The sequence below is a fragment of the Nicotiana sylvestris genome, chromosome 12, assembly GCF_000393655.2.
Source record: "Nicotiana sylvestris chromosome 12, ASM39365v2, whole genome shotgun sequence".
Taxonomy (NCBI): Eukaryota; Viridiplantae; Streptophyta; class Magnoliopsida; order Solanales; family Solanaceae; genus Nicotiana; species Nicotiana sylvestris.
The window spans coordinates 139,880,242-139,952,330 of record NC_091068.1 but is presented as its reverse complement, the minus strand read 5'-3'; the positions used below and the strand labels follow the sequence as shown (position 1 = coordinate 139,952,330).

General features: G+C 39.1%; 2 protein-coding genes across 8 annotated transcripts; one reads left to right on the top strand and one right to left on the bottom strand.

Moving 5' to 3' along the window:
- Window positions 1-41,567: 41,567 nt before the first annotated feature.
- LOC104247340 (DEAD-box ATP-dependent RNA helicase 38) lies at window positions 41,568-51,846 on the bottom strand. Its single transcript, XM_009803323.2, has 8 exons — window positions 51,477-51,846; window positions 51,096-51,389; window positions 50,690-50,917; window positions 49,699-49,764; window positions 47,384-47,800; window positions 47,089-47,200; window positions 45,674-45,759; window positions 41,568-42,143 (listed from the first exon to the last, which is right to left on the bottom strand). Exons 1-8 carry the CDS (start codon window positions 51,705-51,707, stop codon window positions 42,081-42,083), a joined length of 1,497 nt encoding a protein of 498 aa, XP_009801625.1. The 5' UTR covers window positions 51,708-51,846; the 3' UTR covers window positions 41,568-42,080.
- A 1,572-nt stretch (window positions 51,847-53,418) lies between these two features.
- Window positions 53,419-62,525, top strand: LOC104247339 (aspartic proteinase 36-like). 7 transcript variants are annotated; one of them, XR_716191.2, is made up of 11 exons: window positions 53,421-53,872; window positions 55,018-55,147; window positions 55,257-55,489; window positions 56,476-56,703; window positions 58,632-58,794; window positions 60,145-60,218; window positions 60,316-60,412; window positions 60,544-60,607; window positions 61,754-61,818; window positions 62,019-62,090; window positions 62,236-62,293. XR_716191.2 is itself a non-coding variant. In XM_009803321.2 (10 exons), exons 1-10 carry the CDS (start codon window positions 53,598-53,600, stop codon window positions 62,448-62,450), a joined length of 1,551 nt encoding a protein of 516 aa, XP_009801623.1. In that variant the 5' UTR covers window positions 53,421-53,597; the 3' UTR covers window positions 62,451-62,525. The 7 variants fall into 7 exon arrangements, 1 of the variants encoding a protein (XP_009801623.1); XR_716189.2 differs by having other exon boundaries at window positions 61,743-61,818; XR_716190.2 differs by having other exon boundaries at window positions 61,754-62,090; window positions 62,236-62,277.
- The last annotated feature ends 9,564 nt before the right edge of the window (window positions 62,526-72,089 follow it).

Genomic DNA, 72,089 nt, shown 5'->3' with positions numbered 1-72,089 from the left:
AATTTTTCAAAATTGTAATTCAAAACAAAAACGCCTTTGCAAATACGGCCCTTCAGCGCCTCAGGTAAGAAGATTTTAGGGTTGTGTTCGTTAATTGGCCAAAAATTTGAAAAAGGACCATAGGTGGCCATTCTTGTAAAAACAACCGTCCGGCGTCCTTTTGGGGACATTTTGGATATTTAGACAAGAATGACATCACCTAATTTTTATTTATGACAGAACAACAACATTTCATATTTTTGGGTTATTTTTGCAAAAAAGGAGTTGGACCCGGTGAAGGTTGTCTACGTATCCCACATCCGGTGAAAATCAAACTTGCGTAGCTCGGGCAATTTTGACGCAGCAGAAAACAACACCAAATATTTTTTCTCTCTCATACCTCAATTTGATTTTTCTAATTTTTCTCCCTTATTCTAGAAGCCGGTCAACACGCAATCCGAAGCAAATAAATGTAAAAGTAGCAAGTAAAATACATTAGGATGGTCTTTTGATTTCGGGTACTCCTGTCTTAGACGGACCCAACCTCTGTGTTGAGTCGCTAAAGTCAAATGCACATGATGCAAACAAACATTCCTACTAGGGGTCCGGTATGAGGCTATGTTATACTAGGTTTAAAAACCTGGGTGTATTGTTCTAGACCTGGCTTACCCGAGCGAACAACTCGAGCTGGGGGGAGGGCAGCAGCGTACCGGGAATATAGAAGCTTCACCGGCTTTGCAACTTTTCCAAACCTTGTTCTAAAATTAGGATATGACTCTAGCAGAAAAGAAGTTACACGAAGTGCACACTTCCCAGATGATTTAGAAGATTAGAGAGAAGAGGAGTTTTGTAACAGTTTATATACAATCCAAACAATATCAAAGCGGTAAAAATGGCATTTAGCACATTAGGCTCAAACATGTAAAAATAAGATAATAAATAAAGCCAAGTATAACAGTTGTTCTAAGCTCGAATTCTTGAACCCTGAACCAAAAGTTCTAGTTTATTTGATCCCTAGCAGAGTCGCCAGAGCTGTCACACCTCCTTTTTACACCCGAGGGTATATGAGAGTTTTTCTAATTACAAGTGATATTATTCAAAATGAGATTATTTAATTTAATTTATCAGATTCGTCACTTGGGAAAATTTATTTGGTGTCCCAAGTCACCGGTTTATTTTAAAATCCTAAATCGAGGAAATTTGACTTTATTTAAAAGTCTGTGAACCAGAAATTCTTGATATGGAATTCTGTTAACCCGAGAGAAGCTGTTAGGTATTTCCGGGTTCCGTGGTTCGAGCACGATTACTTAAACTATTAAAATTGACCTAATTATCTGATTAATTACATGTTTTAAACCTATTGTGCATTTTTAACTTTATAACCATTTTTATAATTTTTTTAGAAAAATTCAACGTTATATAAAACACATCTTAAACCATGAAATACACCCGCAGTTTACGACACGTTTTATTTAACATTGTTGAAAATTGAAGTCGGGTCACATGAAATGTACACCCGAATTTTAGCAATTATAAATCACAACTACGCCATGGGAACCGTACCCGTAGCCATGATAAATTATTGTAACGCGCCTAAAGTAAACTACGAAGATTCATTTTTAAAATCTAAGTTACAACATTTGTAAGGGTCATGGATGATCTAATTATGTATGGCAAACCTGAATCCATTTTTTTTTCTTTAAAGGAATTGTATTTAACTACAATAAGCTAAAGACGTTCAAATCTTGATCTAGTAAATGAGGGCCATGGATGATCTAATTATGGATGGCACACCTCAATACAATAAAAAATTATACTTAATTAACCCTAAGGTGTTCAGGCTTAGCACAAATTAAGGTCAATTCAGTTCTACTAATTATAAGCATGCTTTGGATAGTATACTAGATACTTATTTATTAAAAGGAGTTCTGGGCTAGCATCAGGCCCAAAATTATTCAAAAAATCACGAGAAAGAAGGCAAGAGAAACTGGGCTCAACATTAAGCCTAACATTTATTTAAAAGCATTTATACTGAACAGAAAATAGCCACAGGTGGAATGCTGGGCCTCACATTACGGAAAGCTAAGTGATGAATGAAAATATTGAAGGCATTTAGGCTCATCATTGGGCCCTGACGCGATGGCAAAGTAGAACCCAACATTTCGAGCCGGGCTCATACGGAGTGCCCAATTGGGCCAAAGCCAGGCCCAATCACTACCAAGGCATGCTGAATCTCTATACTTAATCAACAATTGCATACATCTTTTGAATTAATAATACCTATCCTTTTCTAAATAACAAATAAATCAACTCATACAAGATGAATGATAAAAAAAATAGTTTATACAAAAAACCAAATCATATTAGCTCAGTAGCCCTAGGATCTAGCTAAATCAATAATTAATCTCAACAAAACATGTTGATCCTCCGTTAATGCAGCTACTCCAGTCCATCAAATTTGGTAACTCAAAGAAAGCTTGAATTTGCAAGGCTAGCTACAGAGGTAGCTTGCAAATCTACAACCTCATTGTCACAAATGAAAACAAAGGTAATAAGTTGTTAGAAAGAATATAGCATTCCATGATTTTAACACACATCCAAACTCAAAGAAGTCGCGTGGCCAACAACTTCTTCTAAAATTATTTCCAAGAAACAAATGAAGGTTTATTGACTTTCTCACCCTACAAATCTATAGCAACAAACAAACAAGGGCCTATAGCAATTCCCAAAAATATCAGAAGTCAAATTACAATACTGCATATAAGTTCATGTTATTATCATGATCATACTCCTGTGTAAACTGCTATAAGCGTTAACAACAAACCTTATCCCTTTCAGATCCATGTGTCATACCTCATTTTTCCTATCCCCGGAAGGGTATTAAGGGAGTTTTTTCCAATTTAAGTGACAATCGAAACAGGATTATTTTATTTAAAATTCAGAGTCGCTACTTGGGATAATTTATAGTGTCCCAAGTCACCGGTTTAAAATCCCCAATCGAGGAAGGTTGGCACTAGTTATGGTCTGCAAACATAGAAATTCGGGTAAGAAATTCTGGTAACCCAGGAGAAGGTGTTAGGCATTCCCGAGTTCTGTGGTTCTAGCACAGTCTCTTTGATCATACTTGGCTTAATAGAATTATTCAATTACTGATTTTAAAACCTATGTGCATTTGCCTCTTTTAATTAGGAAATTATCTTGAAACGGGTCACATGTATGTGTACCCATTTGTTTGGCACGTCAAATAATCATGTCACGTGAACGTGTCCACAATTAATAACGCTTTATTATTATTAAGAAAGTTTGACCAAAGTTGCGCGAATGCATACTACGGTTTTGAGTTTAGAAATTATAATCATGTCACGCGAACGTGTACATAATCACGATAATAAATTTATTAATACGTGCCTAAAGCATACTAACGATTTTTGAGTTATTCTTTGCAACGTTTGGATTAATTATAAAAGGCCATAAGTTTGGTACTCCATTTCACTTGGAAATAAAGGTTCAGAGTATACAGTTTCTTTTCGTGCTCGAGTTGCATCCCTACTAACACTGGCAGGATTCCTTTGAAGCTGCTTCCTTCCATGTTCAGAATCATAATGATCCAATTTGTGGTCAACTACTGCCAAAGCAGTAGGCTGCTATGCAACAATTGGCTTAAACTCAATTTGGTTAATAAAAGAAAACAACAATTCGAAATCACAATCACGCTAGAAATAGAACTATTGATATTAATCTGACCAAAACAAAGGAGGACCATGCTATGCAACTTGACTTTTGATTGATCATGACAATTACCAATATCATTTGGAGTTCTTAGGTTTGCCGAAACTGGAATTGAACAGATCTTGTAAGACAAAATAAATGAAAAACAAATGAAACAATATAATAATGAAACTAACCTAGATTAAGCAAATCACAAACATATTTAAACTTGCTGAAACAAAGAGGTATATCCGTCGACTACATAAAGAGATGAAAAGAAATGGACCTTTGTATTGAATCTAAGATGTCAACCCCGCGGACAAGATCCCTACTGGAACGTCTCGCCGGAAACCTCAACTAACTCGAACTGGGAACCTCGAATCGGTAGCTGGAACCTGAGATCAAATGTATAGAACTCCAACCTTAAAAAATAGAGTTTCCATCAATTTCGTTCTCCTCCTTTAGGCGATGCGGCTGCTTATTCCTCTCATTCGTTGGGTGGAGTTTGGCTGTTATAGAGTGGTTGCTTGTCGCCGGTGTTATGAGAGAAGGGAGATGGAGATTATAAGAAAGCACGAAATGCTCCAGTCACGCATATAATTTCATTCCTCGGGGAATGGCATAAGTTCCACGGGAATGAAGTCAGCTGGCCGGACCCGTATGAACTGACTAATCCACTCTCGATCTCCATCTTCCTCATCGTCAACAACAAAGGGCGTGGATGAACGACACTGCAAGGTTAGCAGACCTCGATGATGAAAGGGCTGGTACAGCTTAACAAGATGACAGAGCATGAATTCAAGCCCTGTCTTCTCCGCAAAGAACCTCATCATCAGTATTATTCGCCAAAATGACGGATGTATCTGTGCCAAAGTAACCCGATACTTTAAACAAAAATCGAGCACGACCCTATCAAGGGGGCCCAGTGCGAAAGGGTATAAGTACACATTCAGGAATCCATCGGCAAGGTGCGTGATACCCTCATCCGGGGGAAGCACCTGTAACGCTTCCCCCTCGTCCCATCCGCAGTCTCTCCTCACCAACTCAAGGTTCTCCTCTCTTATCGAAGACACAGTTTTCAAGGTAAAATCTCGTTGATCCTAAGCGCCGTGAGTGGAACTCTCCCCTCTCTGTCGGGTAGACCCTGAAGTAGCAGCCATGGCTATGGCGGGACTAGAAAACTGAAGTGGGAACCTGCGCAAACACTTTGGTGCTAAGGTAACGAAGGACTCGATGCCAAAATGGAAGGATAGTTGTTTAAAATAGTGGGATATCCCAAGAAGCCGAAGCAACCCCATATATATGTGGGGAAACAGCAATGATCCGCCTACCCAAGTTAGGCCCCGGGAGGCCAATGACTTCAATATGAGTTCCGAAGTGGCACCCAACCTCGAGGATCTCTATCAAAGGAAGTTAGGCTTCAAAAGGCCAACAACATCATCTCCAGTTCTGAGGTGGTACCCGACCTCGAGGACCTCCATCAAGAAGAAAAATAAGCGCTTCAAGTTCTGTCCATGAGGGCTCGACCCTAAGACATCACCTAAATATGGGTAACCCCTCATTGGGGACCTATATACAACGACTCAAAAGGGTATCTACATCAAGTTCAAAGTAAATCTCCAGGTGCCTAAAGCTGACCTTCATTTAGAGACCACTCTCAAAAAATTTCAAGGTTTGATGCGCTATCTTCATGTGACTCGAGGGTCCCACTAGACCGAATCTATCGGACCAATTCAGGATTTATCCGAGGAACAACGGTGGGCTCAAAAAGGATCCATTTCTATCAACCAAAGACTGGAGAGAATACTTATGCCCGAGCTAGATGCTGACAATCACCAGCAGAGGCATATATCCAGAATCCCCGCAGATACAAAAGAATATGGCAAGTACCAAAGGCAGAAGTCAAGAAAATATCTTTATATTCATAAACATTTGCTTACAACAGCCCTCGAGGGGTCCTTACATATGATTACAAAAGCCTACAAAGGGTCTCTACATAGAAACAAAGAAGCGAAGAGACATACGTAGTGAAAGCCTAGAGCCTAGACTACTCTCGAAGGTCTACCTCCTGCAGCAACGCCTTCGGACATCCTCTCTTCGTGCATGCGTCCTCAAAGACAATATCTTCCGGAGTGTTGTTTCCTCAGGAGCCTCATCCCGATCTTCCACACTGATATCCCCAAGGGATAAGTAGAAGAGGAGGAAAGGGGAGAAGCAGGAAGGGATGAAAAAATGCCATAGCCCGCCAAAGGTCGAGGACTCTCACTGGCCAAGAGAAACTCAGAGAGGCAACAGACCTGGCAAACGTCGGCCCCATTTGCACGGCTACTTTGAATTCACTTCTTGGGACATTGAGTCGTGCAAGCTACCATCCCGGGGCGAAGTGCCACGCCGAGACGGGGTATGAAGGTGAGCAGCGGTGTATAATTCGTACCCCCTCCCCCCCTCGTGAGCAGCGGTGTATAGTCCGAATAACTTTCTAAAATGGGGAAAGTCGATCACCCGTATATCATCATCCTGAGCCAATAAAGACAGCAGTAGTAGTCGTAGCAACAACAACAACAATGACAAGATGTTATGATCTCACTCGACAAGGGGAAGTTCAGATAGAAGGCCACCACACGGCTGATGAGAATGCTTCCAAACAACCTTAAAGCCGTGAACTCGAAACATGGTGATTAGCAATAAAGAAAGATGGTGAGAAAAAAGGGATGAATGAAGGAAGGAAGGCACTCGGATAAAGAGATAACGCCAGAATACCCCCATTTATAGGAGGTAATGACATGGCCTTCAAATGCCTTTGAAAGACTTATCGGCATATGCAATCAGTGCGTTCTTGAAGAACTGAATCGACGGCGATACTGTCACTTTGAAGAATGGGAATCGATAGTGCATTAAGTGGCATCGAAAAGACAAGTCCACGGGATGTCCTAATTATCGTGAAGACTCACGTCATAGGTTGCATCATCGGTATGACATCATCACGAGAAGCCCGAAGAGTCGGGCATCATAATCGTTTCTCATCGCTTCGTTCTAGGAAACATGGAGACTATCTGTATGTGGCGAAACCACAGTGCATCTTTACTTGCCAATACCCTGATTTACAGTCAAATTTGCTGAATATCCTTTTTCCTTGTATTCTATTTATTAGTTCTATTTTATCAGGTAACTTATATCCATCTGTTTTAGTGTTATCATTAAGTCTTGTAGTTTATTACCATTCTTGCTTTTCCTCTTACTATCTCACTATGGTTTCTAACCATAAAGGCTGCTGACTTGTGTTTAGAAGTGGATCTTCTTATTACTCCTAAATTTATAAGTTTTTTAAATTGAATTTTGAAGTCTTCTAGATCTTGATTTGTAGCTTCTATTGAGGTTGTTTTAATTATGTATTCTGGATTAATTATATCTAGTTTACACATAACTTTATTGTTTTCACATTTCAACTGTATCAGCTTGGTAATGCCCTGGAGATTCTTCCCAAGCCCTTTGTCGGGTTCATACCCAGAGCACGCCAATATGGTTTCTATTTTGTTACTCCACCACTTGTCTTTCTCAATTGTGTTGACATGTTCAATGTGGTGATAAGTTTCTCCACTAGCCTTCTTCTATTCTCAATAACCGAGATAGTTTGATTGGTGTAAATGAGGTTACTTCTATCTCTGTGAATGATCAAGCCCCAGCCCAAGCCCCAGCGACATATATCCAAGATCAACCCAACAGAAAATTGTATGTAGATGATATGCCAAGCACTTGGAATTCAATATCGAACCAAGTTGGCCCCATCTGCAGGAAAAGGTTAATCTCCCCAATCGTGGCCCTTTGAGACCTATCAAAGGCTTTTATGTTCATACTTCCTGCCCGTATCTCATCGAAATCTTTGCCCATTCTTTTTAGAGTAGTCAACAGACAAATGCTGAGGCTTGAACCCCCATCTATTAGGACCCTGACAATGAATTTGTCTTCAAAATGTACCGTGACATGTAGTACCCTGTTGTGACTTAACCCTTCAGGCGGTAGTTCATTCTCATGAAAGGTGATCTTGTGACTCTCTAGTACTTGCCCTACCATGTTAGCCATTTCTCCACTGGTGATATTGTTGGGCACGTAAGCTTCATTTAACACCTTCATCAGAGCATTCTTATGCGCCTCTGTATTTTGCAATAGTGACAAGATATATATCTAGCGGGGGTCTTGTTTAAATGATTGACGACGGAGTATTCCCTTGCCTGTACTTTCTTCCAAAGATCATCCGGTCCAGTTTCAATGATAGGTAGTTTAGTAGAAGCCTCCTTGCTCGATCCTCACAAATGTTCGGGTGTATAGATCCTTCCCGTTCTGGTTATTCCTTGTGCGGCATTAGATTCTTCCATCTTTGCTTTTCCCTTTCGCCTAGCTTCAGCAACGTAGTCCCAAGGTATGGCATTGGAATTGAAAAGAGGTGTGGTTGCTACTGCCACTGTGAAAGGTGTGGCCAGTTCTACCTCAAATGGAACAAGTGTGGCTGCAGGTGGAGCTACCTCTACCTCAAATGAAACTAATGCAGTTACCTCAACTTCGATTGACGTCTGTATCTATACCAGAATAAGAGTGAGTGTGACTACGGGTTTAAAGTCATTGCCTTCCCGAATAAGCCTGATTGACCCCTCAGGATCCCATTCTTCATCCGTCTCATCACATGTACCCCATCACCCCTACGATCTGGTAGAGGATTGTTGCGGACATTGGGTGCAGCTTCTTTCGCCTGTATGACCTTGTTATCAATCAATATCTAGATCTTATTTTTCAATGTCTGACACTCGTCAATGGTGTGCCCCTTCATACCTGAATGATATGCACAAGTTTTATTTGTATTGATCCATTGAGATGAATTATCCATTGCCACATCAGGAATAGGGGTGACATAACTAGCAGCCTTCAATCTTTCGTACAACTGGTCAATGGGTTTAGCAATGGTAGTGTATTATCTTGGTGGTTTGCGATCAAAGTTAGGTCGGGGTTTCTGGTAATTTGGACGAGTTAGAGGTAAATGATAGTAGGCTGGCTGGGTGTTATAAGAGTGATAGCCGGTGGCGGGTTGGGAATATCTGAGAGGTGAGTGTTGATATGTAGGTGGAGGTGTTTGGTATGTGAGTGGAGATTTCGGACCTTGGGCCACCATTACTTCCCCTACTTCTTTCTTCTTTGATATGCCCCCTGATTGTAATGGTTTGTTCGTGGCCCACAGTGCCTCGAAATTTGTCACCATCCCGCATTTGATACCCTCTCCAATCCTTTCTCCGAGTTTGATGATGTGGGAGAACTTGTGATTCTCAATGACCATTATCCTTTCATAATATTGTAGGTCATGTTCCCTTACAAAGAACTTGTTCATCTGTTCCTCTTCTAGTGTTGGTCTGACCTTGGTTGTTTCCGACCTCCACCGAGTAGCATACTCGCGGAAAGTCTCAGTTGGCTTTTTCTTTAAGTTATGGATATAGAAGACATCCGATGCGTTTTCTATATTAAACCTGAACCGATCCATAAATTCTGATGTCATGCTTACCCAATTAGCCTATTTCTTAGGATTCTGGCTTATGTACCAGGACAGGGAATCTCCGGTAAGACTTCTCATGAAAAGCTTTATTCGAATCCTTTTATCTTTTCCGACCCCCACGAGCTTGTCACAGTAAGTTCTCAAATGAACCTTGGGATCACCTGTTCTGTCAGACATTTCGAACTTGGGAGGTTTGTAACCCTCCGGCAGTTCCACGTCTGGTTGAATGCACAGATCCTCATAATTTAGACCTTCTATCCCTTTACCTCCTTCAACACCCTGAACTCGACTTGTCAACTTCTTGAGCTCCTCGGCCATATTCTTGATAAGAAGGTCCTTCTCAGTGGATTCTGGTGTATAAGCGATTAGTTGAGTGGAGTGAGGTACGGTTTCTACGTATATGGGGTTGTTTTGGTGAGTGCCAGGGATTTGGGTGTAGTTGTGGTTGTTGGTTGAGTTTTGAGGATTGGGAATATGTTGTGGTATGTTCTAAGGAATATGATAGGTAGTGGTTTGTGGGTACTGGGTTGGTTGATGATGGTGTTGTGGAGGAGTTGGTATCGGTAAAGGATTGGGGTTTTGAGGTGGTGTGATGTACTGATGGGGTAGGGGAGGATTTTGTGAATGTTGGTTTGGCGTATTTTGAGGAGGTGTTGGGTTTTGAGAATTTTGTTGGTTGACGTTTGGGACGTTCAGAGTGAGGGAGAGGTTTGCCAAGTTACGGACTTGCTCAAGTTCTCCTTGAACTCCAGTATCTTTTGCTTCAATCGCAAAACCAAGTCATTTTGTACCGGAGTACTCCGACCGTCTGAAGTTTTTGCATTCTCAGCATTTTCCTTTCTTATACCACTCAAGTCATCCATCTTAGCTTTTCCTCTGCTTTTTGTATTACTTGGAGGAGGGGGAGGGGGAGGGCCCCTAGATCTGGTGTGATATGCTGATGATGCTATGTGTGAACCAACCTTAGGGGATGAGAATAATAAAAATAAAGAAAAACAAAAGCTAAACAAGTTAGTAAGGATTCTGAAATGCTTGCAGTATTTAAGCACATACTGCGGGAATTAAAATTTGCGTCCTAATTTGGGAGCCTCGTTGTGCTCGAGGTAGGCCTAGCGACATGTTGATTTGGAGAATTTTATTGCCAATAATTGCCTCATTTCATTAATGTAAAAATAGATGAACCCAAAACAACACTAACTAAGATAAGTTACTAATGACACTTGGCCTTATTACATTTGAAAAAGCAAATAAAGCTAATCTACTTGGTCCCAGAAGGACCTTCTCCAGGATGGATGCTCTTGTCAATAAAATCCCCCAGTTTGCGTGGGTTCAGTAGTAAGTATGCCCTTGCTAAATGTCCTCATTCATTTCCTTCAGCGTTCTGTCAATCGCTGAAACTCTTCCTCATTTTCCCTTCCAATTCCATCATACTATACTCCAGATATTCCAACCTTTCGATGAATTTAACGGCACTCTCTTTCCACTCATTGATCATTTCCATATCATCCTTGTGGTGCTCCATGTGCTTTGCCTAGGACTCGCGAACTCTTTTGCGCAGTTTGTTGTACTTCACCTACGCTTCAGCAACTTCATTTATTATCCTGTTTCCTGGACCAACCCTTGGCTCGAATATCCCCCCTATATTATCATCCAACCATGAGGGGTAAAAGTACACGTGATCGATGCGATACCGATCCGGCTCGATGGTATCCTTTTCCACGATAATCTTCAAGTACCACATGTGATGTGCTTCATTTTTGTATGGAATGGCGTCACCTTGAAAATCAGCTATGAAGTGACTCATTTTAACAACTCGCGGTATGACCTACTTCTTGCCTGCCTGTCTCATAACCCTAAGGGGAGCATAAGGGTATATGCCCCTTAACCCGATCAGTACCAAGTGTAGAACATCCCTGGATCAGAAGATGAACTCGTCGGTAGGGAACCACTCGAACATCCATTGAACCTAGTCGTTGGTCAAATTGTTGAAAAACTGTACACATCCTACAGCATCCTCTGGTTGAGCAAACCTGTCTGGGATATAGGTCATTTTCTTGGGATGATGGAAGGCTATATAATCATTCCATGGCCTTCATGAAAATTCTTGACGGTATTGACCTTTTTGAAGATGTTCTAATAGCCAAACTTGCAGCAGCAGATTGCAACCTTCGAAGTATTTTTAGCCCTTCTGACAACGCTCCAAGGCCTGGTATATGTCAGCTGGGCTCTATTTTTCGTCGAACTGCTGGAGGAGGAAGATGAAGAGATTAGCGGCAACAAGGTAAAAGGTGACTGGAGGATGGTCGTTTGTGGGCTGGTTTCCGGCGAGTTGGCGAAGGGGGATGGTCTGAGGTCCGGCGACTTGGGATGTGTTGAGGGTGGTCCGGCGCTTGTCAGGTCTTAGGCTTCTAGGTCTTTGTATTTTTTTTGTGTTTTTGGCTAATAGTCTCTTAGGCGTTTTTGGTTAGATTCCTTTTATAGGTTTAGGGTTTTAGGGTTATATTTAGGTTAAGGGGTATGGGCCTAGGAATTATGGGCTAGGTCCAAAAATTAGACCTAAAAATGGGATGTTTGAGCCCAAATTTATTCTTTCCCCACGAACGAGACTAAAAATACGATCTCATTTATTAATTAATCCTACTTAAGTAAAATAACAATTAAAATAAGATTAACCGTTAAAACTAAACTATTTTTCGTATTTTTCAAGATTAAAAATGACTGCAAAACAGTAATAAAACTATTTTGAAATTTTCATTTTCTTGTAATAAAATAAGGTAGAAGAGTCAAAATTAGTTGAAATAGCAGTATTATACCTAAATTAAATATTTACATGCTAAAATATAAAAAATCTTGGATTAAGTGGCCTAATCTGTCAAGCAAGTCTGATGTTCAACTCTTGTTATACCCCTAAACCATGAAACTAGGGTTCAATGCTCCGATTATCCAATCTAATTCACGATCCTTATTCCACTGGTAGTGCCCGGAGGGTTTTCACCATCAAGCCTCTCTCTTTTTGTTCTTTCTCTCAACTCACCATCGCCTTATGGTGCCTGTGAATATTTTCACCAATAATACTCTCTTATTTTGTTCTTTTCTTCTTATTTTCTCTGATTCTGTAGATGATAAGGCATTACCCGTAGTAAAAACATCATGTGTTCCTGGCATGTCTAGCTCGACGCTCTCAAAGATTATCCGGGAGGTTTTTTTCGGACTGTAATGTGGCTTTTGGACAGGGTTAGAAAGAAAGGATATCATAAAAGCTCAAAATAACAAAGACAACGGGGTTAATTTATTTACAACTTTTGGAATCCATTCTAACAACTTTGCCCCAATTTCTAAAACACGGGAATTTGAATCTATTTTTCCCTCTTTTCTTTTTTTATGGAATTTTCCACTCTCGACTTCGTGGATTATGAAATATTTTATTTGTTATGACCGAACCGTAAGGCCGCCTACGTATCTTGTGGTAACAAGAATCAGGTCAAACGTAGTTCACAACATAGGAATTGCTTTGTTTTTTGTACTTTTCTCTTTTTCTTTTCTCTTTTTTTGTCTCTTTTTTTTCTTTTTCCCTTTGTTTCTTTATCTCTATTTCTCTTTTTTTTTTTGAATTTTTTCTTTTAGAATGAACTTTCTAAAATAAACCTATGGGGACATGAACTCTTTTTTTTCGTATGACTCTAACTTGATTCCAAAAGAGGGGAGGTCAAAAAAATTAGTACAGACTCAAAAGGGGTACCAAAGGGTATAAAGTGTTTGGATAGTTGAAAGAGGGCCTCCCAACCCCTAAAAATACCAAGTACGACACATGCAACTTGAAATAAAAACGGAAGAGCACACAACATTTCTTTTACAGCTTCGACATTGATATTACTAATATGTTTTCCACCTTTTTTGCTGCCTTGTCAAGTACAGAACTCTCATTGGGTGATTTCTTCTTTACGATGGATACTCTTCATCTGTTTGGAGCAAACTCCCTTGAATTTATCTTGTAAATTGAGGTTCACTTGAACTCAAAACTGCTCGCTTCAAATTGTATGGGATGCACTCTCCTTTAACGAATTCTTGTCATCCTATTAGCTTCCCAAATTATCTGTCCCAGTGTCACACAGTACAGGCTTCAAATGATCTCAAAATGTCCAAATCTGCACCTATTTCCCTCGAGTGTCCCTATCATCTTCAAAATTGTTTCCTTGCTTCATGATTAAACTACACTTAAGACCAGGCCTAGAATTATGCGTGCATGTCATGTCACTGGAGTCAGGCAAAAAGAACTATAAAAGGAAAAGAGAACAAAACAAAAATGGCCATAAATAACAGAAAATTTCATTAGACAAACGGTGAAAGGGTTTGAACAACAAGACAAGCAAAATAAACTAGGGTACAACCCTGGAACAAACCTAGATAACACTAAATGAGTTACTACAACTAAACAAACTAGGAAAAATAAAAGGACATAAGGGTTTTAGTCACAAGACAATATCCTAATTACAATCCTGAAATAACCCGGACAACAGAAATGACAACAAAATAAACCACCAGAACTCCTCCCTGACTAGCCAAGAAAATAGCATCTTTCCAATTACCAAGCTCATCATCTTAGCCACTGAGTTCTACATCAATATTACCAAGACCATTACCAATTTCAATATCATTAACTTTACCAAGTGGCTCATTGACTCCTTTGACCAACCCTTCGTCATTCCAAACCATCCCAACAATTTGTGCGTTGTCATGTACCTGTAAAGGATTATGTGTGTACATGCACCGTACAATAGGATCAAATCCTTTTGCATATGGGTCCGGAGTATAGCCGAGGAACGGCTCAATCAGCTAGAATGTTTTAACTTTCCAAACAGGCTTGTATAGGATTCTCCGATTGGCGTGAAACCATTTCTTTGCCTTTGTTTCCCTCCATGCCCCAGTTTTCTAGAGTTGTTGGATGCTCGAAAATGCTGTGAAGGAAAAAGTGCATTATGCGGTGCTGGCGCTCGCCATGAGGAATGACCCAGTGGTTGGACAGATGACTGAACGTTGTTCGGAGGATAATACTAGGGTGAATTATAAGGAGATCGGGGATGTTCATGGGGTCGGTATTGAGGCTGAAAGTATTTAGCAGGAATGCCCCCCGGATCTTGTCGTTGGCGGGACTCGGCAACATCTTTTCTATCAATGGGAGGACTGTCTCGAGCAACTTGTTCATTCCATTTGAGCCAAAATTCCCTAAAACTTTCCTTGGGTTTCTTATCCATCTAAGATAGGGAGGAGCGGTCTGGGACAATGTCAATATTGTACTAAAAGTGTCGCACAAAATCTTGGGCCATATCATCCCATATATGCCACTTACCGACATCTTGACGAGTATGCCATTCCAAAGCTGCCCCAGTCAGGCTCTCACTAAAATATGCCATCAGTAACTTATCTTTCCCGCCAACATTTATCTTTTCACTACAATAACCCCTCAGATGGGCTACTAGATATCCACGCCCATCATATAAATTAAGCTTAGGTGTTTTAAGCCCTTTCAGCTTTCTGGATAGCTCGTCTTTCTCTACTGTCTTAGCAGGCTTTGCAATCTCACCGGGAGGCTCAAAATGAGGAGCGTAAGAGTACGGATCCGAGGCTTTGAAAATTGGCTCTGGAGCATAGTGTTGGGCATCGGGGATTTTGAACAGAGTCTCGCTAGAGGATCGAGGAAAGGTAGCAGGTGTATGAGCTATAAAGACATGAGTGGTCAAAGGAGTGGGATATGAGGTAGTTCTAGGGGTGGAGTGTGAAGAGGTTGTGGAGAGATATCCTAGACTTGTGACAGTGGAGGAACTGATGGCGAAGGACGCCCACTAATCCAGGCTTGTTATATTTCAACTATCTGTCCTTTCAACCTGAACTCTCATTGGGTGATTTCTTCTTTACGATGGATACTCTTCATCTGTTTGGAGCAAACTCCCTTGAATTTATCTTGTAAATTGAGGTTCACTTGAACTCAAAACTGCTCGCTTCAAATTGTATGGGATGCACTCTCCTTTAACGAATTCTTGTCATCCTATTAGCTTCCCAAATTATCTGTCCCAGTGTCACACAGTACAGGCTTCAAATGATCTCAAAATGTCCAAATCTGCACCTATTTCCCTCGAGTGTCCCTATCATCTTCAAAATTGTTTCCTTGCTTCATGATTAAACTACACTTAAGACCAGGCCTAGAATTATGCGTGCATGTCATGTCACTGGAGTCAGGCAAAAAGAACTATAAAAGGAAAAGAGAACAAAACAAAAATGGCCATAAATAACAGAAAATTTCATTAGACAAACGGTGAAAGGGTTTGAACAACAAGACAAGCAAAATAAACTAGGGTACAACCCTGGAACAAACCTAGATAACACTAAATGAGTTACTACAACTAAACAAACTAGGAAAAATAAAAGGACATAAGGGTTTGAGTCACAAGACAATATCCTAATTACAATCCTGAAATAACCCGGACAACAGAAATGACAACAAAATAAACCACCAGAACTCCTCCCTGACTAGCCAAGAAAATAGCATCTTTCCAATTACCAAGCTCATCATCTTAGCCACTGAGTTCTACATCAATATTACCAAGACCATTACCAATTTCAATATCATTAACTTTACCAAGTGGCTCATTGACTCCTTTGACCAACCCTTCGTCATTCCAAACCATCCCAACAATTTGTGCGTTGTCATGTACCTGTAAAGGATTATGTGTGTACATGCACCGTACAATAGGATCAAATCCTTTTGCATATGGGTCCGGAGTATAGCCGAGGAACGGCTCAATCAGCTAGAATGTTTTAACTTTCCAAACAGGCTTGTATAGGATTCTCCGATTGGCGTGAAACCATTTCTTTGCCTTTGTTTCCCTCCATGCCCCAGTTTTCTAGAGTTGTTGGATGCTCGAAAATGCTGTGAAGGAAAAAGTGCATTATGCGGTGCTGGCGCTCGCCATGAGGAATGACCCAGTGGTTGGACAGATGACTGAACGTTGTTCGGAGGATAATACTAGGGTGAATTATAAGGAGATCGGGGATGTTCATGGGGTCGGTATTGAGGCTGAAAGTATTTAGCAGGAATGCCCCCCGGATCTTGTCGTTGGCGGGACTCGGCAACATCTTTTCTATCAATGGGAGGACTGTCTCGAGCAACTTGTTCATTCCATTTGAGCCAAAATTCCCTAAAACTTTCCTTGGGTTTCTTATCCATCTAAGATAGGGAGGAGCGGTCTGGGACAATGTCAATATTGTACTAAAAGTGTCGCACAAAATCTTGGGCCATATCATCCCATATATGCCACTTACCGACATCTTGACGAGTATGCCATTCCAAAGCTGCCCCAGTCAGGCTCTCACTAAAATATGCCATCAGTAACTTATCTTTCCCGCCAACATTTATCTTTTCACTACAATAACCCCTCAGATGGGCTACTAGATATCCACGCCCATCATATAAATTAAGCTTAGGTGTTTTAAGCCCTTTCAGCTTTCTGGATAGCTCGTCTTTCTCTACTGTCTTAGCAGGCTTTGCAATCTCACCGGGAGGCTCAAAATGAGGAGCGTAAGAGTACGGATCCGAGGCTTTGAAAATTGGCTCTGGAGCATAGTGTTGGGCATCGGGGATTTTGAACAGAGTCTCGCTAGAGGATCGAGGAAAGGTAGCAGGTGTATGAGCTATAAAGACATGAGTGGTCAAAGGAGTGGGATATGAGGTAGTTCTAGGGGTGGAGTGTGAAGAGGTTGTGGAGAGATATCCTAGACTTGTGACAGTGGAGGAACTGATGGCGAAGGACGCCCACTAATCCAGGCTTGTTATATTTCAACTATCTGTCCTTTCAACCTTAAGACCTCTTCTTTCAACTCAGATTCTGATTCAACAATTCCCTTAGACGGATCAATAACCGTTGTGTCAAAGTCTTGCTAACCATGGTTACCTTGCTCTTTGACTTTGTGTTGTATGGATGAGCTACTTAAAAACCACAAACCAACCATCCTTCTGCTTAATGAAGATAACAAAAGGAACAAAATGGGATCATCCTGTTAGCATTAGGGCATTTAACAGCTAAAAATATCACATTGCGTGCAATGCACCTAGCAACAATTAATGGTTCTAGAATGACTTCGAGGATCACAAGGTCACTTGGCATTATCCCAATTTTGCTCATTTCAATCTCCTCTTTTCTTTTCTTTTCTAGCACTTCTTGGCTTGCTCATTTTCCTTTCTTTTTTTTTTCTTTCTGATTATCACTCTTTTCTTTCCTCTCATTTCTCACGTCCCACAACTTCTTTTCTTTTTTTTTTCTTCTTCTTTTTCTTTTAATAAATAATAAAAAAAATGATTCGATTGAACCCTATGTAGGTTGCCTACGTATCATGACACCGAATGATCAGATCTTTGCATAGTTCGGGAAGAACGGGAATAAAGTAAACAAACTAACGTTCTTTTTTTTACCCTAGTGACTATTCTGATGAGAAAAGAGAAATAAAAGAAACAAATATCTTTCTTTTTTTTGAATTTTCAAGATTTAATGTTCTATAACCTATTCTAAACTTAATCTTAAACAAGCATAATTTTTTTTTTCTTTTTCTTTTTGAAACAGATATTCTATGAGAAATTATTAAGGAAAAAACTCTAGAAGAGAAAAATATTTTTTGATTTTTTAAGGAAGGAAATCTAAAGAATAACCAAAACAAATATTTGAATTTTCATTTGATATCCTTGAATAAAGATTTCGAAACGAGAAATGAACAAGATAAAAAATATTTATGGATTTCAGTTTTTGATTACCTAAGGAAGAAACTTTAAAGATAAACAAAAGATAAAGTATGTTTTTTTCTTCTATGTACAATATCCTAAAGTTCTAGTGAAAAAAAAGGATTTTTTTTTATTTTTTGTTAATTTCCCAAATAAGAACCTCAAAAGAAAATCGTTTTGAATTTTTGGAATTAATATCTTAAAAGAAAACCTTTAAAGAGGTACTAAAGAAAATTCTTTTTTTTTTTTTGCATTTTTTAGTCTTAATGTACTAAAAGGAAATATAAAAGCAATTTTTTTTTTGTTTTGAGTTCTAGATATTAACCTCCTAAGGAAAACCGCCTCAAAAGAATTTTTTTTCTAGAATTAGTATTCTAAAGAAAACTGCTAACCAAAATATTAAAACGCAAAATCTTTCTCTTTTTTTTTTTGGATTTTTGATTTATAACACATTTTTTTCCGATACAAAATAGGAAATACAATAACGAAAGACTCGGCATGACTGTACAAAACTAGAAAGTAAAAGACGGCGTAAAAAAAACAGACTCAACATAAAAAGAAAAATCTCCTTAAGAAACTCTTGAATGAGCAATGCTGCTTGGATAATCCCGAGGTGTCTATCATGCTCAAACTTCGGTAAGTAAACCCACACATGTATGAGAAAATTAAAACCAAATAAGTTAAAGACCTAGAACGCTATGCGAGACAATATCCCTTCCTGTTTGACACATGCAAGACATGATTGTGACTATTTTTCTAAAACTAACCTATGTGGATAAAAGTAACTAAGAATGCAAGATTTAGGTGGATTTGATAAATATCCTTTGATTTGGTCAAATGCTTCCTGACATTCCGCCGTCCATTCTACTGCAGCATCTTTCTTCAGTAGCCGAAAAATGGGTTCACAAGTTGCTGTGAGTTGAGAAATAAACCTGCTGATATAATTCAACCTTCCCAACAGACTCATTACTTCTGTCTTGTTCTTCGGTGGTGGCAAATCCTGGATGGATTTGATCTTTGACGGGTCCAACTCAATGCCTCGCCGACTGACGATGAATCCCAACAACTTTCCAGATGGAACACCAAATGCACATTTGGTCGGGTTGAGCTTAATATCGTACCTTCGAAGTCTTTGGAAAAACTTCCTTAGGTCTGCTACGTGGTCTTCCTGATGCTTGGATTTTATGATCATATCGTCCACGTATACCTCAATCTCTTTGTGTATCATGTCATGAAACATAGTAGTCATTGCTCTCATGTACGTTGCCCCAACATTCTTCAAACCAAATGGCATTACCCGGTTAGAAATAAGTCCCCCACGGCGTAATGAAAGCCGTCTTTTCCGCATCTTCTTCATCCATCAGAATCTGATGATACCCAGCATAGCAATCCACAAAAGACCCGATCTTACGTCCGGCACAATTATCGATCAAGATATGGATGTTGGGTAATGGAAAGTTATCCTTTGGGCTTGCCCTGTTCAGATTGCGGTAATCGACACACACCCTGATCTTCCCATCTTTCTTCGGCACTGGCACCACATTAGCCAACCAATCAGGATATCGAGTGACCCGAATAACCTTTGCTTGCAGCTGCTTGGTTACTTCCTCTTTAATCTTCACACTCATGTCTGTTTTGAACTTCCTCAATTTCTGCTTGACGGGAGGGCATGCTGGGTTAATGGGCAATTTGTGAACCACTAAATCCGTGCTTAACCCCAGCATATCATCATACGTCCATGCAAAAACGTCTTTGAACTCAATAAGTGCTTTGATTAGTTCTTCCCTGATATTCGGTGCAATGTGGATGCTTATTTTAGTTTCCCTGATATAATTTGCATCCCCTAAATTGATGGCTTCTGTGTCATTTAAGTTGGGCTTGAATTTCTCTTCAAACTGGCTTAACTCTCTGTTTATCTCTTCGAAGGCTTCATCCTCATCGTATTCCGATTCATCATCATAATCGACCTCTTGTATAATTAGTTCGGAATCAGATTGATTTTTTTAGACTAGGTTGAAGATCCGTTGTGCATGCCATGTCATTAGAACCAATATAAAGAGAACTGTTCAGAAAGAGAAAAGAAGAAAACAAAGTTAAAACAAAATAAGAAGAGAAAAGCTTTCACTTTCTTTTTTAAATACGGGATAACAGAGTTTCACACTTTGCCGAATACAAAACAAAACTGGATTACAACCCTGGAATAATCCAAAAAAATAAGAAAGAAAAATCAGAGCCCACTACCAAGACTCCCTCCGGGTAGGAAGGGGAGTAGCCATCCAATTGTTGATATTTGCCCTAGGCCCCACAAACTGTACATCTAACCTACTGGACCCTTCTCCAGCTTCTATCATGTTGACATCGGCGAACAACCTTTCAAATCCCTCATTCAAATCTCCATCTGGACCAATCAATGGTCCGAGAACTTTCGGGACCGACAACTTTCTGATACCTGCTCTTTGGATCTTGTTTGGTAATGGTAATCTGCCAGAATGTTCTAACAAACTAACTGGTTCGAAATCTCTGGTAGGACAACAAACTTGTTAGCGTTAGAGTTTAACACATATTGCAGTTTCATGTTGGGGGATGCAATGTTCCTAGGCAGTTTAACCATTTCTAACATGTCTTTGCTTCGACCGCATGCGTCATTCCGGGCTTACTTTGTTTGTGCCTCGTTTAAGTGTTTTTGAAACTTTCTTTATCTCTCTTTTTATTTCTTTCTTTTCCTTTATTTTATTCACTTTGCCTTTCTCTTTTTCTTTTTAGTGGTGGTCGAATCTTATGTGGATTGCCTACGTATCATGTCCCCGCATGAATCAGACCGTGCGTAGTTCTACCACAAGTGCGGAAAATAAAGACACCATTTTTGGATTTTTCAACCTTTACTAGCAAAACGTTTTATTACAAGGCAAAACATTTTTGAAAGGAAATTGACAGACTTGATACAGACTACAGGCTTTATGCCAAAAAGGGAAATACAAACTCCGACGGACAACAGAATCTGAAGACAAGGAAAATACAGACTCAAACTATGAATGTTTCAGAGTTTTGAATTTTTGGCGCCCGCGGGGCGTCGTTCGGCCTCGCCGCAGGCTTTGGTGCAAGGCCCCTTTGCAGATCTTTCAAATCTTCCATGATCTGGTGGACATAAATCATTATTGAAGCAAAGAAGGTGGTACGGGACATATCCTCACAAGCTAGGCACTTTATGGTGATGTAGTGCCCGATATCGTCGATTCTTCCCTTGATTCTTGTGTAGAACTCTTCTATGCAAGTTTTCTTCGAGGAACCATAACGCAAGAGCTGGGAACGGTGGCATAGATGCTCAATCATCCATATTTGTAGCAACAAGTTACACCCCTCGAAAAAGTTCCCTCTGGCTTTGCAGACTGTGAGAGCTCGGAAGATATCAGATACTATCATAGGCGCAAGAGTGCTTTCATCTTGAGTGAGCAAGGTACTGACGACCCCGGCTATTTTCAGATCAATGTTTCCATCTTTCCTTGGAAATACCAAAAGGCCTAAAAAGGTTATCATAAAAGCCACTCGTCTATGCTCGTCCCATTTCTGACGGTTACTTTTGCTGCATAACTTGTTACCCGGGTTGTTGAATCCTCTGACATGACCGTATCTGTCGTATATGAAGTGCGGATTACAAAAACCTGTGGCCAAATCTGGGTTATGGACCGTCCTGGGTATCTTTAACGAATCTAAAAACCGATGCACAGTGACAGCTCTTGGAGCAACCAGGTATTTTTGCCTCAACGGAACTTCAGCATTTCCGATGTACCTGGCTATTTCCTCCAAAGTTGGGGTGAGTTTAAAATCGGATAAGTGGAAGACATTGTGTGTCGCGTCCCAGCAGGTGACCAAAGCTCTTATGATATCCCCCGAGGCTGGATTTCCAATAAACCCGTAAGACCTTTTAGATATTTCTTGACCTCATCTTGCCCTTCTCCACCTAAATCATCCCACCATAGCCGCAACTTGAAAGGAATTTTAGTCATTATTGAAAAAGGTTCATTTTTCATCGTGCTCATCCTGCACATTTATTAAGGTGATTAAGCGAAAAATAAAATTTATTTGACTCAACCAATTGGCTATTTTTAATTTTTCACAGATTAAAAGAAAGATCTGGTTCCGAACACGGCCTTTCAGCACTTCGGGAACGAAGATTTTGAGGTTGGGTGAGTCAACCAGTCAAAAATCCAAAAAATGACTACAAGTGGCCGTTTATGCAAAGTCAGCCTTCCGGCGTCCCTTTTGGGAACATTCGGCTATTTTGACAAAAACGGCGTCACCCGACTTATTTATAACGAAAATTAAAATTTTGACATTTTTGTAAAGGGGAGGTTGGACCCGATGAGGGTTGCCTACGTATCCCGTCCCCTGTGAGAATCAAACCGGGGTAGTTCGGGTAGATAAAACAAACTTCTTTTGAAAACAAGCCTCTTTTTAATGGCAAATAAAACCATTTTTCATAAACAAAACCCTTTTTTTCATTTTCTCAAAAATCCGACAGAGTTTCGACGCTATTTGGACATTGATTTTTTTCAAAACAGGCGATTAACTACCTCTATCTCTCTTTCCTCAAAGTATTCAAAAGTCGGTCAGCATGCAAGTCCGAAGCAAACAAATGCACAGGTAGCAAGTTGGATGCATCGGGATGGTCTTTTGTCGTTTGGTACACCTGTCCTAGACAGACCCAACCCCTGTGTTGAGCCTCCAAAGTCAAATGCACATGATGCAAACAAACGTTCCTACTAGGGATCCGGCATGAAGCTGAGTTATTCTAGGTTCGTAACCTGGGTATTTGTTCTAGACTGTGTACCCGAGCGGACAACTCGAGTCGAGGAGGGGGCTACGTACCGGGGACCCGCGAGATCGTCCGGCTTTGTAACTTGTCCGACCTCTTTCTTATTTCAGGGTATGACACTAACAGAATAGGGAGTCTCGACCAGCGAGCACATCCCCGGAGGTGAGAAGAGAAGGGTTTCGTAGCAGTTTATATACAGTTCAGATAATATCAAAGCGATAAAAGCAACATTTTGCACATTTAGGCCAAAACATGTAATAAGATCAAATAATAAATGAAGCCAAATAATAACAATTATTCCAGGCTCAAATTCTTGAACCCTGAACCAGAGATTCTGGGTTATTTTCCCAACAAAGTCACCAGAGCTGTCACACCTCCTTTTGGCCCGCTCCCGCAGGGGCACATAGGGAGTTTTTCCAATTAAAGGACAATCGAAACGGGATTTATGTATTTAATTAAGAGTCTCCACTTGGGAGATTTATGGTGTCCCAGTCACCGGTTGAATCCCGAATCGAGGAAAAGATTGACTCTGTATTACAGTCCGCGAACCAGAAATCCGAATAAGGAATTCTATTAACCCGGGAGAAGGTGTTAGGCATTCCCGAGTTCCGTGGTTCTATCACGGTCGCTCAACTGTCATATTCGGCTCATTTATCTGATTTTCTACATGTTGGACCTGTGTGCCAATTTTAACTCTTTCCCGCTTTCATTGTTGTTATTTTAAGAGAAAATTGCAACGTCGCGAAAACACGTCTCGAACCACGCCACATCAATGCACCCGCGGTTATTGACGCATTTCGACTCCGATGAGATTTGGATTTGGGTCTCATAAATGTGCACCCGAGTTTAAGAAAGTAAATTATTAAAGGCGCGCCTAAAGCGACTAGCGTATCATTATTTTGGGTAAGGCCGTGAAACTTTGCTAAATGGCCCATCCCGAAGTCTAAGTAATTTTACCAACACATATAGAGGGCCCCGTAGCTTGTGTATTTTTGTTTGTCGAGGCTCGTCTCATTCATTATTATTATTTTAAAAAAAAAGAATTTGCAACGTTGTGGAAATGCATCTCGAACCACGTCACAATCAATGTACCCGTGATTAGCGACACATTTCGACTTCGTTGAGATTTGGATTTGGGTCACATAAATGTGCACCCGGGTTTAAGAAGGTAATGTTATTTAAAGTGCGCGTCTAAAGAGACTAACGCGTGGTTATTTTGGGAAATGGCCGTGAAGTTCGCTAAGCGGCCGATCCCGAGTTCTAAGTAATTAATACACACATTTGTGAGGGCCCCACAATCTATGCGTTTTATTTGGCGAGGCTCATCTCGTTTATTTAAAAAAGTCGATCCTAAAGTGACTACATTTTTCTATTAAGTTCGCCTCTAAACACAAAATGAAGGTCCCAACTAATTGTTACTTAACTTTATTGTACGATTTTTAAGGATGGTCTTGTGATCGAGCCCGTTTCCTACGACCAGATTTCATGCGTTATTCGGGCCAAGTTCAACGTTCGACTCACAGAAGCGGATTCGGGTCTGATTTAACATACACAGGCTATTGCCAATTGCTTTACATGATGAAGCCAAACCCAATATTTCAACTTTTCGAGCAAATGGGCTGCCAACAATCATTATCTACCTACTGTTGACAATATTAAAACCTTCATAGCTAGTGAAACTAACAAGTTTAAACAGACAGGTTCAATAGAACAAACTCATGCTATCTTCATCATATTCCACTTATTTAACTAAACAGTTTGACAATAATGGGCATGCTTAACTATTCGGGAAAAGCACAGTTAACTTGGAAGTTTGATTTTTAATTCTATGATACTAAAGTTGGTATTAAACTACAAAATTTACAACTAAGAAAGGTAAGTTAATGGTCCAATACAGTCCTTATCAGATACAAACTCCACAGTCCACATTCTTCATGGAGTTATAAAGATAGACTATACAACTTATCATTTATCTACTAAATTCCAGATGCACTAAGTACTACACTACTCGAGCATTTTCTTTTCACTTTTACATCTCACAACTACATCACAGTGTGATTCGAAAGTGTACCTGGTAATAGACAATAGAAGAAGAAGAGGAGGATCAGCATAGCAGTAGCAAATAGCAACAGCAATATCTAGCAACACAGTAACAAAACAACCTAGTAACAGATTTAAAAAGACCAACAGAATTCCAGCAACACCCAATGAAACAGTAGCAAATAACCAATAGCAAACTCAGGAAAAACCACTTGAAACCCCAGAAATACCAACCAGCAACACCAATGAAATAGTAACAGTACTAGTTTTGATATTCAGCAGTAAAATAAAAGACCTCACTTTTCAGTTTCTTAGCTCTCAAACACTGAACTTTTTAGGATTAAAACCATCCTATTTTTTCTCAAATTACTGAACTCTTAATTGTTAAAAATCCAGCATAGACTCTCTGGAAAAAAAAACGAAAGAAAAACTGATTTTTCTCTCCCCAAAAAAACAACCCCCTTAAACTGTGTCCAACTCCTCTCATTTATAGCCAAACTTTTATTCTTTTCAGCTCTTAGGAGCATTAAGCTAATTAAGAAAGTATTTCTGCTCATGATATTCCTCAACCACTACTACACGTTTTGTTCTCTTTTTAATTAACTTGTTCCCCACTACCCTTGTCTTTTATTTATTTAATTCCCTTGTTCCCCACTACTATATGTCCTGTTTCAATAATTAATTCACATGTTATGGGTACTTTTTACTTTAATTACTCCCAATAAACCTCTCATACTATTATTGATTCACATCCCACTATTATGGGACAATACACTAGTTTAATGATTATATTGGTACTTTTACTGTCAGACCACTCTCATTAACCATTTCAAACTTCTCAAATCCCAAACTACCCTCCTGAATGCCCTGAACTACTATCCTACCTCAACCCCTTTCAATCTGTACCAAATCCATCAGCTATAACCAATTCAACTAAGTTAGAAATCCTAATAATTAACTAATTAAACACATGAAACTAACCCCCAATCAACGACATTAGGACAATTCAACAAAGCCAGATACATATCAGAACAAACTTAACATAACAAATAAGTAGATCCAAATCACTAAACACAATCATCAATTGAACTCAAAATAGTAGGAAAGTCGTCAAAACGCACACACATATAATTTCAACGAATATGCAGTAGGATACTTCATGCGAAAATTTTATCAAAATGAACCCACATATTAAAACGAAACCACAAATATGTCCGTGAATAGGATAGATTCGAGGTAAGAGATATGACCTTTACTACTGCACTTTCTTGCTCCGTTACACACAGTGAAAATGAAACTCCAAAGAAAAAGCCAAATCCGTGAACGAGCTATGGCTGACCTTTATGCTAACGATCCGACGTCGAACAATGTTGAACTTCCGATGAAACACAGCTTCGTTCATATCACTGTTTCAATGCTTGACTAAAAAATACGGACTCAGACGGAACCTCGACGCACTACCTCGATGTACGACTGAGCACGACCTCGGATGGCTGGTCTCGTTTTGGACTGGAGGGTGGTTATGGAGAAGGTGAGTCGATGGGTTGGGGGTCGTTTTGTTCGCTGGTCGTTTGTCTGTGGTCGAAGAGTTAGTGGAGTCAACGGTGGTCATTGGTAGTAGGGTTGGCGTGAAGGGAGGTGGTCGTTTGGACGAAACTGGTGGTGGCTGCTGGACGTGGTCGTGGTGGACGTGAGGCGGGCTGTTTCAGGTGGTCGACGAGTTGATGGAGTCGACAGTTGTCGTTGGTAGTAGGGCTAGCGTGAAGGGAAGTGGTCGTTTGAGTGTTGGGTGGTTGGCTGTGTGTGTGTTTTTGTTGAAGATGGGAGATGAAGGGGGAGGGTGGTTTTAGGGTTTTTTGGTTAGGGATTGGAAATGAAAATGAAATGAAGAAAGGGGGGTGGTCATTTGGGCTATGGGGCAGTATGGGCCGGGTATCTGGGCTGTCTTGGACGGGTTTCAATTTCAAGGGGAAGAAAATTATTTGGGATGATGGACTTTAAAATGATTTGGCCCAAAATAAGACTTAACACTCTTTTATTTTGCTTTTCATTTTCTTAAATTAATAAAACTAAAAATTCCAAAAATCCTAAATTAACTTATATGACTAGATTAATATATAAAAGTACTAATTAACTTTTAATAACAATTAACACACACAATTAAATAAAATCACACAACTTGGACATTAAATGCTAAAATGCAAAAATACATTATTTTTGTGACTTTTTCATTTTTGTAAAACAAACTTAATTACTCATAATTGTAGAGTTAAATCCTAAATGCAAAATGCGACATATTTTTTGTATTTTTTTATTAATTAAATTAAAAAAAATAAACATGCACAGACAAATACAAATAATTATCCAAAAATGCCACGAAAATTCTCAAAATTGCACACAAAGGAAATTTGTTTTATTTTTTCTTTCGGAGTAATTTCCGTGAAGCAAAAATCACGTGCTCACAGGCTTTTAGAGATTTTTCTGACTGAGTAGGGCCAAGGGCCTGTGTTGTAAGGATTATTATGGGATTGGGCTGCACACCGCAGCAGTGTTGTACTGATTATGATTATAAGGCCGAAGGCCTAAGTTGTACGTCACAAGGTGGCTTGATATGAGGCCGGGAGCCTATTGATTATGCCACGAGATGGCTTGATATTGCACTTGGGACGTAAGGGATCCCTTTAAGAGTCTGTACACCTCCAGTGAGCGCGGGTACCCAGTGTGATATGTGATATAGCCCGAGGGGCTGGTGTTGTTCCATGCTATTGCCCGAGGGGCTGATTTTATGTGTTTATCTTTTCTTCTGCTTTTCATTTACTTGTTTAACTGTTAAAAATATGTTTTAAATAAGCTTATACTAAACTAAGGTATTTTTATAAGATTTCACTATTTTATTTTATTATATTGATTTTACACTGTCTCTTTGTAACATTTTGCTATGTTTTTACGTGTTTTCTTATCGCTCAGTCTTCATTTATTTTTTATTACTCACTGAGATGGAGTACTCACATTATTCCCTACACCCTCTGTGCAGATACAGGAGCCTCGGGTCCTGCTAGCGAGGGCTGACTGCTTCAAGCAGGCTATTCGGAGTTCACTAGGTAGTTGCTCGACATTCGCAGCCCAGTGTTTCTTTCTCTTATCTTTATTTTCCCCTTGTACTAGATTCTGTAATAGACTGTGTAGTCCTTGTTTCTATACTCTTAGACTTATGTTAGATGCTCATGACTAGTGACACCTCGATGTCGGGCTGTGTTTATTTCTGCAAATGTCCTATCTCACTTTTATTTTGGCATTTATAGTATGTTAATGACTTAAACTGTATTATTATAACTTTTAAAATTGAATTGGGTGTTGTGTCAGTTGGCCTTGTTTCACGGTAGGTGCCATCACGACAAGGTCAGAATTTAGGGTCGTGACAAGTTGGTATCAGAGCCTAGGTTACATAGGTTTCACGAGTCATGAGCAAGTTTGGTAGAGTCTCGCTGATCAGTACAGAGACGTCCTCTATTTATCCTCGAGAGGCTGTAGAACCTTTAGGAAAAACTTCATATTCTTGAAATTCTTGTCGTGCGAATCTATTGATCCGAGTACTAAACTTCTGTTATTTTATTCTCTCATAGATGGTGAGGACACGTGCTACCGATCAGGATAGACGACCACCATTACCACCAGTTGTGGCCACTAGAGGCCGAGGATGCGGTAGGGGCAGGGGTGTAGCTCGCATAGCAGCTAGGGTAGCACCTGCAGATCCACCAGCCGCCCCAATTCAGGATCAGGTCTCAGTTGTGGATGCTCCATCAGCACCAACTCAGGCACCAGCTATGCCCATTGTGATTCCGGGTCTTCAGGAGGCCCTGGCTCAGATTCTATCAGTATGCACCGGCCTAGCTCAGGCGGTCTCAGTTACTACAACCACAGCTACTTCTCAGGCCGGGGGAGGCACTTAGACTCCCGCCACTCGCACACCAGAGCAGGTCGTGCAGGGACTTCAGACACCGGGGTCACATACAGCGCAGCCGGTTGCAGCTGCTCAGGACTATGTAGCTCCTGCCATGCTAGAGGACGAGCAACGCAGGTTGGAGAGGTTTGGTAGACTTCAGCCTCCGACTTTCAGTGGTGTAGAGGGCAAGGATGCCTAGGGTTTCTTGGACAAGTGTTAGAGGATTTTTCGTACAGCGGGTATTCTAGAGACCAACGGGGTCGCTTTCACTACTTTTCAGTTTTCTAGAGCTACTTTTACTTGGTATGAGGCTTATGAGAGGCGTAGGCCTGTTGGTGCAGCACCCCTTACCTGGCAGTAGTTCTCCGTTCTCTTCTTGGAGAAGTATGTGCCACAGTCTCGTAGAGAGGAGCCGCGCAGGCAGTTTGAGTTGTTGCGTCAGGGAGAGATGACTATGACGCAGTATGAGATGAGGTTCTCGGAGTTAGCTCGTCATGTTGTTTGGTTGGTTCCTACAAAGAGAGAGAGGATTAGGAGGTTCGTTGATGGCCTCACATATCAGCTTCGTATTCTCATGACCAGGGAGAGGGTGTCTAGTGCTACTTTTGAGGAGGTTGTTGACATTTCTCGTGAGATTGAGTCAGTTCGTCGCTAAGAGCGAGATGATAGGGAGGCCAAGAGGCCTCAGGGGTCTGGTAGTTATGGTAGTGCTCCTTCGAGGGGTCAGTTTTAGCACGGCAGAGGCCGTTCATTCAGGCATGCTCAGCCTGCTCGCCTAGGTTATCGTGGGGCGTCATTGGGTCATGGTTCTCACAGTTCTCATCAGGGCCAGTCATTACTCAGTGCTCTTCCAGCTTAGAGTTTTTCCTGTGCTCCAACAGTCCAAGGCTCTTCTATGCCGGGTGCATCTTCTAGTCATTCAGATGCTAGGGTTTCCCTTCAGTCCCTGTCTCCAGCAACCGAGAGCTATTATAAGTGTGGAGAGTTGGGCCATATGTGGAGGCAGTGTCCTTATCGTCTTGGGGGTTCATCTCAACAGAGGAATCAGCCATCGACTTCAGTACTGGTTACTTCAACCCCACCCACCCACCCAACTAGGGGTGGAGGTCAGTCAGCTAGGGGTCGTCCAAGAGGGGGAGGTCGATCAGGTGGCGGTCAAACCCGTTTCTATACACTCCCAGCTAGACCCAATGCTATTGCTTGAGATGTTGTGATCACAGGTATCGTCTTAGTCTGTCGCAGAGATGCCTCTATATTATTTGATCCCAGTTCCACTTATTCTTATGTGTCATCATACTATGCTCGTTATTTGGATACGCCACATGAAACTTTTGTTACATATGTTCGTGTGTCTACTCTAGTGCATGATACTGTTGTTGTAGACCATGTGTACCGGTTATGTGTGGTGACTATTGGGGGTTTGGAGACCCGAGTGTATTTTTTGTTATTATGTATGATAGACTTCGATGTTATATTGGGCATGGATTGACTATCTCCGTGTCGTGCTATTTTGGACTGTCATACTAAGACAGTGACATTGGCTATGTCGGGTGTGCCATGGATTGAGTGGCGAGGTTCGACTGATTATGTTTCCAGTAGGTTAATTTCATTCTTGAAGGCCCAGCGTATGGTTGGGAAAGGTTGTCTTTCGTATTTAGCCTTTGTGAGGGATGTCGGTGCAGAGACTCCTAGTATTGATTCTGTTCCTATTGTGAGGGAGTTTCCTAAGGTGCTTCTTATAGACCTACCGGGCATGCCACCGGACAGGGATATTGATTTTGGTATTGATCTAGTGTCGGTCACTCAACCCATTTCTATTCCACCATATAGTATGGCACCAGCAGAGTTGAAGGAGTTAAAGGAGAAGCTTCAGGAGCTCCTTAATAAGGGGTTCATTCGGCCTAGTGTGTCTCCTTGGGGTGCGCCGGTTCTATTTTTGAAGAAGAAGGATGGCACTATGAGGATATGCATTGATTATAGGCAGTTGAACAAGGTAACAATCAAGAACAAGTATCTTTTGCCTCGTATCGATGATTTGTTTGACCAGCTTCAGGGAGCGAGAGTGTTCTCCAAGATTGATCTCCGTTTAGGTTATCACCAGTTGAAGATCAGGGACGCAGATATTCTTAAGACGCCTTTCAGGACCTGATATGGTCATTATGAGTTCTTACTGATGTCTTTTGGACTGACCAGTGCCCCAACATCGTTTATACATTTGATGAACAACGTGTTTCGGCCTTATCTCAACTTGTTTGTCATAGTTTTCATTGATGATACTCTGGTATACTCGCGTAGTCAGGAGGAGCACACGGAGCATTTGAGAGTTGTGTTGCAGAGATTGAGGGAGGAGAAGTTTTATGCAAAGTTCTCCAAGTGTGAGTTTTGGCTCAGTTCAATGGCTTTCTTGGGGAACGTGGTGTCCAGTGAGGGTATTCAGGTTGATCCGAAGAAGATAGAGGCGGTTCAGAGTTGGCCCAGACCGTCGTCAGCCATAGAGATTCACAATTTTCTTGGTTTGGTGGGTTATTACCGCCGGTTTGTTCAAGTATTCTCATCTATCGCATCGCCCTTGACCAAGTTGACTCAAGAGGGTGCTTTATTCAGGTGGTCGGATGAGTGTGAGGAGAGCATTCAGAAGCTCAAGACAGCTTTAACAACAGCTTCAGTGTTGGTTTTGGCATCAGCTTCAGGTTCATATATCGTGTATTGTGATGCTTTGAGAGTTGGTATTGGGTATGTATTGATGTAGGAGGGTAGAGTTATTGCTTATACTTCTTGTTAGTTAAAGCCCCATGAGAAGAACTACCATGTTCATGATTTGGAGTTGGCTGCCATAGTTCACGCGTTGAAAATTTGAAGGCATTACTTGTGTGGTGTGTCTTGTGAGGTGTTTCCTGATCATCGTAGCCTCCAACACTTGTTCAAGCAGAAAGATCTCAATTTGAGGCAGCGGAGATGTTGGAGTTGCTAAAGGATTATGATATTACTATTTTGTACCATCTGGGGAAGGCCAATGTGGTGGCCAATGCCTTGAGTAGGAAAGCGGTGAGTATGGGGAGTTTGGCATTTATTCTAGTTGGGGAGAGACCTCTTGCAGTTGATGTTCAGACCTTGGCCAATAGGTTCGTGAGGTTGGATATTTCGGATCCTAGTCAGGTATTGGCTTGTGTGATTTCTCGGTCTTCCTTATATGATCGCATCAGAGAGCGCCAGTATGATGATCCTCATTTTCTTGTCCTCAAGGACAGAGTTCAGCACAATGATGCCAGAGATGTGACTATTGGTGATGATAGGGTGTTGAGGATGCAGGGTCGAATATGTGTGCCCAATGTAGATGGGCTTCAGGAGTTGATTCTCGAGGAGGCCTATAGCTCGCGGTATTCCATTCATCCGGGTGTCGCGAAGATGTATCAGGATCTGAGACAGCATTATTGGTGGAGGAGAATGAGAATGACATTGTGGTATGTGTAGCTCGGTGTCTCAACTGTCAATAGGTGAAATATGAGCATCAGAGACCGGGTGGCTTGCTTCAGCAAATGGATATTCTAGAGTGAAAGTGGGAGCGAATCACCATGGACTTTGTAGTTGGGCTCCCACGGACTTTGAAGAAGTTCGATGCTATTTGGGTGATTGTGGATCGGCTGACCAAGTCCACGCACTTCATTCCTGTGTGTACTACCCATTCTTTAGAGCAGTTGGTAGAGATCTATATCCGGGAGATTGTTCGTTTGCATGGTGTCCCAGTTTCCATCATTTCAGATAGAGGCACTCAGTTTACTTCGCAGTTGTGGAGGTCTGATAGCAAGAGTTGGTACTCAGGTTGAGTTGAGCACAGATTTTCAGCCTCAGACGGACGGGTAGTCCGAGCGTACTATTCAGATATTGGAGGACATGTTGCGCGCTTGTATCATTGATTTCAGAGGGTCATGGGATCAGTTTCTGCCGCTCACGAAGTTTGCTTATAACAATAACTACCAGTCGAGTATTTAGATGGCTCCATATGAGGCTTTGTATGGGAGACGGTGTAGATCTCCAATTGGTTGGTTTGAGCCGGGTGAGGCTAGGATATTGGGTACAGACTTAGTGCATGATGCTTTAGACAAGGTGAAGGTGATTCAGGAAAGGTTTCGTATAGTGAAGTCGAGGCAAAAGAGTTATTATGACGGGAAGGTTCGGGATGTGTCCTACATGGTTGGTGAGAAGGTTTTGTTAAAGGTTTCGCCCATGAAGGGTGTTATTAGATTTGGGAAGAAAGGTAAATTGAGTCCTCGGTTCATTGGGCCTTTTGAGGTGCTTTGGGGGATTGGGGAGGTGGCTTATGAGCTTGTTTTGCCACCCAGCTTGTCGAGTGTGCATCCGGTATTTCATGTTTCTATGCTCCGGAAGTATATTGGCGATCCGTCTCATGTTCTGGATTTCAGCACGGTTCTGTCAGATGATGATTTGACTTATGATGTGGATCCAGTAGCTATTTTGGAGCGTCAGGTTCGAAAGTTGAGGCCAAAGGATATAGCTTCAGTGAAGTGGCAGTGGAGAGTCGGCCCGTGGAGGAGGCTACCTGGGAGACCGAGTGGGAGAGGCAGAGCAGATATCCTCACATATTTGAGGCTTCAGGTATGTTTCTTGACTCGTTCGAGGACGAACGTTTGTTTAAGAGGGGGAAGATGTAACGACATGACCGGTTATTTCATGAGTTACCGCTTTGTTTCCCCCATTTCTGCTTCTTATTGCCTTGTTCAGCTGTATTTTTTGTTATCGGATTAGTTGGCTCGGGTTCGGAGAGGTTTTGGTAAGGTTTGAGATGCTTAGTCTCTTTTGGGTAAGCTTAAGTTGGAAAAGTCAACCGGATATTGAGTTATGTGTTAAAGGGCTCGGATGTGAGTTCTGATAGTTCAGATAGCTTCGGAAGGTGATTTGGGACTTAGAAGCGTGATCGGAATGTATTTTGGAGGTCCAGAGTAGATTTAGGCTTGAATTGGCGAAATTGAAATTTCGGCATTTTCTGGTTGATAGGTGAGATTTTGATATAGGGGTCAGAATGGAATTCCGGGAGTTGAATTAGGTCTGTTGTGTCATTTGGGATGTGTGTGCAAAATTTTAGGTCATTCGGATGTGGTTTGATAGACTTTTTGATCGAAAGCAGATTTTGGAATTCTTAGGCTTGAATCCAATGCAAATTTGGTGTTTTGATATTGTTTTGAGTATTCTGAAAGTTGGAACAAGTTTTAATGATGTTATGGGATATGTTGGCATGTTTAGTTGAGGTCCCGAGGGCCTCGGCTGAGTTTCAGATGGTTAAACGGATCATTTCAAGTTGAGAAAAATTGTAAAAAATCTGCTGTGAGTGTTGCAGATATGGGTGTTCGTCGGTCGGTACGGTACGGTATTTAGACATTTCGGTTCGGTATTTTCAGTATTCGGTTTCTTAAAATCCTATATCAATACCGTACCTAATTAAATTCGGTATGGTTTGGTTTTTCTCCTTTTGGTTTCGGTTTATTTGGTTTAGTAACTTCGGTTTATTCGGTTAGAATACTAACTAGTGCATAAAGCCATAGACTCTAATATTCTTAATTAAAATATTCAAAAATACAAAACTGAAAATGTTTGTTGACAAAAAATTTGTCCAAAAATAGCAAATATGGACCCAAATAGAGAAAATTGTATATAAAAGAATATTTGATCATTAGAAATATCTTGTTCCTTGTATAGAGTTAATTGATGAACATAGAGAATAAAGGAAAGTAAAATTTTAGATTTTTTATATTTATGTTATAATTGATAATATATGTTTTGTGTAATATAATATATATATATTTCGGTACGGTATCGGTATTTCGGTATTTTATTTTAAAATACCAAATACCAATTTTTTATAAAAACTTAAACCAAATACCAAAATACCGTATACCAAATACCAAAATTTTCGATTTCAATACGGTAATTCGGTATTTACCAAATTATGCACAGCCCTAGTTGCAGACTTTTGGCCTTCGCGTTCGCGAGTGGGCCCTCGCGTTCGCGAAGGGTTAAGATGGTAGGTTGTGAAGTTGGCCTTCGCGTTCGCGAAGGAGATCCCACGATCGCGAAGGGTTGAGCTCAATGGTCATCACGTTCGCGTGTGTTAGTCGTGTTCGCGTAGAGGAAAAACTAGCAACTGGGTCCAGATCAGATTAGCCTTCGCGTTCGCGAGTGGGTGGCCGAGTTCGCGAGGAGTTGTGAAGCTAAAGGTTCGCGTTCGCTTGGGTCACGTTCGCGATGAAGGGAAAATTGGTCAACTCAAATTTGTGCTTCGCGAACGCGAGGCATTGACCGCGTTCACGATGACGGATTTTTAAGTGCTGGGCAGAATGTTTAAAAGACTCATTTCCGCGATTTTGGGTCTAAGTTCATCCATTTTTGGGCGATTTTGAAGCTTTTTGAAGGGGATTGAATAGGGAATCAAGGGGGAACACTTGGAGGTAAGATTTATGGACTTAATACTCAATCCTAATGTGATTTCTACCTAATTAATCATGGAACTTATAGAATTTAAGCCTAAATATCGAAGAACTAGGGGTTGTAATTGGAGACCTAGAATTTGGAATTTGAGGGGTCGTTTGTGGTTGGATTTTGGTTCTTTTGATATGAATGAACTCGGGGAGTGATAAAGAGTCTATTGATGTAATTTTTATCGGATTCCGAGACGTGGGCCCGGGGGTCGAGTTTGGTCAATTTCGGGATTTGTGTTGTAATTTGATTTCTTTCGAGTGGGCTTTGTTCCCTTAGCATGTTTTGATGGTTTTGCACTGATTTTGGTTAGATTTGGAGCATCAGAAGGCCGATTCGAGAGGCAAAGGCATCATGGGCTAGAGTTTGGACCGGATAGAGGTGAGTAATGATTGTAAATGTTGTCCTAAGGGTATGAAACCCCAGATTTTACATCGTTGTGCTATATTGAGGTAACTCACATGCTAGATAACGAGCGTGGGGTCGTGCACCGTTGGGGATTGTGACTTAGTCCATCCCGTATGACTATTTTACCACGTATTTGATTGAAAATTGTTTGTTATCATCATGTTTTGGGTTGAATACTATATTTGGGCCTTGTGCCAGTTGTTTGGACCCTTAGGGGATTTTTATTGCTATTTCCTCACTGTTTTAATTTCATATTTGTACTCAGTCATGCTATTTTTCACTGTTTTCAAAACTCAACCATGTTTACTCTGTTTTAACATCTTAAATGATATTTTTGGGCTGCATATTTTTTTACTTTAGTCAAGTGGCTTTTAGAGATTTTTCTGACTGAGTAGGGCCGAGGGCCTGTGTTGTAAGGATTATTATGGGATCGGGCTGGACACCACAATAGTGTTGTACTGATTATGATTATGAGGCCGAAGGCCTAAGTTGTATGCCACAAGGTGGCTTGATAGGAGGTCGAGAGCCTATTGATTATGCCACGAGATAGCTTGATATTGCGCTTGGGCCGTAAGGGACTCCTTTAGGAGTCTGTACACCCCCAGTGAGCGCGGGTACCCAGTGTGATATGTGATATAGCCCGAGGGGCTGGTGTTGTTCCATGTTATTGCCCGAGGGGCTGATTCTGTTGATATTGTTCCCGAGGGGCTGATTTTATGTGTTTATCTTTTCTCGCTGCTTTTCATTTACTTGTTTAACTATTAAAAAGATGTTTTAAATAAGCTTATACTGAACTAAGGTGTTTTTATAAGATTTCATTGTTTTATTGCATTGTATTGGTTTTACACTGCCTCTTTGTAGCATTTTGTTGTGTTTTTACATGTTTTCTTATCGCTCAATCTTCATTTATTTTTTATTACTCATTGAGTTGGAGTACTCACATTACTCCCTGCACTCTGCATGTAGATACAGGAGCCTCGGGCCCTGCTAGCGAGGGTTGACTGCTTCCAACGGGCTATTCGGAGTTCACTAGGTAGCTGCTCGACGTTTGCAGCCCAGTGTTTCTCCCTCTTATCTTTGTTTTCCCCTTGTACTGGATTCTGTAATAGACTGTGTAGTCCTTGTTTTCATATTCTTAGACTTATGTTAGATGCTCATGACTGGTGACATCCCGATATCGGGATGTGTTTATTTTTGCAAATGTCCTATCTCACTTTTATTTTGTGATTTATAGTATGTTACTGACTTAAATTGTATTATTATAAATGTTAAAATTGAATTGGGTGTTGTGTCAGCTGGCCTTGTTTCACGATAGGCGCCATCACGATCAGGTCCGGATTTAGGGTCGTGACAACATCGAAGCCCGCTTTCGCGAGAAAACGGGGAGCGACATATAATACATCAAATTAAAAAAATTATTTTAAAAATATTTTAGCAAAGTTTCTCATGGAATAATTTGGACTAAAAATCAGCGCAACTTTAGATGGGCTAAGATGAATGGGTCAAAATGAGAGGGGTTCAACCATGGGCGGGTTAATGATCAGTCTAACCTTGAACGAGTTGGTTCAATTGAATAGATTTGGGCTTAAATTGCTACCCCTACTAAGGAATTACTTGTCTAGATGATGCAGTTCTCGAATGCGCAAGTTCATGTGGTCACTAAAAAAGAAGTTGTCCACCTAATCTTTTAAATTAAAAATAGCCGGTCAATGTATAATATATGTATAATATAATATATATATATATATATATATATATATATATATATATATATATATTCAAAATGCCAAATGGGGAGGGTACGTAGATTCAGAAATCCAATAACAGAAGTCCAGTCGGGTATCTCAAATACGATGTGATTGAACACCGGGCAATGTGCACAGATAGCCACTAACCGCTCATGTCTTTATTTTAAAGCCAGCTTTTTAAATGTATTTAGTCTTTAGCCACTGATTTAATAAACTTTAACTGCTTGGACGAAAATACCCTTCTGCTCATGTCCTTAACTTCAGGACTACATGTCCTTAACTTCAGGACTACATGTCCTTAACTTTTGAACTTGAAACTCTAAGTTCAGGACTTCGGGACTACATGTCCTTAACTTTTAAACTTGGAACTCAAACTTCAAAACCAAGCGTCCTTAACTTTTGAACTTGTAACTCTAAGTTAAGTACTGCTTGTCCTTAACTTTTGAACGTGTAACTGTAAGTTAAAGACTGCATGTCCTTAACTTTTGAACTTTAAACTCAAAGTTAAAGATAGACAGTCCTTAAGTTTTGAACTTGAAACAATAACTTAAGGACTGTCTGTCCTTAAGTTTTGAACTTGAAACTATAAGTTAAGGACTGCCTGTCCTTAAGTTTTGAACCTGAAACTCAAAGTTAAGGACAGAAAGTCCTTAAGTTTTGAACTTGAAACAATAACTTAAATACTGACTGTCCTTAAGTTTTGAACTTGAAACTACAAGTTAAGGACTGTCTGTCCTTATCTTTTGAACCTGCATGTCAAATTTAAGGACTGTCTGTCCTTAACTTTTAATCCTTGAACTCAAAAGAAACAAAAACAAGGTAAGAAAGAAATTACTGTACGTAATTGAGACATCTGCTCAAAAATTCAGAACTTGAAAATTTTGATGATGCAAAAGGAACTACTGTACGTATTGGTAAAAGAAATAGTGAAGCAAAATCAGAAGGATCTCGTGATGGACCTGGTTATATCCTAGTAATTGGGGCCACTAATAGACCCGATGCTATTGACCAAGCATGGAGGAGGCCGGCCGTGAAATCACCTTGGGTATTCCAGATGAAAATGCAACGCGAAAGAGAGGAAGAAAGGGTAAAATTATCTTTTTTCTATTAGTAGTGGCTATTTTTGCTGAGCATTATAATTAGTGGATAAAAATTAAAGACACCCTTAATTAGTGGCTACTACACGCCATTTTTACGTTATGTATACCTAGTAGTTGTTAAACCTCCCGATTAAAATTGAGAAAATGACAATGTATAGCCGCTTTTAAAATTATATATATATCCAAAACTGATACAAAATTTATATACTTTTTTAATTACTGAATGTAAATAGTTTATGCGCAGGCTAAAAGTGATAATAATGTGCCTTTTCAGCGACGTGCCGAACTCGTTTCGAGAATATGATCCAGATGTGATTCAATGTTTATACAAATTTAGAGGGAAAAAAATAGAGAGAAAAATTTACTCAATTAAAAAAATTAAGTTAAAATTCAATAAGTTTGATTTCTTGATCAACTAGAAAATCCAATGGCAAAGGAGAGCAAGAAGAGTAAATATTTAAAATTAATTCACTTCCTAGTCTATATCACCAATTTATTGAACAAATCTCTGGCTACAAAGTTATTTGATCAAGAACTGAGAATTAATGCATAATTAGTAGGGAATAATTAAACCTTTCTTTCCCATACGAAGTCGTGACAAGGACCTCAATAACTTTGTTGAAACTCCATCATAATTATTCTTCATTGATTTGCTCCTTAATAATAATAAATCTTCTTCTAATTTCTCTCTATTTATGACTATAAAAGAGTAATCCATAGATAATGATCTCCTTAATCCTGGAATTAATCTTCTTTGAGATGGTGATAATCTCCTCTCTTTATTAGGTACTACCAATGATACACAATGTCTAAGCATGCCATGACATTGTAATTCTGACGAAGAAGAAGAAGAATTTTCATGATTAATTTCCGACACTAGTAGGAGATCCAATAAATACATGACATGTGTCTCTGTTACTGAAGAACGACAGACAGGACAACTTGCATGCACCACGAACCACTGGTCAATACATGGCACGTGGAAAGCGTGCCGGCAATTAGGCAACAAACGTACCATTTCTTCATCTTCCAATTCACCTAAACAAATAGAACACTCATTTTGATCTACACGAAATAGGCCATTTTTGAGGATTGAATTATAAGCCAAAATAGGGATTTTTTCCAAGATTTTTTGGTCTACTCCCTTGGCTAAATTATGGGTTTCAGAATTTGGCCTTAGAACAGTACTGTGTATGGTCTGTTGTGTACTTCTCCTTAGGCAATATTTGGTTAAGATGAAATGGTATATTACTAATGCTAAAGCTGTGCAAAATATACCGATCATTGAAACAAGTAAAGGGGCAAAAAAAGATCTTGAAGTTGAGACTGGAGGATTATTATCTCTTATGTTTTCCATATGAAGAAAGATGATATATGGTTGTGATTTTTTGAGGTTTTTGCTTTTAAGGAAATGGTGTGAAGGTTTGCATCAGAATGAAACTTGAACTAGTTTATAGTATGTTGGAGTATCCCTTTATTCTAGCCATTTATATAATTAAAGAAAAAAATAATTATTTAGTTTATCTTTTCTGGTTTTGTCCCCTTGTTTAAGAATTTTGTCATATACAAAGCTGAACGTGTTCTCAAAAAAGAAACCCCCCTCCCCCCAAACACACAGGAAAAAAAAAACTTTGAATGGTTCAACTAAATAACTGTAAGGGTTGGAATTTATGTTTTACTTAATTTTTAATTTAGATATAGTATTAAATATCGATGAGTTTGACCAGAAAGAAAGATTTTTTGGAATTTGTGATATCGAATTTGTCGTGATAGGTTTATGGCTATAATAATATATTAAAATAAGAAATTTATAAGTTTATTTTTAAATATAAAATGCAACGTTATATTTGTAATGGACTTATAATCAAGATATGGTTGTTCGAAGAAAAGGATATTCAACCATTTTTAGACTATTAGTTATTTAAATAAATAGTTAGTTCCAGAAGTGCAGACGTGCTAATTTATTAACTCCCCACTTAATCCTATATTCCTAGCCACAATTTTAGGTAATTTTTAGGTAGAGTTAGTTGTAAAATATTTCCAATAAAATGGGATACTTTTAATTATATATATTCTTAGAATGACGTTTTAGTAGGTCTATAGAAGATGTGAAGGATCCAAAGGTGTGGTGGGCTTTGCAACAAGTGGAAGTTAAATGGACGATAAAATAGAGAGAAAATAATAAGAATGCGACTATAGTGGAGGACTGATGTCTGCATGAGAATAAAAAGGCAGAGTTTGTTGTAAGAGTTATGCATATAGAAATTAATTAGAATATTATGTGATGTAACAAGAATTTCAGTTGGTGCTATCGACCTTTAATTTGTCATATTTGGATGTTTTTCTACTAGTTGGTCGGTTGATGCTGATGTATTATAGCTGTATGCAGGGGTAGGGGTAAAGCTAGAAGCCCGGCTATGGATTCTGCTGAACCTAATAACTTTTGTTCAAATAGTATATTTATGTTAAGAAATCTATTGAATATGTACAAATATTAAATTTAAAATCCAGTTATTAACATTTGAAACCGTCATTCACAACCCATAAAGTTAAAATTTTGACTCCACTTTTGACTGTAATATTTGTATACATAGATAATTATATAGAGTGGCATGAACTGTCCATGGTTAGACATCTACATCTCAAATTGTAGCTCGTATTTGGCTCAAAGGAAGCTTAAGTTTAGTTTTAACAGTGTCAAACAATAAGTTGGTGACCTACATAAAATCCCTTTTCGGACTCTCTTTACTTTCCTGCTCTTACCATTCTTCTTGCTGTAGGATTAAAGGTAAATATCCCACTTAAACTTGACTTAGTTTGTAACTTGTACGCTTAAAGAAAGATATTCTTTATTACAATCTCCCCCCCCCCCCGAATTATAATTTTTCTATATCTGTTACCACCCCAAGCGTGCTAGGTGCCAAGGGAAGTAGTTTCACTTTATATTGGCTCACGGCTCATTCTGGCTGGTAGATGTGTAACTTAACACATCTTTCAACCAATTAAGGTGAAGTCGAAGGTTATAGACGAAAGCAATCAGCAAATAAAAATTTCAAAACTAGATTCGAGGAAAGAATAACAGAAAACCTAATGGATAGAGTGCATCCAATATTGTAAGAGACTAAGAGTATGCAGCAAGCCTGAGAGAGAAAGAGAGAACAATAGTAATCCCAAGCTGGGTAGTGCATTCAACGCTCCTCATACGAATAACCTCTGCTTTTCAGGATCACTCTAGGCCTCTGCTGTGGTAACAGTAAAAAAGCCATTTCCAGCATTACCAGTCTGTTTTACTCAAAGTCGTTTTTTTGGGGAGAAAATGAATACAACAAATTTACCAAGACAGGACGAACAACCATGCTGACAAAGACCAAATAACTGAAAACATGCCATCAATTTACAATTTGTATTGCTGATGCCACCGCAGTGAAATACAGATACTGTCAAAAAGAAGTTCTCCAAAGTGAGGCAACATCTCAATTAATGTGATCTACGGAGCGCATCAACCTCCTGAGATCTGCTAACCAATAAAGGCAGCAGATTCTATTCAGCTTAGAGCAAGCCAGCTTTCTTCAGAGCATTCTCAAAATCTTCATCGCTCTTCCATGAGGCGATCTGCATAATGAACATGGAACAATCAAGTTGAATCTAATGTTTCCATGGCCACTGACATGAGGAATTATACCAAATTGAACCAAAACTGCAAAATAATTCATGCTGTTATGCACCAATTCCCAACCACGAAAAGCTCAACTATGTTGGCATTCTACTGTAGCAAAAGATTATCTCTGAAGTCTACCATATCTCAATATCTCATAAGCAACGTACATACTTTATTTTAAGTCCAAACTCGCCATACGAAAGTTGTTGCGACACAATGGGTCATTCAAGTCATGGTTGTTAACTTGCTATAAAGATGCAACCCAGCTATGTGATTGAATGATCCTAAAATCAAAATTCATGGAACCAAAACCTAGCTGCCTAACTTGATACATTGAGGAAAAATTTTATCTGGCAAGGAAACAAGGGGAAGAGGTGCTTTCATTTAGTCAAATGGAAGACTTTAACAAAAAGCAAGAAGGAAGGAGGTCTTGGAATCAGGAATCTGAGACAACACAACAAAAGCTTACTAATGAAATGACTATGGAGATTCCCTCTGTAGAAAACAGGCTCCTTGGAGACAAGTAATCAAGGAGAAATATGGGGTAGAGGGACACCGGTGCACAAGAGAAATTTCTGCTACTTATGGGGTAAGCGCCAGGAAATCTATTAGATCCTTATGACCTGGTTTGATCTGCAATGTCGGCATAAAAGTTGGTAATGGAGTCGAGGCTGTTTTTTGGAATGATGACTGGATTGGAAATGGTCCTCTCAAAGACATATTTCCAGATCTATTCAAATTAGTGCAACCTCCTCAAGAAACAGTGGCAGAGACTTGGAGCAAACAAGGGTGAAATTTTACCTCCAGAAGACTTCTAAACAATTGGGAGGTTGCTAACGCGACTGAACTTCTAAAACTGTTGGAGGCTTTCAAAGGTACACAGTAGAGCAGGACAGTCTCCTTATACCCCCCCCCCCTCCAAACCCCCACAAACCAAAAAAAAAAGAAGGGGAGGACAGTCTAAATGGATGTGTGGGCATACTAGGTTGGATAGAATTAGGAATGAAGTTATTCGGGACAAGGTGGGAGTGGCCACTGTGGAGGCAAAGATGCGTGAGGCAAGGTTGAGAAGGTTCGGGCATGTTAAGACGAGAAGCACGGATGCTCCAGTCTTGGCTTTGGGAGGTGAGAGAAAGGGTAGAGGTAGGCCAAAGAAGTCTTGGGGAGAGGTAACATGGAGCAGCTTGAGCTGACCGATGACATGACCGTAGATAGAAGGGTGTGGAGGTTGAAAATTAGGGTAGAAGGTTAGTAGGTAGTCGTGTATTTCCCTTTGTCTTCTCTAGTTCGATAGTATTAGTGCCAGTATGGTACCCTTTTTTTTTCCTCCTTAGTTTGCTATATTCGCATGTCTTGTTCCGTTATTACTTGCCATCGGTAATCCCGTAGTAAACTAGCAGTACTTCCTCCATATTCTCGTGTTCAGCCTTGGAGTTATTTCTCTAAATATACTATCTTGCTATCGAGGAGGTGTGAGCGGTTGGCTTTAGTGGGTACGAGAAGAGGTAGAGGACAGGCTATGAAGTATTGGGGAGAGGTGATCAGGCAGGACATGGCACGATTGCAGATTTCCGAGGACATGGCCCTTGATAGGAAGGTCTGGAGGTCGAGCATTAGGGTTGTAGGATAGAGTGGTAGTCGAGCTCTCCTTCTCCATTTCGGGGGTGAAGCGAGTATGAGTAGGTTGGTCCTAGACGGCTTGTGGTTAATGTAGAGTTCACACTAACCTTACTGTTTTCCATAGCTCTAGACCTTAGTTGCGAGTTATTGGTATTGCATGTCATCTATTTTATGGTTTTTAGGATGCTGTCATTATTTCTATGGTTATGTTGACAATACTGATGAATTGTCTTTTCTTGTTTTATTTCCATCTTCCTGGCACGAGGATCTATCGAAAACAGCCTCTCTGCCATGTCGTGGTAGGGGTAAGGTCTGCGTACACACTACCTTCCCCAGACCCCACTTAGTGGGACTTTACTGGGTCGTTGTTGTTGTATACTATCTTGCTATTACTTGTTATCAGTACCCCTTTCATATTCTTTGTTGCTATCTTCGATTTAGTTTTCTAATTACTTGTCTTGCTATTACTTGATATCAGGGCTTCCTTTACCTTCTTTAGCCTAGGGTCTATCGGAAACAGTTTCCCTGCCCTTCCAGGGTAGAGGTAAGGCTGCGTACATCCTACCCTCCCCAAATCCCACTTGTGGGATTATACTGGGTTGTTGTTGTTGTTGTAATAGCAGAGGAGTTTTCTCTGTGAAGTCAGTCTATAGGTACTGAACAGATATGATTATCCAGCACATTGGGCCTTGGCACTGGAAGCACATCTGGAAGGTGAACATCCCTTTCAAATTGGCATGTTTCTGCTGGTTTAGTGGTTAAGGAGGCTGTCTTAACACATGACAGTAAGATGTTTCATGTGTGAAGAGGGAGTTGAAAACAAGAGTCACTTGTTTCTACACTGCAGAGTAACCAGCAAGGTTATGGCAGCTGTTTATGAGTTTGAAAGGTCTAAATTGGACAATGCCCAAGACAACCGCAGAAATGATAGCATGCTGGAATAATCCAGCCAACCTATTAAGGAAGAAGTCTTGGTGGAACATGGTCCCTGCATGTATTTGTTGGACAATTTGGAAGGAAATGAACTTCAGATGTTTTGAAGGAATAGCAAATTCTGATCACAAGATCATCATGAATTGTATATTTTTGTTTCATTTTTGGTGCAAAGAAGCTCTTAACAGAAAATGTAGATTCTGTAGTTCACATCTTGGGATCTCTCAGGACTATCTTTTTATTTGTTCTTTTTTGGGTCTTGTAACTCCGGTTTCTCTAAGCACAATATGCTCTCTTTTTTTAAATATATGCAGATCACAACAATGTATATAAGAAAATTCTACTTACACAGTACGCGGGACCCCCCCCCTCCCCCCCCCCCCAAAAAAAAAAAAAAAAACTCCCGGGTTAACATAGCTACTCTTGAACTCCTTATTGAAGGGAATCATACGGTTTTTTCCAGATGTTTTCTTTTTCATTTTTTTGGAGAAATTGGCCAGATTCTTTATTTTAATTTTTTGGGTGAATAACATACTGCAAATGTCGCATTCGACCATAAGGTAAATGGTTTATTTGTCTTACTTTTATCTCGAATTGCATCTGCATAAACATTTTACTTGGAATTGTAGATAGTAGTTTTTACTATAGTGAATTTGCACCCCCCCCCCCAAACAAATAAAGTGGAGAGATTCTAAAGCGACAGGTTTCTCAATCTCTTGAATCAATTGGGGAAATATACTTTAAACTAGTTTCAGGCAAAAAAATCACCAACCCTGTTTATTGGTTAATCATGTTACTATTCCAGCATTAGTTCAGAAGACCATGAACATAAGCAGGTATGACCTAACCCTAGAGCAATAGCAGGTAAGATCCTAAATGTCGGTAATAAAGCAAAGCCCAAGATGCAGTAATACAAACAGTAGATACATGCCTCCGTCACTTGACTGTTGAAATGATTCTCAATCTTTGACATTAGCATGTCGTCCCGGTCATTGCAGAGCAAGTTGAATATGGCACCTGCTCAACACAAAAGGAAACTCATATTAAGCACGTTCCATAACTAGGTAACAATTATATATGACTCATTTCAGTCATATTCTATCATCAGACGAATTAACACAAGTCTATCGGTTATTTCGCCAAGCCACCATCTTATCTGTTCTCTGTTGATTTATTTTCCAAAAGGCAACAAATACACATTAAGTCATCCGTTTAAGAATGAGCACTTAGCAAAAGGGTTGCACATTGCATCATCCATTTGGTTCCTCATCTTCTAATGGAACAAGAAAACTACTAGATGTTATCTTGTCAAGTGATCGCTGTATTTAAAGAAGTTATTGAACCTCCCTTTCAGATCCTAAAGCTCGCTTCCAGGAGACACCATAATCATTGGCTATTATGGGAGAAAGCATTTATTGCAAATGTAGATTTATTGCAGTTCATCAGGTTAAGAAGGTTCTTTCATGGGTAGCCAATAATCTTCAATTACAGGGAACCAATGCTGCTCCTGTGTCACAGGGCAAACACCTTATTCTTGCACTAATTTATACATGTGCAGTCCAGCATTTCCTTTCCTTTGTCACTAAGAGTCAGCAGTTCTTGTCAGTTAGCATATTTTCTCTGTGCTTGGAATGGCGTCACTGATTGTTTGTTTTATTTCTACGATACTACTGATCAACACTAATATTTAAACAGTAAATTCTACAACTATTTAGCAAAAAATACTTTTACTGTCAAACAGAAAAATCAAAAAAGAAGAATAAATAGTAAGGGAATAAATCTTGTTTCATGTCACCATGGATTTTCTTAGTGAGTACATATTAAATGAATCTTTTTAAATTGGAAAGCTTGAGAATTTCTATACTAACAAAAGCAGTCCAGAAATTTTCATATAGTACATATTTTGAAGTGCTTCTTCCCTACATATCTCTGTGTTCTCAAGGGGATCTCATCCTGGTGAACTACAAAAACAATTACAACAACAACAACTACCCAGTATGACCCCACCAAGTGGGGTCTGGGGAGGGTAGGATGTACGCAGCCTTACCTCTCAATTCCACGGAAGGGTAGGGAGACTGTCTCCGAATGACCCTCGGCTAAACAATTACAACCTCTCAATTAACGCTTAAGACTAAAATCCTTTTTTCAAGACCGAACATCTCAGTATTTCAGGCTAAATATATGTCCCTTGGTAATTATTGATTCGTTATTATATTCAAGTCTATTTCCTTAATTTCTTCCATGCTCTTGAGAAATGCACCACAGACACTGTAATAAATAATTTGTAATAAGCATAGATACTGACAACAGCAGGGAAGCATGCATGAAAAAGTGGAAACATATTACCTTTGCGGCCAAAACGCCCAGCTCTACCAATCCGATGCAAGTATACCTCATGATCTGGCTCTGATGGACTCTCATGTCTCACCGGGAGATCATAATTAACCACCAAATTAACCTGCGAACAGATTGTAGTAGCTTTTAGGGCTACTAAATGTCAACCATCAAAACAGAAAGCAAGAAACCATTTACAAAAATCAGATACCATTGCTATGAAACAAGTTACACATCCAAAAGAACCTTACTTTTATTTTATATCATATATTGGCTGGCAACTGGAAAGACTCAAATGTAAACTTACCTGAGATTGGTCAAATCCACGAGCAAGAAGATCAGTTGATATAAGAACTTGTGTCAATCCTTCTTTGAACTCCTTGATTATTTTGTCTCTATCTTCTTGCTTCAAAGCACCTTGAATTGTTGTCACTTCATATCCATAGTCAACCAATGATTTATGCAACATACTCGCACCATTTTTTGTACGAACAAATATAATTGTCTGCCCCACCTTCTGTCCTAGTTCAAGTATTTTGTCTTTAATCACCATGACTTTTGAAAGTTCATCCGGACACTGCACTTTATACTGCTTCACTGAATCCAGCGAAAGTTCTTCTTTCTTCACAAACATCTGGTTGTAATCTTTCACGAAAAGATCTCTAACAATTTTTGTCACAAAGGCTTTTACATTTTCCCCAAAAGTTGCAGAAAACAGAAGCACCTACAAATTGAGATGATGAAAAAGAAAAGTTGAACATCAGTTTTTTTTTCTAACGAATCGCCCCAACAACGGATGCTTAGCAGCAAGAACATATTATAAACAAAAAATTAGCACAGACCCATCCGCCGCCCTTCACGTCCCATCCCCTTCTTGCCTAAAATAAACTCAGGTGTTAACCAGCTCCACAAAGTACACTTTAAATTAAGCCTCAAACTATACTCACTCACTAGATGAGGATGTAAAGATTTAAACATTGGTAGAAGTAGTATGGTATCCCAATCCCCAGCCCTAAACATAGAGGAAACATTCAGCAGCCACTATTCTCCAAATCTCTACAGCTGCTTGCTCTATTTTCAGGAGATGTAATGAAAGGTAAGACAAACTGAAAATTCCACCAATAACTCGACACAAACAATGTTTGCTTTCTATTACTTGTGAGCAACAAATATGACCGGTTGATTCTAAATCTCATGTAGTCATCAAATTCCTGAAAAAGTATTTGAAGTATTTGAATTAGTTATGACAACATAATGTCAATTTGATGCACCCAACGGTGCCACCTAGCACTCACTAGAGCTGGAATAGACCATGGGAGACCTAGGTTTAAACCCTAGTAGGCCAGAAAAAACAAGGCGGTCTCTTCCCATATGTCTAAGCCTTTGGTAGAAAGATTTACCTGGTACCTCTGTTGGGGGAGGTAGCAGGTATCCTAGGGAATTAGGAGAACACCAATGTCATTTAAAAGAAAATAGTGTCACCTTGATTTGTGATTCTGACATACTAAATTCGCGTATGTATGCAAAATTTTCTCTTTTCCTTTGAGGATGCATGGTCAGTTGGCCGCAAAAACAACAGCAAACCCAGTGCAATCCCACACAGTAGGGTCTGGGGAGGGTAATGTGTACGCAGACCTTACCCCTACCTTATGAAGAAAGAGAGGTTGTTTCTGATAGACCCTCGGCTCAAGAACAGTGAAAAAGACATACTCCCTCTGTTTCAATTTATGTGAACCTATTTCCTTTTTAGTCCGTGCCAAAAAGAATGACCCCTTTCCCTATTTGGAAACAATTTACCTTTATGCAATGATTTATAGCCACACAAAATATATGTGCTTCATTTTACACCACAAGTTCAAAAGTCTTCTATCTTTTCTTAAACTCCGTGCCCAGTCAAATGGGTTCACATAAATTGAAACGGAGGGAGTAATAAATAAACAGTAACAATGGCAAAGAAATAAGATAACAGCATCAAATAGCACGGCTTGTAATAGCAAAGGGACTAGGAATACGAAGCTACAAAAGAAGTGCGAAAACTACCGGCAATACTGCCACATTGTCTAACAAAAAGGTAGTTGGTCACAAAGATAATTTTAACTTATGCATGCCTAGCTTAAATAAGCCACACACCTTAGCTCTGTGATCCAGTCCAGGAACTAATACTATCTTACTTCTACCACCGCAGAACAACATTTAACCTAGCTCCCAATAAACTAAGTTCTCATTTCTAGCACCATAGCACATCATTATTTATTTGGGGAGGAGGTATTAAGTCTTCCAGGGGAGTGTAATCATCTTAAAAATGTGAGTCATCCTTGTGCAAAGACGTGGCACGAAAACATTGGAATTATAGTTCAATACTTGGTAAAATTATAGAGTCAGCAAGCTTCTTAGTATTAACAACACAGCAACCACTTCTTTCTGTAATAGGTAAAAATGCAACGCGGCACTCTAAGGCTCAACAATTGAGAGCATCATCTCCGCATGTGATCTCTAATATTTTCGGACTCTTTTACAGACAAAGCTATAATTAATAGCAGCAATAAACCCCCCAAAGAGAATTCCATCATCAGGTAACTTTAACTGAAAATAGGTAACTTTAAAGGCCAAACTTTAACCAACCTGGCTGTCAGCACTGGCTTTGACTATTGCCTTCATTATTCTTATGGAATCATCCTGAAAACCAGTCTGTGCACAAAGAACATTAATAAGCAATCAGATACCGAGCATGAAATTCAGACAATGTCTTAATACTGGACTGCTTTCATCGTCCGCAGTCATACATTTCGTTTTTGAGTAAGCACTCCGCTCCAAATTCATAGTTAGTATTGGACCAGCAAACAACTTGTCTGCCAACTATGTAGTAATTTACATCAACCCTGAGATACATGAATTATGTATTGCCTCCCAACTTTAAACCATTATACAGTTTTAATTAATACTAGGCCGGTTACTCAATGGGAATCCTGCATTGAGGGGCAAAAAGCAGAAAAGCTAATGACATGGAGCCTTATCTTTTATAGCACACTTGACATGTCATGAAAGATAGCCTAATGTTTATGCGAATATTCCAGCTAGCATATGAAACAAATAACTGTATCCAGGAAATGCAGAATTTACATACTACATTTCAGATTACTTCTAGTATGTCAGTTCCTTCTTCAGAGTAAGGCATGTCATTAAAAAAAAGTTAAAAATTTCTAAGAATTCGTCTGCAAAGCTAACAATATTCTTTCCTCCTAGCAACAAGTGCTGGTAACCTTGAATACAAAAATACTGGAGGATCAATCACAACACATAAAAAGAATGTGCTCACACACACATCACCAGGGAAAGAAAAGGAAGTCATTGATAACACGTCAAAGCACAAATTGTTAACATTTAGAGCAAAGTTCGTAAAACATGACGATTGACAATTTAACATTCAGAAAATTAGCTCATTAAGCTCAACACTACCTTCCATCTAAGAAACCAAACGCTAAATCCAAAATGTTTACACCAACAAACACAAAAAAAGAGAACTGATTTTAAGAACATACATGTATAACCATTAACATCAATATAACCCGGGGGGGGGGAATCAAAGGAACAATGCAGATAAAAAATCAGTTACCTCAGCCAACATGTGGTCCGCTTCATCAAATACGAGAATTTTCATGCAACTCATGCCCAATTTCCTTGCTGTCACCCACTTATTTATAGTTCCGGGTGTGCCAATTACTACTTGTGCTGAAACCGGGGGCCGCTTTGAAACTGGTATGTAATTGGCTGCATCTGCTGGGATAGCTAACTCTGATGTTATACCAGTGAACTTCCCCATCTTCAACAGAACCTCCATATTCTGCAGGTTAAATTAGATGATGCTCTAAAGAATTTATTACATTGTCATTGCATATAACTTTTTGTTTTGGTACTGTCAAAAATTCATTACAGTGTGCATATAAGTTTTCGATTGGTATTTCAGCACATACAACTTAAATCCAAACAAAAAAGGACAAAGAGTAGCACTTATGTCAAACCTGAATTGCTAATTCTCTGGTTGGGCAGATACAGAGAGCTTGAGGGGCAGCAAGCTTAGGGTCAACCCGACTCAACATCCCAAGCACAAAGCAAGTAGTTTTACCAGAACCATTATGAGCCTGAGCAATTAGATTCTTGTAGGGCGGCGTAAGAATCATAGGCAAACTAATCTCTTGAATTTTACTAGGTCGCTCAAACTTCATCTCTACATATAATCCCTTCAACAACTCCGGAGATAAGTTCAAATCCTCAAATCTCTTAGCTGATTTGTACAACGTGTCGCCAGATGTAACCTATATTTCACCAATTAAACCCTAATTTAGTTATAAGTATAAAAAATCAACTTAATGCAAGCTACAATTGAGTGAGGGAGAGCGTACGGCTTCTATTCTGGAATCTTCTGGATCATCGAGAGTGGAATTGTTGACTCTTTTGGACTCGTCGATTTGTAGAGATCCGATTTTGGGCTCGGCGCTATCGCTTTCATTAGCAGCAGAGGACTTCTCGGCTTGATCGATCTCGTCGGCTTCGTCTGCCCAACTTCTGATTTCCGGCGGGTTTGCCGTCGTAGTTGCGGCGGTGCTACTGGAAGTATTTGAGCTGTCAGCCATTATTCTTGTGGCAAAAGAGTGGGAAAGTGAAAGGAAGAATGGAGGGAAGTAAAATATATAGTAGGAGCTGTGAGCCTGTGACCGACTTATGCTCTGCTTTGCTTTAGCATGACGCTAATTTGCGACTAAAAACAGGCAAACTGTACCGTGGAAGTGTAAGTTGCAGTAGCACCCCACAACTTTCACGAAGTTACACTTGCACCATCTATTGCTATCCCGCTTTAAGTTCTCAAAATCATGATTTAACCCATTAATACTTTTCTTTCGAAATCCACTAGCATTTTTTTGCAAACCCACTAATATTTTCACTACAGTGTTTTCATATGAAGAAAATGTTTATTGGAAAATATTTTTTGAAATTCTGGAAAGAAATTTCCTGAAAATAATTTTTGGTTTTGTTGAAGATTGACAATGTTTTTTCAAAAATTCATATATAAAAAATTTAAGTAGTACTTATTCGTAAAAAGTATAAAAGTTTCAAAGTTATGTAGCTTAAAGTTGTATATATACAGGAGTTATGGATATGTTGGACTAGTATGAAGTCGTTGATGATAGTGATGATGTTATTCCCTCTTTAACTATCGTTGTTGCTGAAATTGAAAACACGACAAGTTAGGAGGAGATTTATGATACGAGGCCAAATGTTTTTAATTTAAATCGCTTCATTGACAATTGTTTTTTATTATAATAGTATAATTTTTGTTATGTACATACGTTAGACGTATGGATGTAAGTAGCTCGTCTTCATTTTGCATATAAGCTTTATCCATAATTAGGAGTGGCAAACGTGCGGGTCGGGTCGGATATGATTCAGGTCGAAAACAGGTAATGAAAAAATGGATCAATTATCTTACCCGACTCATATTTAATATGGATAAAAAGCAAGTTAACCGGCGGATAATATGAGTAACCATATTATCCATGAATTCTTGCATATGATCACTTTTGGGAGAATTCTTAGTCTCCCTAACTTGAGGAACTCCCAATTTGAGGATTTACAAATGTAAAAGTTAGACTCATTGGTGTGTCACCCTTAACCATAATCAACTTATGTTATGCTTTGAATCAATTCAATGAAATATCGTGGATTCACAACAATCTAAAAGGAAAGGAAAAAAGATAGAGTTCGTGTTTATTTGGAAAATTAAAACTCAAAAGAATTAAAGGTGATACTTAAACCATAAATTGTAGAGACGAAAGCAGAAGCCAAGCTACGGGCTTGATTGAAATCCAAAATCCGTAAGTCGAAATTCTAGTTCCGCCTCTAACTTCTTCGTGCTTCATAACATTTTAGAAGCATATTCTACTCGTATCTTTTTCTTTTGGAATCAAAGAGTAATTTTAACCCCAAAAAAAAAAAAAAAAAAAAATTGTGAACTACGCAGTACGCCATTGACGTTGACCCGACATCACTAAGTTCCCATGCTACTTCACTAAACACATGTATCTAACACTACCAGTCAACTTATTTAGGATCAATACTTCTTCCCTCTTAGTTTGTTTAACAATTTGATAACAAATGATTATTTATAAAAGATAAACTTAAAATGAAAACATAAAAGTGAAGTTTTAAACCAATTTCTAAACCCAAAAGACACGTAGCAATTAAAACGGACCCAAAAAAAAATAAAAAATGCAGCACTAGTTGAGATTAACGGTTTACTGATTTAGCTGGCCTTTACTTTTTGAAAAAGGTGAAAATGCGAAAACTGAAAATTCCAAATAAAATAAAAATTCAGAAAAGTTTAATTCTTTTTTGAAACGCTTTTCGTCCATTATATTGATGATAATCCTAATTTTCACAATCATTTTTGCTCCGAGCCGTAATTATTCGTAGAAATTGTGAACTTCAGAAGTATTTCGGCTAAAATCGTGCATGCAGTTTTGGATATGCTGGAAACAACTGGTAATTGCATGAAGTTGTTGATGATGGTGACGGCGGTTATAGCCGCTTTAACTATCGCCGCTGCCAAAGACGGCGCGGTAGGGGGGAATGTTCCGGCGAGGGTACTGAACTTGGAAAGAGTGTTGCCTCTGAATCATAAGGTGGAGTTGGAGAAGCTTATAGCTAGAGACCGAGCTAGGCACGCTCAAATTTTGCAGAATTTCGCCGGCGGAGTCGTCGATTTTCCAGTTATAGGTTCCTCCGACCAATTTCTCTTCGGGTATCTTTGTTTACGATTAACTGAAAATATTAACTAGCTCAGTTTTGTTCTGTTATTACTGTTCCATTTTTTTTGGAATCTTCAGTTTCATTTATTTGGATAGTAATAGTTTCGGCAAAATTTTGGGAATGTTTTTCTTTCCAGACAGCTTTTTTGGATAATCGGGGTGTCTAGCCCGCTTGCATGCACCTTGACTAATTCCACGAAATACCTGCTATCTCCCACCAACACCACTTAACTCTATCTACCAAGGCCGATAGATGAAAAGAAATCACCGAGTGTTTTTTTTATCTCGAATGGGAATTTAACTTGAAACCTCATGTTTCTAGCACACAATATTTTTTTCGTGAATTGGTTGATGATAGAGGCGGATTCAGGATTTGAACTTTATAGAATTGAGTTTGGGATTCTACCAGGCTACCACATCCCATTTCTTACTGGGTTCAAAATATAGTTGTACTTATGTACTGAGTTTTGTAACAAATTTACTGAGTTTGAGCTAAAGTTACTGGGTTTGGATGAACTCATAACATTAACACTACCCTGGCGGATGAACTGGAAAGAAACTTTGTACTCTTTAATTTTTATTTTGATGACAATTGATCAAGAAAAGGTCTTAAGCGCGTGGGATTTATATAATTATGTTGACTTTCTGTTATTCGTGCATACATCTATTTTGCATCTTTTGCATTTATTCTTTCATAAGGTCTAGGTTGTTGGTGGGTCCTAAGATTGAAAGGTATAAAAATGTATTTGCACGATGATGTTTTTTCTGTTTTGTTATTGGTGTTGATCCAATTAAGGTATGAAAATGTATTTGCACGATGATGCTTTTTCTCTTTTGTTATGGTTTTGATCCAATGCTATTTGTACTGATGTAGTTGGTTTGATTCTGATCTGTTTGCTTTAATTCTTACTGTTTCTTGTCTGATGTAGAATTTTTAGTTGAACTTGATGAATTTTGTATTATGGTCCTTTCTAATATATGATCAAATTTGACATTTTCTTTGTGTTATTATTGAAGTTGATCAACTTACTGATTACGGTTACGCATGTAGCATGTACTCTGATGTATGACTCTTTCTACACAGAATGTTATTGACCATCGTCTTTCTCTGGTTTTCTATGCTTTGCTGTAATTGTAGCCTTTATTATACAAAAGTAAAACTGGGATCTCCACCAAGAGAATACGATGTGCAGATTGATACTGGAAGCGATATCTTGTGGGTTACATGTCGTTCCTGCAACAATTGTCCTCAAACAAGTGGACTTGGGGTAGAACTTTTTTCTCCATCATATTATTGTTACTTCTTCAGGTTTTTTGTATAAGTTATTATATTGGAAATTCTTCTTTCAGAATTTCCTCAGAGTTGTGTTTTTGCAGGTTGAGCTCAACTTCTATGACACTGCGATCTCATCAACTTCATCTCTCATCTCTTGTTCAGACCCAATGTGTGCTTCAACTGAGTGCTCTAGTGAAACAAATCAGTGTGCTTACACCTTTCGTTACGGAGATGGGAGTGGCACAACTGGCTATTACGTGTCAGATTTATTATATTTTGACACATTCGTCGCAACCTCGCTGATTGCCAACTCTTCAGCACCAATTGTTTTTGGGTAAGTGTGGTTACTTGGATGGCTGTATGGATGTACCCTGGTGTGTGTGTGGAACTACCACCAATCATTTAAGCCTTTTAAAAAGGAAATGTCAACCAAAGGAAGCTCCTAATGTCCTTGATTAGTGTGGCAAGCCTTTCTTACAGAAAAGAACCGGTAGATGAGGCCGGTCATTGAAGTGAAAATATGGCTAAGTTAGATACTATTGGACTCTAATTAGCTAACCAGAAGTTGCCTACACGAAATTGGAAAAATCTGAAATGAAGTATATGTTTGTCATTATGCGTGACAGCGTGAGTGTTAATAGCAGTCAAGGTTTGATCGCACAGCAAGACAAACTTCACACAAACCAGCAAGTCAAATTATTCGTAACTAGGCAGCACGGTTCACTAGAAGTTTTAGCTCTATATTGGGGGGGGGGGGGGCACTTTTCATATTACAACATGTTCCCCCCTTTTTTTGACAAAAAGATATATCATTACTGATGGTGGAAAGACTACAAATTGGAGAATTAGAAGTCATGCTAGCATGGGACCAAAAATATCAGAAACATAGAGAAGTAACAATTTATGAGTATATTTCAAATTCTTTATGTTTTTCTAATCAAGGGTTTGATTTAGTCGTAAACCATACTTCACCTAAAAGCTAGCTGAAACATTTGTAACTAGGCAGCATGATTCACACTACTCAATGGGTAATGTGATGCTTTAATGGCAATCAGATGTGCAGAAATACTTCATTCATTTCTTTTTGTAGGGAAAGTAAGTAAACAAAGTTGAGCTTCTCAAGCATGCTCTAACATTTTGAAGATGTCATTTGACATAATGCTTTACGTTTTGTATCCTTAAACACTTTTTTGTTTTCTCGCGATTCTTTGTCTATAGGCCCCTTTTTTATGTTCTATTTGTTCTACGGCGGTCTCTTTTAACCAGTGCATGCATTTGCTTTTCAGCAGAAGCTTATACTTTGATTTGAAATCAAAACAGGTGCAGTACCTCTCAGTCTGGGGACCTGACCCAGATGGATAGAGCAATTGATGGGATTTTTGGGTTTGGTCCACAGGACCTTTCAGTAATATCTCAACTGTCTGCACGCGGAATTTCTCCAAAAGTGTTTTCACATTGTTTGAAAGGAGAGGGCAATGGTGGAGGTATACTAGTTCTTGGTGAGATTTTGAATCCGAGCATCGTTTATAGTCCCCTTGTTCCGTCACAGTACGTATTACATTCTTAATTACTATATGATGAACTCTTTTATTCTAGACTATGATGCTTAGTGCAGTGTGCCTTATGTTATATGATAACCATTGTGTTCTAAATAGTTTGTGATTACTGGTAGCGCATGAAAAAATGTCAAGAAAAGATCCCATGATTGCTATTTGGTTGCAGTCATTATGCCTTCTACAGCTTGTATATCTACGTTAATGTGGATTATTGGTTCTTCTTTCTAAGAATTGTTAGTAAGTGATTTGTGCCTTAGGTTTGACATCCTTCAGCGCATGCAAATATTTATTGCCACACAAATTTTTCTGCTTTTGACAAACAGGCTTCTCTGCAGTATTGTTTTCACTAGTAGAATTTTACACAGCTTTCATGAAGTTTTTCTTCCATCATTGTAAGATATCAACATGCAGTTATGCTGCTTCTCCATGCCAATCTTTATAGGAAAGTTGAAAAAAACTTTTACATTGTATATTTTCATGACTATCCTATTGTAATGCAATTGAATCGAAAGTATGTAATTTAGTACCCAGTAGCAAAATTTTATTATAATTTTTATTGGGATGAGATTTCAAATTATTCGGCATTTTATTACTTGTTTAGTTTTCTATGTCGTACGGAAAAACTTTTGAATTCGACAAGAGAGGGATAGCTTGCAACCATGAGGTTGGGTTCAAGTCACCATGGGAGCAAGGTGGGTTTGGATTGTCGCACTTACAAGTTTCAATATTTTAAAAAAAAAAACAAATTCTTGGTAGAAAGAAATTTCTGCCTTTTGAATACTTCCTAGAGCATAATTGGATTTTATGAATTTTATTCTATTTCAACTATTTTAGAGAAGAAGCAGTCCTCAATTTGTCCTTCTCTTTTGCATATTTGAATAGAGAAATGATCAGAAAGCAGTGACAAGTGACTACTTGTTCCTCCAACTGCGAGAAGAATTCGTTCTCGCTTGATAGTAGGGGAGGCCTTCCGTTCAATAGGGCAGACTTAAGGTAGCAGCCCTAGACTACAGTCGTATCTAGAGCCCTACTGTCACTCCCCAGCAACTTCCCCCCACTCCCCCCCCCCTTTTAAAAAATCGAAAAAAAACAAAACAGAGAGAGAGAGAGAGAGAGAGAGAGAGAGAGGAAGTGATTAAGCAACATTGGGTTCTTGATATATGTCCACTGTATAGAGTAAGCAGCATTGGGTTCTTCACAAAGTCTACAGTCCAACAACTTGGTATTCCATGTGATGTTTCAATATGTTTATGCTTCTCAACTATGTTGCCCAAATCCTTCAAAAATGCGAGCCGTATCTCAGCACCCGAATATTTTGTTAATTAAAAATAAAGATCAAGTCATAATTACACAATATTTGTTGGTACTTAAATTTTATGTGATGAGGAAACCGACATTTAGATCAGAACCATTAGAGATACCTACACCTGTATCCGAGCAACATAGTTTCTCACAGTAGTTTACATGTAAATATGGAGGACGACATCGATACTCACGTGGAAATCTTTCATTATCTTCAACAAATTAGCAGTAAATGCCAGATGAGTTGCTCTTCACAACAACAACAACAACACAGTATAATCCCACTTAGTGGGGTCTGGGGAGGGTAGTGTGTACGCAGACCTTACCCCTACCCTGGGGTAGAGAGGCTGTTTCCAAATAGACCCCCGACATCCTTCCCTCCAAGAACTTCCCACCTTGCTCTTGGGGAGACTCGAACTCACAACCTCTTGGTTGTTAAATGGAACTTACCAATAAACATTGATTATTTTCATGTACTCAACACCTATTCCTCTTTTATTAGATTTTGATGTTCTCCGACATGCTTCTGCTTCCTCTCAGTTATTAGCACTGGTAACTGTGTGTACTCAGAAAGACAATGTTGAGGTATACATCTATTTGTTTCTTCCACTCTTGCAGGGGTCATTACAATGTATATCTACAGAGCATTGCCGTCAATGGGCAAACTTTGCCTGTTGATCCAGCAGTTTTTGCCAGCTCTGGTGATCGAGGAACCATTGTTGATTCTGGTACAACTTTAGCTTATCTTACCGCAGAAGCTTATGAACCCTTTGTCAATGCTGTAAGTGTTCTTCTCCCAATCTGGTCTAGGATTCTCAAAATTTCCACTATGTTGAGTGAACCTATTATATTTGCCCATTAACCTATATTCTTATGGTTAATAATCCATAAATGAGGTTTTGAATGCCAATCCTAACATGAATGCCTAAGGTCAATGGTGATATTCCTATCCCACAAGCTAATCGTCATTGTTTCCAGTGAGATTCTGGTCAGGATGTATTAATCAAAGGCTATCTAATTCAGGTTTTTAACTTAAGTTCTCTTTCCTGTTAAGCTTAAATTACTATAGCAATTTAATCAGCAATCAAGTAATCAAAAATGCTAAGAGCAGAATTAGGTAAAGAATTCTAGCAATCAACATATATAATAATCAAGAACATATATTATTAATCAAAACCCTGAATCCACAAAAGAATCTAAGCCCTACAAAAGGTATGTAGTTCATATAGACATGCTAGAGCAAATCAAAGTATTCAAAGCACAGTATTATTGTGTAACAATGGAGATACAAAAACTTAGTTTGAGTCCTTGATCTTTGGTGAAGCTTGATTCTTCTTATTCCACGAAGTTCTCTATGAAAAACAACAAAGTCGAACCGCTAAAATGCCTTGGCCAGATGGTCCTTCCAGGAAGGATGATCCGTTTATCTCATTTTCTCCACTTTTTCTTCCTTTTGATCTCAAAATGCTTCCAAAGTCATATTTAGCTTCCAAAGCACCAAGATTTAACAAACTAACCACATTGGTGTTAATTCAAAGTGAGAAATTCTCAAAAGTAAAGCAAAACCTATGGTAAAAGATATGATTCACTCGATATAAAATAGACTTATCATCTGCCTCCCCCTTAGATTGAACGTGGTCCAGACTAAGCCTGAAATAGGCCAAGTCTGTTCATATATGAAAAATAATTTTCCCACATCAAGATGAACTAGATGAAGTTTCTTCCTTGTTAATACAATAAAGGTAGTTTCATAACACTGGCCATGTCTAGGACATGCTCATCAGCTGAAGGACCTAATTTGAGGTGTCCATTTTTGGACGCAACGAGCGTCATTTCTTCTCCCATAATCAAGAGTGATGGGTGGGAAGCGCTTCCTTGTCTTCCCACAATCCTCCTTGCTGGTAAAATGTTTCGTAAGGGTACTCCATGCAAGATGGTTGACTGCTTATTTTGTGTACTGATATTTCCACATATTACAAACTGTACCCAAACATTATCCTCAGCAAAATGATATATTGCGGAAAGTTCTTTCTAGTACAAAGTCAATTCCATTTTTTCTTCTATTACATTGAAGGCTATGTACCTTTGCAAGGAAAGTTAGCTAATTTACCAGCTCTCATCTTTGTTGCAGATAACTGCCGCCGTTTCACCTTCAGCCAGGCTAGTCATATCAGGAAGAAAGCCGTGCTATCTAGTTTCCTCAAGGTTCCTTGTTTTGTGTTTAATTGAAGTTATTAAGTACCTCAATGGTTTCTACACAACTGTTTCGTGACTTGAGCATGGCACCCTGTTTCTCAAACAGCATATCCGATATGTTTCCTCCAGTTTCTCTAAACTTTGCTGGTGGTGCATCCATGGATTTAAGACCATCGGACTACCTTGTGCATATGGGCTTTTATGTGAGTGTTGAAACCTGCATTTGTAATTTAATCATCTTCTACTAACGTTATATTAAACCTTATCACTTTCACTATCTTATCTGCTATTATGAAGTATAAAGATAAGTAACTCTATTATATGTGTTAAACAGGAAGGTGCTGCTATGTGGTGCATTGGCTTTCAAAGAGATGATGCAGGCGTAACAATTTTAGGAGGTTGGTTTCCGGATAATGGTTACGTCTTATACTTCCGTTGCTTCATTCTACATTTTAGCTTCTTTAGTGGGTGCTTATCATTGTGCGTGATATCTGTATACTTGTGTGCTCGAGTATCGTCGGTACTTAGAAAACCTTTCATATTGATATCTTTATCATTTGAAATGTCACGGAATTTTCATTTGCGCTGTCAACTACTTTCTCTACTCCTGGATGAAAAATTTGCTTCCTTTTAGGCCCAGATGCATTTCCTGGCATTACTAGATTCTTAGTGCTTTTCGCCGACAAAAATTTTTCAAAGATTAAGACGATTGATTCTGTGTGTTTTCAGTGAGTGAAGCAGTTGTTGATAAGCTGAAAGGTAGCATGTATAGTAACAGGCAGTTGTTCTCTGATGTTCAATGAAAGCAGACAGTGCCATTCATGGATAGTTGATTAGTGGAAAGAAAGATTTTAAAGGGAATCTGGTTACCGTTCCATTTTCAAAGGTTCTTCCTAAGGTTGTGCCATGATCTTTCTGTTTCTGTGATAATGTTTGTTCGAAGGTACCTGTATAGGTGAGAGAGATTCTTGTCCACTTGGAGCATTTGTAGAAACAGATGCAGTCTTTAGTCTTGACGTAGTTCATGGCCATATAATGTTGCAGCCTTTTGTATAATCCTGGTTTTATGATTGTCTTACAGTTGATAACAAGTGGAGCTAGTATCCCCTCTGTGGAACTTAAGTAATTTGTTTGGGGTTGTTTATTGTTCTTTCTCTTTCCTGTCAATTTTGCGACTTCTTCTTCCTCTTCACAGCAAGTAATAGTGAACTCAAATTGAAGAGTTGAAATCCAAAGTGCTTGTAGATATGTTCCAATGGTCCATTGTTGAAAACTCAGGCCAAAAGAGGCAGCTTTCAAGCATCTGTTTTCAAAATCTATCTATCCACACACATATTGCACCAGCGCGTGGCCGCTGACTGAAACAAAACAAGTAACTTTTGTGAGCGGTGGTGAGAAAAGTTCGCTTATCTTAGTTTTGGCAAGTATGATGCAATATGGATCAATTTTATGTGTGCATGTGTGCTTGAGTACCTTCTCGTGATACCCTCCGAGATTTTCCACTCTCTGAAATAACAGACTATGTAACACTAGATCGCTCACAGGGGAAGAGAGAAGGACTGGGGGGAACGGAATGAAATGAAACTTTTCAAAGCCGAAGTCGCCTAAGGTAAGTGGTTATAGGAGTCATATGTTCTATTTGGTTTGGAGTGGAAATGCTGAAAATGTGTCCCAATGCGGTTTACCATACAAATATTATATTGTTGGTTTCCTAATTGCATTGCTTGCATCATTACTGTCAGAGAGTGGAGAATCTAGAGTAAAGATGGAAACTAGTTGGCACTCACTTCTCTTTCTCTTGTTGCTCAGATCTTGTTCTTAAAGATAAGATCATTGTATATGACTTGGCTCGCAAAAGAATTGGATGGGCAGATTATGATTGTAAGTTCTATTCTTTCAGATTTGGTTCTTGACATCGCTTTTAATCCACACTGACTCCTTTTTGGAATCGTTGATAAATATACATCCTAGCAATTCTCTATCATGAGGGAGCTCCAATATTCATTTACAAAATCTTTTATTATAGGTTCATCACCTGTGAATGTTTCTACAACCTCTGGCAAGGATGAATTTATCAATGCTGGACAATTAAGTGTGAGCAGCTCATCAAGCAGGGTGTACTTCAATCTGCGGCATGCTAGAACTAATGCTCGTCGTTTACTTTTTTTGGTGCTGATGATAGGTTTCCCATTTTGTAGCTTGACTTCAGTTTTATCTTGCTATTTTTTCCTCAATATTTGATATACTTTGCTAATTAATATTAATAGCAGTTGACTAGCAATTACAGCATCAATTAGATTCCTGCAATTAACTTTTGCTCCAAGCTTATTTTCATCATCGTTCATGTGTAGGAGACGTGTCTTCCTTTCTTCTGACATTCAGCATACACCCTTTTAGCTTATTTTATTGAGAGTTTGGCTTTGGTATTGGGTAAGTTGCCTTCTATTGATTCCAAATGAACGAACATCCTCCAAATTGAAATTTCACCTGAACTCTTGGCTTGTTAATAAGTTGCCTTCTAATGATTTCAAATGAATGATATGCTTACAACCTGACCAGAGGTGGATACGAGGGTTGGCTACAGGTTCATGTGAACCTAGAACTCAATTATTATTGTAGTACGTATTAACTTGAGTTCGCTATATGAAATCATTCAAAGGAATGCCATAAAGAAAACAAGTAAAACGCTGAATAATAAGGTATGATTGATTGGATTATTTTAGTCACTGTATGAGATGTCCTATTTATACAAGGAGAAGCTGGTCACTAACATGCTCAACCATCTATCGTGCTAGAAATTCAATCTCCAGAGACAGGCATAAACTATCAAACTAGTCTTTTGACGTCCAATTGTGTGTCCAATTTATAACTCAAATTTTGGCCATTAACAGTTATAACAAAATATTCCGGCGAGTTGTGATAATCTTGGCCATAAAAGAGTATGTCAGCGGAGTCTGAATAAATTTAAATTTCTCTGTGAAAATCCACACAAGATCTACACTTTATTAGCTTCTTTCTTTTAGATAAAAAAGGTTCAAAGAGTTACTATCCGAGACAGGGAAGAAAAAAACCAATCTTTCAAGAGCCAACATTAAACTTATTTGAACACTTAATTCTGCTATTGATGCGAAAATGAAAAAGATAATGACAATGCTTGCATCTAATTATGTTAATAGAAAATATAGCACAAAAAACAACAACAACAATAACAATAATATTAAACCTAGTATAATCTCATAAGTGGGACCAGAGGAGAATAGTGTGCACGCAAACTTTACCTTTAGCATGAGAAGGTGGAGATGTTGTTTTCCGATAGACCCTCCGCTCATAGAGAGATGAAAAGAAAACATTAACAACAATAAGAAAATAATAAAAAGACAAAGCGAAAAGAGAAAATATAGCAAGATATAATAGTTCTTTTGATACGTAATAATACAAGATACAACCATAGAAATATCATTTTAATATATGAGATACAAAGGAACCAAGATTATGCATCACTCATATTTGGACTAGTATTTTCAGTATACAATTCAGAGTCAACAATCCCTCCTATTTCAAGAACAAATTTCTCTTCTTCATACTTGTGATTTTTGCCATTTGGAATTGCCACAAATTTCCAGCCAACAATTTGCCCACAACAACAACAAAATATAGGCGGACCAAGACTTTGAGCACAACGGGGGCACCATTGTATGCTAATCACCAGCGATAAAATTATAAAAAAGAAAAAAATCCGTATATATATATATAAAGAGAGAGAGAGAGAGAAAGAGATATTTTTTCACAAAATGGGTGCTATGGGAAGAGAAGGAATAAAATTAATTAAGTTGACTATTGTGTATTAGTACTAAACTATAAATGAAATAAATAAAAAAGTAATTTGTTATTAAATATAAATTATATTGTATTCAAAGAACTAAAATATTAAAAAAGTTGACTATTATATATTAGTACTAAATTATACTTGAATTCAAAAAAAAAAAAGAGATAAAAGTAAAAGATAAAGCAATTTGCTATTAAATATAAATTACATTGTACTCAAAGAATAAAAATAAAAAGGAGGAGAAAAAAGCAAAAGTGGGGTTTCAAACCTACCTCCCAGCAAAGTTGGGAATTTAAGGCCCAAAACAACCACTTCTTTCATCCACCCCTTTGTTTTAGGGAGCACACTTAAAATATTTAAAGGGTCTCATATATAAATATGTACAAATATATATATAATACGTATATACAGGATTTTTGTCGAGACTAACAGGGTCACGTGACCCCTCAACCCACCGCGTAGGTCCGCCTCGGTCTGCAACTGTATGCATTTCAGAAAGTATCATTCTCTCCTCATTAGGTTCAAAAGTTATATTTACCACATTTCTTAACATGTATGCTTTTCCCATGAGGAAAAGAAAATCCTTTGAAATAAGATCATTAGCAAGGGCAAGTTAGGTTTTGCAGAATTTGCAGTTGTAAGTTTTGCCTTCAAGATCCACCACAAATATCCTCCCCATTTTTTACACGAAATTAAGAGCAGAGAAATTAGAGAATAGAATAGAGAGGAGTCTCCTATTTAAAGCAAAAAAAAAAAAAAAAGAGATGGAATCCTTGAGTGGATCTCTAGTATTAGATTTTTTTGGAAATATAATAAATTAGAGTCCATTTTTTTAATAAAGTAACTTATTCAAAACTTAAATAATTGTATGGTTTTATATTTTGATTAAAGTAAATATGACGCTCATGTATCTGCTCATGCATAGACGTAGCGACAATGCTGCAGAATTTGAATACTACAGCACTACTACAACTCTTGACTACGCGTGGAGCAAACATGTAAGAGCTTCTCTCTCTAACATTTACTCTTCTTGCCCAGTCATAAACTTCTTTGTTCTTTTCCATACAACAACAATCTATCCTAGCAAACATTAACTCCCTAAACTAAAAAACCTCCAAGAATGAATGATCCTACTCATGAAATAAATACAGAACACAACAATACAGAGCCACCTGATATAGGTTCTATGCAAGTAGATGATGCTAGCCCAATTCCAAAACAACCAACTTTTCTACAAACCCTTCTAACAAACAAATACCTATCACCAACGCTTAGTAATCAACAATCTTCAATTAATACAGCTGACCTTTCTGATGAAATCATCCCAAACAACATAGATGAGGACACCTTTATTCCAATTACTTCCAATGATTAATCACGTCTGTATGAACCTTGGAAGTACTCAGTAATAATAAAAATCTTTGGACGGAAGATTGTACATCATATACTAAGGAACAAGCTCCTAGCTCTATGGAAGCCAACTGAAGATCTTCCCATCTTTGATCTAGGTCTGATTTTTTCCTTATCAAATATCAAAAAGAAGAGAATATGATTAAGGCCCTACATGGATGACCATGGTTTATACTAAACCACTTCTTATCAGTCCGAAAGTGGGAGCCAAAATTTATAGCATTATCTACGCAACTTACCTATTCAGCTATATGGGTTCGACTGCCAAAACTCCCGACTGAATTTTATGATTTGGAAATACTACAAAAGGTTGTCTCTAAACTTGGACAATTGTTAAAGGTGGACACATGCTGTCACGATCCAAAATCTACTAAGGGTCGTGATGGCGCCGGACACCACTGTCAGGCAAGCCAACTACAATTTTGCTAGCAATTTCTCATTTTAGTTATTTTGAAACCATTTTCTTTACACAAATAAATAATAAATAATAAATAATAAACTCTGCTGGATAATGAGGGTGTCTTTACAAAATTTAACTACTGAAAAATCCTGTGATCATCCCAGAACCCGGTGTCACAAGTACATGAGCAATTTCTAGGAAATAATGTAGTACAACAACCGTCCGGAATACAATATTGGACAGAAATTAAATACAGTAATTTGAAAGAGACTCTGCTGGCTGCATGTCGTCTCGAGAAGTGCAGCTCACCTAAGTCTTTGTATCAACCATGCTGCTACGCCCACTAGGCCACTAGAGATGCACGTGCCCGTGCAACAAAAATGCACAGCAAGTGTAGTATGAGTACGAAAACAACGTGCACCCAATGAGTATCCCGTCTAATCTCGAAGAAGTAGAGACGAGAGGTCGACTTCGACACTTACTAATGGTCCAATGATAATATAGTAAAAGTGTGAGAAATTCATGGATTTCATAAGCAAAATTAAAATCATAAAGCCGGAAAGCAGGTAAACAACTTCTCAAATAATAAGGATTTCCAAAGATTTAATTTTCATTATCTTTATCAATTTATCTCTGGCCAGGAAAGGCAATTATCAACATTAAAAATTCACAGGCAAGCAATACAAGCATGCGCATATCATGCCGAGGTCGTACGGCCCGATCCAACAGAAATGTAAAATGTGCACTGCCGAGGGTCGAATGGCGCGAACCATAGATGTATCTATTACCCCGCTCGCGAATCATACATGCGACACGGTCAACATAAATAAACAAATACCCTGCTCGCGAATCATACATGCGACGCAGGTACACATAGAAATACATGCTCAAACAGCAAATTAAGAATTTATCGGGGAACGTTTATCCAAATAAAAGCCAATTCTCTTTTAGCGATTTAAGAAAATAAAGTTTAATCCATTTTAGAAATTCATTTACCAATTCAATAAGATTTAAGCAATTCAACTACCAACAAGATTACAGATATTCCAAGTATAGCATGCTTTTGGGTCCTAGACTACCCGGACTTACACATAATAGTAGCTACGCATGGACTCTCGTCACCTCGTGCGTACGTAGCCCCCACAAATAGGATCACATAATCGATTATTTCACCTATGAGGATAATTCCATCTTACAAGGTTAGAAAAGAGAGTCACCTCGCTCCGAAATTTCCATAACCGGCTTCCAAGCCCTTCCAACGACTCCAATTGATGCACAACGCCCCAAAACTATTCAAATAACGGGCAAACCAATAAAAATTCACTCTAATACTTGTAACAATTCAAATTATATAAGTTCCCAACTCTGCTCGAAAAGTTAACCAAAATGCCCTTGGTCCCACGTGTCCGGATTCCGAAATTTCTCGAAGATAAATTCTACCCATAGCTTTACTAACTCAAATATACAATTTGTTCTAATTTTCATACTCAAATTCAAGGTAAAAGTCCAAAATTCTAAATTCTAGGTCTTCCCAAAAAATCCCAAATTTATACTAATTTTCCATGTCTAAATCCATGTAAGATCACATATTTAACTCAAAAATAAGAAGATATCACTTACCTAGTGTTGCTTGGTGAAAATCCCTCCTTGAGCTCTCCAAAATCGTCCAATCCAAATGAAAGAAATGAAAAAATGGGCCAAAACTCGCGTTTAAAACAATCTGCCTAGGCTTCATCGAGTTGTACTTTGCGCTGTGCAAGTTGTACATCCTATTACCATTTCCCCATGTTGTACACCTTTTGTTAAAACGCCCATAACTCCTTGCGAAAATATCCAAATAACAAACGGTTTAAAGATTTAGAAACTAACTCGAAGATCTTTTATTTGATAGGTTGTACACCATATAACTCTTTATATATTCCGAGATATGAGCTTCTAAAGTCGGCTCCATGCATCGAAAATTCTATCAAAATTGCTCTACTAACCATCTTCAATCGACCATAACTTTATGATAAAATGTCCAAATCATGAATGGTTTAACTTTTTGGAAACTAGAATACAAGGGCAACAACTATTATATTTTGCAAATTTTCAAATTCCTTATAGATTTCCAGATATAAGGTTCCAAAGTAGCCTCCTTGATTGCCCTATTGCTGTCCAAAACAGCAGCTGCAGCAGAAAAAGCAGTAGATTTTCAGTAGCTTCAAATTTTCGAAATCGATCCGTTAGCCTTCCGAAATTCACCCGAGGCCCTCGGGACTTCAACCAATTATATCAACATGTCCCAAAATACAATACGAACTTAGCCGAGTCTTTAAATCACATCAAACAACGTCGAAATCATTAATCCTACTCCAATCCAAACTTTATGAACTTTGAAATTTCAAACTTCTACATTCGATGCCGAAACCCGTCAAATCACGACCGATTAACCTCAAATTTTACACACAAGTCATATTCAACATTACGGACCTGCTCCAACTTTCGGAATTGGAATTCGACCCTGATACCAAAAAGTCAAACTCTCGGTCAAACTTCTCAAATACCTTCAAATTTCTATCTTTAGCCAAATGACCTCAAAATGATCTACGGACCTCTAAATTCTCTTCTGATCGTGCTCCCAACTCCAGAATCATCATACGGAGCTACTCCCAGATTTGGAATCCCAAACGGATAATCGATAACACTGAAATGCGCTTCAACCCAAACTTATGAAATTTCTTCCAAAATGCTAACTTCCACAATAGGAGCCAAAACGCTCCCGGGTCATTTAAAACCCGATCCAGGCATACCCCCAAGTTCGAAATCATCATACAAACCTACTGTAACCTTCAGATCCCGCTTCCTAGGTCGTTTACTCTGAAATCCAATCTTAGTCAATTCTTTCAACTTAAAGCTTCCAAAATGAGAATTCTCTTTCCAAATCAACTTCGAATTCCCCGGAATTCAATTCCGACCATGCGTACAAATCATAATACCTAAAGTGAAGCTGATCATGGCCCCAAACTACTGGACAATACACTAAAGCTCAAAACGACCAGTCGGGTCGTTATATTCTCTCCCACTTAAACATACGTTCGTCCTCGAACGTACTAAGAACTATGTTGGGGTTGTCCGAAATCACTATTTAACACCTCGAGCACCTACCCGTGCTACCACAACTCAGCTGGGCACCCTAGCTCGATCAATCTGAAGATGTCCTTCTTCACTTAAGCAAATAAGCCTTAGAGCCCAATTCCTACATCCGGAATTCTCTGCCAGGCTTGCTCCAACATACGCTCACTGTATCAATAACTACCCGCAGCACCAAAACATAACTGTATACCTTAGGTGAATTCACACTTTGAACCACTTTACTCACAGGACCACAATAACATTCTCTGATCAAATTAGTCAAAATTCTACGATTCTGATGCTCTCATTGCACCTCATGACCTACATATGTCTTGCTCTAACTCTTACAATACCGCCAAGATGGAAGAGGTATGTAGAAATTCATACCCAACTGCCGAATCAACAAATCATTGGGTCTATACTCCTGACAAGAACCATCACCTCATTCTGAACCAAATAATGGTCTTAGCTCCTTAATATACTTCATATAATCAGATTGCACTGATCCTAAATCCAATGATCTCGTCTCACCCAGTACGAACTGCTCAGGCAATAAGCCACCCTGGACATGATCAAAAGCCTCATATAATGCCACAATGTGCCAATGGACTACCAACTCGAACGCGATACCAAAAGGAAAATGAACTTTGAAAAAGGAAATCTAATTACCCCGCTCGTGAATCATACATGCGACGCGGTTAATAAAATTAAACAGACACTCCGCTCGTGAATCATACATGCGACGCGGGCACACAGCTAATAAGAGTTTTCCTCAGCAAAATAGGAAACAAAACACATAAAAATGGATACGGGGAACTGTACTCAACATCACAGTGTTGCAGCGCACAACCCGATCCAAACAACATACCCATGGCGGTGTGCCACCCGATCCACACATAAAATTCACATAAGGAGATAAACACCGAGCTAGATTGCTCATTACAATAAAATACCGAATATCAGCCACAAGCATGCTAAGTGCATAATCCCATCCCTAGGAAGACATATAGCGCTATAAGCTACAAACTCAAGCACACTGAGGTGCGATATATGATCTAAATCTCAAGAGCCATTCTGCTCATATAACATCATCTCTACGCGGAACCTCAACACATAAGAAATTCACCAAGCCGTCTCACAACTCACACAACGCAATATATCATTACATGAAATAGCTGATGACGAAATAACACCCCGACTGCTCTTCCATAAGGAGCGCATTGTTGAAATGGACATATCTGGCCTGATATAGAGCCCATATTCACATTTAAATCCATCCACTGACCTCAAGTTGATTCTGGTCGCACTGAATTAGGCTAATAACCTTTCAAAGGTCCATAACAACTCCCCTTTTCTCATAACACACAATACAACCATCATAGCCGGAGTAATCCTCCACCGTCCACAACCCAATAAACCGAGTGCCCTCCAGGCATCAATTCTCAATTTAACGTCATCACCACAATCTTCATACTTGGTTTAATTCCTCAATCAATCAAGTGACTACATGTCACACTTATACAACCTCCTCGTGGGGCACGCTCCCATAACCTTCTATAATAGATAACAGGTCTGTACATCCAAACCCACGGCCGTACTAACGTTGAAAAGCGATCAAGAATCCTTAACCAGAGTGCAAAGCCTTTTTCACGCAACACCGATCTCAGGTGACGCTGAAGACAATACCAACTTACTTTAAACATCGAAACTCCTTTCCTACTCATCCGAGCTCGTGACATCCTTGGCAACACCAAACTGCAACCTTGATCCTCACTTCAAATTCCATGCCACTCACTGCACCCAACATGCCAATATACGATAGAACACGATTTTCATCATAATTCCGGAACCACTAATAGATTAACACTACATCATATAAAAACTTTTCACTTAACTCACTTCAGGAGAACCATAACAACACACAGGTGAATTCTCATACCGTAGAATATGCAAATCTCTAAGTGGTGGTCTAAGCCACCATGGCCCTTTCGGGATCCGCCTACACATAACAGGTCATAACAGTAGAATACTTCTGAATAACATCAATTACGGCGACCTACAAGCCTCACACGTACCGTCACAAATTACTTGCATAACTTGGTCACGCTGCATGAACTGATCACTACCACCAATATGCAAATTCAACTATGGCTAATCAATATATCTCCTTCCAATTTATCCTGATTGCCTTAGAATTAATAATAATGCCATTCAACATATAACACACTCCAGCAGAACTCATCCCTAGTGACCTTGAATCACGAGACCATACTGTCTCCAATACCTCGAACCATTTCATACCTCCCTTGTGCGCACATTCGCATCTCAACTGGCATGCCCATTCTGATAATCCCTCTACGAATCCAAAGTCTTTTCTCATTTTCCTCCCAAATGATACACTGTAAGTCAAAACATCCTAGAACATTCTGGGCCTCTTCTAATAAGCTGCTACAAAAGCTTGATTCTTAACCGTACCTATAGGCTCGAAATCATTAGGCACCATACTTTAACTTTTGAATTCACTAGGACCGCTGTTGAGAGCCACCCGCTCTGACTTGGCCCCGAATATAATCAACTCCATGAATCTTCTAGCACACGAATACCCCCTCGACGAAGCACCCGGCGGAATCACTTCCCTTGAAACCCGCATTTATACAAGACATAAATCTTGAATCCTTCCCCAAGTCTGAACATGAGCCAATAAGGCCAGCCATAGCACACCTTTAACAATTCCTTTGCTAAAAGTACCACTTATGTTCTTTTCCCGTAGCTGAAATAACCCATCAATATGCTAATAACCAGAAACCTTGCAAATAGTTAACCATGCAACCCAATCATAGGCTGCGGGACTCTCCCACTTAGCTTGAAGCCACTATTACACAACTCTGGAATTCACCAGGATTCTTTATCTCTTATTGGTATAACCTTGCGCAATCAATCGCCAAAATTCTCGGGATCTTTCTGCAAAACTCCTTTTTATACTCTGAATCATCAATCACATTCGCATGACCGATATCTTTGTTGTATAACCAATAGAATTCTTCGTGGAAGCTTCGCCAACCATACGACCACCGATCTACTTACTGGAGATAAACCACCCGTGGAATTTACGTGCCGACATCTTCCAACG

Coding starts and splice junctions, on each gene's coding strand:
- LOC104247339 (XM_009803321.2), top strand. CDS start 53,598: ATGCTGGAAACAACTGGTAATTGCATGAAGTTGTTGATGATGGTGACG. Junction 53,873..55,017: donor TCCGACCAATTTCTCTTCGG/GTATCTTTGTTT, acceptor CTGTAATTGTAG/CCTTTATTATACAAAAGTAA. Junction 58,795..60,144: donor ATGAACCCTTTGTCAATGCT/GTAAGTGTTCTT, acceptor TCTTTGTTGCAG/ATAACTGCCGCCGTTTCACC.
- LOC104247340 (XM_009803323.2), bottom strand. CDS start 51,707: ATGGCTGACAGCTCAAATACTTCCAGTAGCACCGCCGCAACTACGACG. Junction 51,390..51,476: donor AAGATTCCAGAATAGAAGCC/GTACGCTCTCCC, acceptor GGTGAAATATAG/GTTACATCTGGCGACACGTT. Junction 49,765..50,689: donor CGGACCACATGTTGGCTGAG/GTAACTGATTTT, acceptor CTTTGTGCACAG/ACTGGTTTTCAGGATGATTC.